This window comes from Carya illinoinensis, chromosome 1 (genome assembly GCF_018687715.1).
Source record: "Carya illinoinensis cultivar Pawnee chromosome 1, C.illinoinensisPawnee_v1, whole genome shotgun sequence".
In the NCBI taxonomy this organism is placed as follows: domain Eukaryota; kingdom Viridiplantae; phylum Streptophyta; class Magnoliopsida; order Fagales; family Juglandaceae; genus Carya; species Carya illinoinensis.
The window spans coordinates 25,917,890-25,989,978 of record NC_056752.1 but is presented as its reverse complement, the minus strand read 5'-3'; the positions used below and the strand labels follow the sequence as shown (position 1 = coordinate 25,989,978).

Sequence of the window (72,089 nt, the reverse complement as noted above, 5' to 3'; positions counted from 1 at the left end):
TAGTGCGGGGAGGTAGACGTTTGGAGTTTTGACTCTTTGAGTGAAAGATTTTTAAAAATAAAATTTCTATTATCAGAATATATCTTTTTTATATGATATAATTTAATTTAAAAAATTAATTTGAAATTTATTATTTAATTTATTTAAGTGATATAGATAAAATATTTTACACATTTATTTAAAAATAAAATAACTTTTTTTTTTTTTTTTTATAAAACTTGTTGAAATTTATTACAATGATTGAATTTAAAATTGTTTATTAGACATTCACATTCTTGTAATTTGAAATCTTAGTTTTTAATTTTCACAAAATTGAGACTTAAATATTAAAAACCTCAGAATCAGATACTTCTATTATTAAACTCCCGATAGAAAATTAATGGGAGAATAAACACGTGACAGATTTCGATTGGCTTAAGTTCAATTGAAAAGTTTTAATTATTATAATTATCTGTAACAATTCTTTATTTAGGAGTTCGGAATGTATCTATAATATATTTTAATTCTTGAAAATAAATCTCTAAACTTTATAATATATTCTTAGTTTTATAGTTGTCATCAATATATTTAGGTGTGCAAATGATTGACGAGGCAAATCAATAATTCTTTCTGGAAAATGAAGATAATAATTATGTAATTTAAGAGATCCATTAAAAAATGAGTTTTTCTATTCTTCATCTTATATACTATAATCACACTTATTTTTATTTTTTATTTTTTATTTTATTCTTGCTAAATTAATTTAGTTCCTCTACTCATTGTTTCTATACCACATATTTATTAAAATAAATAATTATATATATATATATATAGTATATGGTATAAAAATAATAAATAAAATTTTTCTTAGAAAATATTTTGTAATTTTGAAAAGTGACAAAACACAATCCAATCATGATTCGCAGTCCACACCCATAAAGCAAAATTCAATAGCACAAAGGGCCTTTTTGTTGATCAACACATCATCCAAAGACACACAGGATCTTGCCCATGAGTTTGTTTACAGCACAACAGTAGAACCACTCCCTCCCTCCTTGGCGAGCTACTCTCTCCTTGCCCAATTACTTAAATCTATAATTTTATCCTCAATAAGAACCATTTGGAATCTCATCCCAAATATTTCTATTGAAATCGTATTACCAAAAAAGTTTCTTTTCCCATTCCAAAGACTCTAGGATAAAGAGAAAGTCCTTACTAGATACCCATATAATGTCAAAGGCAATCTTCTCATCCTCAAGGATTGTCACATCTATAACACTTTCAAGGAACTTGACCTCTCGATTACATTTTCTTCATGAATTATCAAAAGTAGCCATTACTTTAAACGTGCATCCTTATTGGGGAAAAAATAGGAAAACTTCAAGATGCCATCAATTCCTCCATTCCTAACTCCTTGAAAGGATTCCCACATCTCAGAGTCAAAATAAAAATACATCAGCATTCACGATTCCTTATACCAAAGTCGTAAGAGTCGCTCTAGATTGGATTTCAATATGAGCAATTGTCAAACCTTTATTTCTCATGTAGAAAATTGGATCATAGAGCTCAAGAATGTAGTGAATTCCAACCAGTCCCAACCATTGCTCTTTATGGCCTTGGATGACAACAATATACTAATATTCGAGTACCAGCCCCCAACTCCCCCAATTCTAAAAAAACCCAAAAACTCATCCATCTTTATTCTTGCATTGCCTAAAATTAGAACCACTATTATTCTATAAAAGAAACCATTATTCACAACTCCAACTCTACTATTCACAATCTAACACCAACTCCAACTCTATGATAGACCAGAAATTTCTATCACACCGTCACACACGTCCCCAAAATCTGTCCAAATCCAACAACCCAATTACCCATGAAAATAAACTACAACTAAAACTCCATAACCCTATAATCCCAATACTATTCATGAAGAGAAATACTACAACTAGACACATTTCTTACAAAAGAAATTTACACATTGATGTATCGTTATTTGTTTTTAAAAGAAATTCAAGCTATGCATTATCAGTATCGAAGGGTCCTCTCTTTCTTTGAAAGGTGAGGTGTTCTTTTTACACATGCAAAGTGAGTCTCTTCAACTGTTGGTCTGAAGAGAGGAAGATGGCAAATGAGTTGACAAAATTTTGGGAAGGCTTCACTCTTATCGAGGAAGAGATGAAGCGAAATAGGAAATCATTATACCAACAGACTATGTTTGCTGGTTCTAGTGGTTGTTGAGAAAATAATAAACAAAAAATCTTTTTGGACAACTATGACAAAAACATGGAAGCCAAAGGGGTGGATCAAATCCAAAGAAGCTGGAGAAAAAACTGTTTTCTTTTGGAATTCCAAAACAATTCTAGTAAGAAAAGGGTGACATTGGGAAGACCTCAGTCCTTTGAGAAATATCTAGCGTGTCACCTAAAGTTTGAAGGCCACACCCCTCCTAAGGACATTGTATTCATTATAGAATTATTCTGGAATTTGTTTCATATCATGCCTTTGGCGAGGATGACAAAGGATGTAGGTGAACAACTTGGCTTGATGACGGGTAGGGTGAAGATGGTGGATACTAATGGCAAAGGCTATGGCTAGGGCAAGTTCCTAAGAGTAAGAGTGAAATTGGACATCACTAAGCCACTAGTCATGGGTAGGCTACTGAAGCTCGGTGAGAAGTAGTGGTGGATTCCTTTCAAACACGAGCGGCTTCCAAATGTTTGCTTTCAATGTGGAGTCATCTGACATTAGCGTAAGGGTTGTTGAAAGATCACTTTTGTTACTCATCTAGGTGAGGCCATTCAACCACAATATGGTCCTTGGTTAAGAGGAATGCTTGCTAATTCCAGTGGGAACGAGTTCAAACAATTTGGTGGATCAAAGGGTCTAAGTTCTCAAGTTAATTGGCGGTAGAGGAACACTAGAAAGGGGAACCATAGTGGAGACGGAAAAGGTAATGAGGCATCACAAGCTCTATCAATGGAGCTTTTGCAAGAAAACCCGGCAATCAAGGAGAATTTTGAATTTTCCATTGATCAATGGATCTCCATGGAGTAGGCCAAGATTTCTCACGTAAGGACAGAATTTCCATTACAAGAATCATTCCTAAGTGAGAATACTCAACAAGTTGACGATCTTTTAAGGAAGGAGATCCAAGATTTGATATTGAGGCTTTAATGCAATAGGCAATCTCGGTGGCCAAGGACATTGAGGGCATCAGAACCACAAAAAAGTCAGAGGAACCAATTCCTATTCTAATTTAAACATGATGATTGAAAAGTTTGTAAGCATATAAAAAAAACTCCTATTAGTCAACATAAAGATTCCTCTTTGCATAAAAAAAACTACTAGTTGGAAATGAGAGCAAGAGGTAGCATTGCTTTCAAGCAGTTGGAAGACTTGTACTTTTTAATAATATCTATCTCTAATAACTATGGGAAAAGGAAGAAAGGGATGTCTGAGGGCAATAACATGTCTATATGCCCTTTTAAAAAATAAAAATGGTGCTTTTACCTAAAGGGTGTCTAAACCAAGATGCATTGGTAGAGGCTACTTTGCAGATCTACCAGTAGCCATGATTTGCTTGAGTTAAAATTGCTAGGAGTTTGGAAACTTTCAGACAGTTGAGAGCTTCAAATTTGGTGAAATCTAAGCACCCAAACTTTATTTTTCTTATGGAGACAAGTGTAACAGGAATAAAGTGGAGTTAGTGAGGAATCAACTTGGTTTTGACTATAGTTTTGTTGTGAATTATAGAGGGTTAAGTAGAGGTATAGCATTTTTGTGGCAATGTCATATGTCAATTTGTTTGGACTCTTTTACTTACAACCACATGTCTCTTAAGGTTTCTTTTATAGAGACTGCAAAGCAATGTTTGTTAATTGACTTTTATGGTAGCCCTCTCACATCTAAAAGAAAAGAGAGTTGGACTTTACTAAGAGTACTAAAAGATTATGATTACAGACCAATCAACTTATGCAATGTTCTATAAAAGATAATTGCTAAAGTCTTGGCTAATAGGCTGAGATAACATCAGGCAGGATAAATTTATCTTGCCTGATGTTATTTCTCCCATAAAAAGTGCTTTTGTCCCTGTTAGATTGATTATGGATAATGTGGTGGTAGCTTATAAAACCATGCATACTATGAACAACAAGACCTAGGCCAACAAACTGACCCACCGAATCCAGATTTGGGCCTGACCTGACCCATAAGGCAAAATGCACTAACCCGCACCTACTTGACTCGTAAAATTTTGGTTGGGTTGAAACTCTCTCTCTCTCTCTCTCTCTCTCTCTCTCTCTCTCTCTCTCTCTCTCTCCTCCTTCTTCTCATTCGTTCCAGCCATACCCATTGGAGGGCAAAAGGATCTATTTTCTGTTGTTTTAAAAATTAGAACAAGAACTTTATAAAAAAAGAGGAAAGAGAAGACAATGCAGAAAGAGCACCAAGCAAGAAAAAATAAACTTGACATTTTCTTTCCATACACTTTTTTTTAATATAATTTTTTCATTTTGCAATTTTCCCTTGTATACCCTATAAAACCATTGAAAAAGTTGTCTTCAACTAAATACAATGAATATAAAGCAAAACCATCATAATATTTTGAAGATTTACCCTTGCTTTGCACCATAGGCTCATCAACTGGTTTCTTAGCCCTAATTACTCAAGTTAGTCAAAAGTATTCGCTTGAAGAACTTCTAACATGTACACAAGGGTGAGACAAAATTCAAATGACCATTATGGGAATCATCACCAATCAAATATGAGAAAGTCATGCTAACTATGTAAACTAGCTTTGTTCTTTTGGTAAGAAATTGACTGCTTCAAATATTCTTTAGAACAAGTAATCTATGAAAAAATTTTACACAATCAAATCAAACTAATCCAACAACAAAACCATGTTTTCTCATAAGCCTAGAAATGAGAAGCCGAGACCCAACAACAAAATATTCTGTCCCGATATACGACCATAACCAAAGGATTGAAATTGAAAATGTGAATTGAGAGAGAGAGAGAGAGAGAGAGAGAGTACCAGAGTCAAACCAATCTATATGATGAAGATAGGTGAAGACCAATAGAGATGAAGAACAACGAGGATACAATCATCAATGGATCAAATGAAGCAACAAGTGAAGATGAATGAAGATGAAAAACAACGATGTTGAGTGGACAGGAAGAGTGGCAGCTAGGATATGAGGAGAAGAGAAAAATGTTATGGTCGGGTGATCAATTTTGTCCAACTTTGAGAGTTATTATACCCGACTTTTTGCATAACCCGATCAACTCGATTTTGTCTGGTTGGGCCAAGTCGGGTCTTTCGGTCAGATCAGGCCTAAGGTATTTTTGCACAGGACTAATAGGGCCTATGGAAAATAAGGTTTTATGGCTATGAAGCTCGACATGAGCAAGGCATATGATAGAGTGGAATAAGAATTCTTAAGAGTAATGATGACCAAGATAGGCTTTCATAGTCAGTATCCTACTCAATCCTTATAAATGGCTCTCCCTAGAGTGCTTTTAAGCCAACAAGAGGTATAAGGTAGGGTGATCCTCTATCACCCTACCTCTTCATTTTATATTCTGAAGCATTGAGTTCTCTCATTAATAATGCTGAGTCAGTAGGGTCAATCACAGGCATACCATTGGCTCGAGGTAGGACTTGCATAAACTACCTCATTTTTACAGATGACAATTTCCTTTTTTGCCAAGCAATCTCTCTAGAGCTTTGAAAAGGCTTTTGGTCAAAGGCTTAATAAAGAAGATACCTCTATTCATTTCAACAGCAATACTAGTAGAGAATAAAGGGAGATCATTTTAAGCATAGCAAAAGTTAGATCAACCTCTTCCTATGAAAAATATCTTGGTCTGCTAGCCATCATTGGTAGATCTCAATCTCAGGCTTTTAAGAGCATACTGGACAAGGTTAGAAGTAGAATTATTAGTTGAAAAGTGAAGTTTTTGTCACAAGCAAGCAAGGAAATTCTGATTAAATCAATGATTTAAACCTTGCCTACTTCTAGTATAGGAGTCTTCAAGCTTACAAGATCTCTCCTTTAAGAGATAGATAAAGTGATGGAACAACTACTGGTGAGGTCAGCAGGAGCAAGAGATGAAGGCTCACTAGGTCTCATGGAGTCAAATGGGAAAAACTAAGTCCTCTAAAGGTTTAGGTTGTCAAGATGTAGAGAGATTTAATTTGGCAATGTTTGCCAAGCAAGAGTGGAGGTTAATTCAGAGACCAAATTCTTTAGCAGTAAAGGTACCAAAGATGAAGTACTTTCCTCATACTTCATTTTTTCACGCAAAGTTAGAATTTAGACCTTCTATTATTTTTAAGGAGTATTCTAGCAGCAAGGCACTTAGTAGAAGAAGGAACAGTATGGAGGATTGGAAATGGTGAACAAATTAGGATCTAGAAAGACAAATGAATTCCCCAGCCAACAACTTATTGAGTGCAATGTGAGCCTAGAATTCTTGACGAGAATGACATGACATAGTTGTAGCTCTCATTGATTTGTATACAAAAAAATGGAATATCACTCTTGTTGAATAATTTTTTTCTAGTATGGAAGCTACTATGATTAAGAAGATCCCTGTAAGTTTTTGCAATAGTTTAGATAAATCGATATGGAGTTTCACTACCAATGGTCAATTCTCTGTCAAAAGTGTCTACATCTACAAAATGAAATCATAGATTGTGTTAAATGGTAATCTTCTAGTTCAAATCAAAGGAAGGATGTCTGGTCCAGAATATGGCAAATCAAAGTCCCAAATTCTTCTAAAGTTTTTTTATGGAGAGCAAATCTTGAAGCTCTACCTATCAATCTAAATATCTTCATGAAAAAAGTGTTGGAATATACAAAAAGTCCAATTTGCTTAGAGGAATAGGAATAAGTAACACATGCTCTTTGGGATTGTGCTGTAGCAAGGGATGTATTGGGCCAATGTTCAAAACAGATTAAAAAAATGCAACTTTTCAGAAGATAGTTTTCTTGGAGATTTTTAAGCCATGTCTGATATGTTTGTGAATGAGCAGTTAGAAGAAACTGCAAAGAGGTTATGGTAGAGAGGAAATGAATATATGTTCAAGAGTAACTTCACCCACCCAAGTTATGTGATGTAGCAATCTAAACAGCTCTTCTTGTCTTTTAAAGAAGTAAACACAGGTAAGGACATGTTGTAATAGGTATGGGTAACTCAGTATGCAGATGGGAGCCTCCTCCTAAAGAATTTTGTAAAATCAACTAGGATGTAGCTATTGACAAAAGATAATACAAAGTTGGAAATGGTATTATTTTTAGTGATGATGAGGGCAGAATCATGGCCACAAAAAGAATGCAAAGAGACATGTCTCCTAATCCTTTATTGGCTAAATCTTTTGCGGCCCTACAAGCTACAATCTTTAGAGTTTGAATTGGTTTAAAAAACATTATCCTAGAAGGAGATGCTCTTCAAGTTTTTCAAAACATTTCTCAAATTGAGCCATCTTAGAATAGTACAGGATTGATCATACATTAAGTAAACTCTATCACAATTTGACAATTGGTCAGTCCAGATATGAAATTCATTTCTCTGTCATTTCACCAAGCATCTTTGTTTACCTTGTCGATGTCATCACTCTCTTTATTCAAACGTCACCTGCATTTTCAAATCAAAACACATCACAATGACCGATTATTTCCATGGTCCATCTTAGGTAATCAAGCACAAAAGCCAAGCTTGAATTGAGATTAAAAATATATTCCCCAATGGGAAATTATACAATTTTCATTTTGCTAATTAAGCACAATCATTAAAAAAAAAAAAACCAGTATAGAGAATTTAATCAAAATATATTTCTATTAGAGTACTGCTATTTTAAGGTCTCTACACCATATATTACTTACATGACATAATTTGATTTAGAAAATAAATTTTAAAATTTGAATTTTATAAATAAAATCTTACAATTTAAGTGACATGAATGGTGTAGTTTACATACCAATTTGACAAAAGAAAGACTATTTCTATTATGAAAATATTTACCATAACTCCAACTCAAAAATCTTTCTAAAGTAGCATACTCATAGAAGTTTTGTCAAATACACTATTTTCTAACCTTACATAGACCCACACAAGATCATTCTATTTTCACTTTCAAATCCAATCTTGTTTTCCTCATCAACAAACAGCTCGCACCTCTTCTACTATCTCTAATTTAATTTTTCAATCTCACATTGATTCATCTTCAACAAAACAACTCTTGATGCAATATTAGACACAGGTGGTTTGATGATTTGTGAGAGAAGAAAGAGCACGAGGTGACGATGATGCGGTCCAACAATGAAGGGCACATCATAGGATCTGTGAGAGATGCTACAACTACATGACAAATAAAATCTTACAATTTAAGTGACATGAATGGTATAGTTTACATACCAATTTGACAATAGAATGACTATTTCTATTATGAAAAGATTTATCATAACTCCAACTCAAAAATCTTTCAAAAGTAGCATACTCATAGAAGTTTTGTCAAATACACTATTTTCTAACCTTACATAGACCCACACAAGATCATTCTATTTTTCCTTTCTAATCCAATCTCGTTTTCCTCATCAACAAACAACTCGCACCTCTTCTACTATCCCTAATTTAATTTTTCAATCTCACCTTGATTCATCTTCAACAAAACAACTCTTGATGCAATATTATACACATGTGGTTTGATGATTTGTGAGAGAAGAAAGAGCACAAGGTGCCGGCGATGCGGTCCAACAATGAAGGCCACATCATAGGATCTATGAGAGATGCTACAACTACACGAAAAATAACCATAACGCTTGCAAAACAACATAAATAATCAATTCTCAAAATACTTCTCTCCCATACTCCATCTACTATCCACATCAATACTGTAAAATATTCATCCCATCATTCCTAGCAAAGCATTCAATTCACCCATTAACTCCGCTACTTCATTTATTGAAAAAGAGAGATATTTTAGTACAAAAAAATTATATAAAAGTAATTTCACAAATTGATATGATTTAATCCGATTCATCATACTGTAAAATTACTTTTATTATTATTATTTTTAGAAGAAACCATATATCCATTCAAATAAAACTGATCCAATACATAATATCAAGCATGAATACAATAAACCAACAGATAAATGACATATCAGAATACACCAGCTACATCTACTGCAAGACTGCCCACAATAAAATCCAAAGGTGCATGCCACCATTCAAGAGTATCATCCACAAAACGCGCATGTCAAGCTAAAAGATGACTACTTCATTTCTATGCCTACCAACATCGAGAATCTCAAAAGAGATGAAATTAGACAACAATATTTTAATTTCTTAAATCAAATGACTACAACTATTCAATTCATCCCCCTTGAGCAAATAGCCTCTACCACAACAATTGAATCCCCTTCAAGAATCAAATGAGATATGCCTGGATGAGAAACTAATTGTAAACCCCTTAAAGCAGCAAGGGCTTCACTTCAATATCTTCCACCTCATAAATACTCAACTCTTGTTTAGACATTGCCATGACCATACACCTTTTTTCATCTCGCAACACTATACCCACCCTAGAAGAATGCATGGAATTAAATACAGCACCATCAACATTCGGTTTTAAGGTCCAACATTGACATGGCAGAGGATATTAATGCAAGGTAGATAAATTCTTGTGAATCTATAAATGCTTATGGACTAGTTGATACTTCTCAACATTTCCAACCATAGCACTCACATCAAGTTTAGTCTGCTGGAATATCTTCAGATTATGGAATTTTCATACCCCCCAGGCAATAATCAAGAATCAAGACAAAGTAAAAGGGCTATGTATCGTCATAACTGCTTTTACAGCATTATCAAAACTTGAATGACCATATAGAAGCACCAGATCTCTTCCAAAATACAACTACCACACTTTATAAAAGTAAGGACATTAACATAAAATGTGGAAAATGTCTTCATTTTCTCCATAACAAAAATCACAAATACTCCTTTTATTATAAAATAGATCGAACATATTATAAAATAGATTAGACAGATCACATGAAGTCACATTAGTTTGTTAGTTTACTTTTATATAATCTCTTTATAGTCGTCTTAAGAAAACAACACTTAAAACCACCACATCCCTTCAATTTAGAATCCTAGCAAAATTATTGAGAGCTGACTTGTAACAGCCGGCTAGAAATTCAATGGTGGAATTGCTATAGACTTTAGAAATCTCGTGAAAATCTTATAAGTTTTCATGAATCAACCAATCGCACAGGTTTTAGTCTGTCAACATAGTCAATATTATCACTCACTATGGTGACCGAAATGTGATTTTAATTATTTGAGGTAGCTAAAAATATTAGAATTTGTTACAGTCCGCGCCACTAGACTCAGCTGATTATTTAGGATTTTATGGTGCAATAACCCCTTTTCATAATTTCGAACGAAACGCATATTCAAAACTGTGAAATTACTTTTAAAGGCACTTCGGGGTTGAGTTTTGGTAAACGATTTTCACTGTAGGTTAATATAAATATTTAGGATTATTTAGTACTAAGTTTATTATGCATTTTTTGGAGTGAATAGCAACGTTGATAAGCATACTAAGTGCAATATTTTCAAAATCACAGTGTGGAATGTCCAAATTAGGTTAGAGAAGTTTTATTTGGATACTTGACAAGATCTTAGCCACACATAGTGAATAGTATTAGAAGTTTGGCACAAAGAGGAACCATTAGATGAATTTGTTAAGGAAATCAAGGTGTGAGATCATGCCACCTAAAAAAACTTTTTTTATCTGATAAACCAAATTGAGCCAAATCAAAAAGGATTTCAACTCTAGTGAAACCCTAAATGGTTGGAATCTAATTAAAACCCTAAAAGCTAGGTTGAAATTGAAACCCTAAACTGTTTCCCCAAACCCTAAAGTTGGCATTCAAACCCTTTTTTATCCAATTTCTAGCATTGTGTTTAATCGTTTGATTAAATTACTTCCACATGCTATTAATTTATCAAATTCTTGTTATGACATCATTATCCAAACTTTTAAACCTTGAAAATTTGATGGACCAAGAAAAATTGAATTTGGGCTTGATAGTATCTCAAATCCTAACCAAACCCCTTTTAATCCCAAATTGAAGCCCACTTGGTTGAGGCCCGCCAAGGCCCACGAATTTGGCCACATTGGCAAAATTTCCTAAAAAAATTTTTTCTTCCACATGGCAGACCATCCACTGCCCTTGGCTACACCCAATAGTGCCTTGAGGTGATAGAGAAGCCCACCTCATCAACCTCTATACCTCACAGCTTCTGCAGGCAGTCCTTTCCCCTCATTATTCTCCACTTTATGTCACATAGCCACCTCCACTCAAGGGTCAATTAATCTCATATCTTCCCCCTCCAAAATTATAGAGTCGTGCAAGACACATTTTTTCTCCTTTAATCACTTCTTCACCTTGTTCTCAGAGATAAACCCAAAAGAGCTCTTTAGGGTAGATTTCTGGATCTTTTTGCATGAAGATTTTCAATTCCTTGTAAGTACACGATTACTCCTTCATAAACGTTATTCCTCTTTGAGTATAGTTTCCTTATATATATTATTCGTATCATTCCATGGTCATTTGGTCGGTTAAAAGTATTTTAACCATGGAAATGACATTCTGGGCGTGAAACTGGAGAGTATGTTATGTTTGGGAGTTTTTGACAAAACTAATGGACATATCTTGGTCCAAAAATTTTTTGGAGTGTTATTAGCATGTGTTTATGAGTGTTCATTGAGGTTTTGTTGCATGACTAAAGTTTTTGGTAATAGATTTTCTTAGATCTAGAAACTTGAAAACTGGAAGTGGAAAAATAGTTTTTATTTGGAGACAATTTGAATATTTCGAGCTTTGATCTTACTCTAAAGGCTTTGATATTTTTATATGATGATCATAAGTGTCTTATTTTCATGTTAAAATGTTATTTGGGAGATACTTAGTATTGGTTTCAAGGATATGATTTTTCTATACAAGAGGATTTCAGTTAGGCCTAAGATTTGTTTTTGGATTAGATCCATGTTTTATTGATTTTTTAGCCATGTGATTTTAAGTTTGATGGTTAGATCTTCTTTAGGACACATTTTTAAACCAAGTGATGTTTTATTTTGAAGATCTTATCTTTTTAAGCTATGGATGTAACGATTGATCAAAACTAGTCAAGGAAAACGTTTCTGTTTTTGGATTAAGTGTAAAACCAAAAACTCCAAGTGTTATTTTGTGATTTTGGTGACTTTAGTTTAATGATTTAAAGCATGGTTGATCTTAGAATGATGTTATGAATACATTAGAAGTAAGATTTGATTTTTTGAAATTCTTGGAGATGTTTTGATTTATGCTCAAAGCTTGTAATTCAAATGTTTGGATCTTTTTACAAAAATGTTAGGTGTTGATTATTAGCTTTTTTTAAATAGATGTTTTAAGTATGGTTTTAAACTTAGGATAGGAAGATTCTTGTTGCAAAATTTTGGTTTAAGTATGAGTTTTGAAGTTGGAAGGAATTACAACAAAAATCAAGAGAAATGGTCTATGGATATTTCGGCCATAGTGTATTTTTCATAGTTGTGATTTGTTTGAATTTTTTTGAGTTAATATTTGAGTTTAGGATAAAATTTACATGAGAAATGTAAATTTTGAAAATAGTCATTTTCTCACATGTAAAATAGTCATTTTTCTCACATGTAGAGGGTAAAATGATGATTTTACTCTAATTTTTCTCTTTTACACATTTCTAGTTGTTAGTAATTAAATTTCTAACTTTTAGAATACCCTCTTATAGTTCCTCGTGTTTCGCGCTTTATTCTCGTAGAACGCGACTATGAGGTAAGTTAGCTCTTAACTTACTATCAGTTTACTATGTATGTGTGATGGGTAAGGGAACTACATTTTATATATGTATGTTACCATAAATGTCATGCCATGCTACGTCATTACATGTTTATCTGTTATTAATGATTTATTCTGTCATGAATATTTATATGTTACACAATCTATTCTGTTGTGTATTGCTATATGTTATAAGTGTGCCAAGTTAAGTATGATATCTATTACATCTATTACATATATGCCAAGTCATGTAATATTCATTGTTACAAGTATGTCATGTTAAATATGTTGTCTATTACATGTTATACCATGTTACGAAATGTTTCTATCTCAAGTAAGTAATGTCTTTCAAGTTACCTTCAAGTAAGTTATGCCTAGGATACTCGTGATGTAATCATTATGATTATCCTCTCCGTTTGTAATTCACATGAGGTACTTTTGGCGAAATCATTTTGATTGTTAGAATGCAGTTCAAGTTCAGTTATGCAGATACTCCTAGCGTAATTATTCTGATTGTTAGGGTATCTTATTTAAAATACTCATGATGGAATCATTCTGATTGTCAGAGTATTATTAGGTACTTCTAGTGTAATAATTTTGATTGATAGGGTACGTGTTTTAAAATACTCGTGATGGAATCATTCTGATTGTCAGAGTATTATTAGGTATTTCTGGTGTAATCATTCTGATTGCTAGGGTAAGTGTTTTAAAATAATGGTGATGGAATCATTCTGATTGTCAGAGTTTCACTAGGTATTCCTGGTATAATCATTCTGATTAATAGGGTATGTGATTTAAAATACTTATGATGGAATCATTCTGATTGTCTGAGTATATTTGATGGAATATGTTGGGCAGCATCATTCTGATTGCTCAATATTCCTAACGAAACGACTGACGGAATCATTTTGATTGTCAGAATTCAAGTTCAAGTTCATGTTAAGTAAAGAAGCAAGATTTCAAGTTTATGTTAAATCAAGTTTCAGATCAAGTTCATGTTATGTTATGTTATGTTCATGTTCACGTTCACGTTAAGTTTCAAGTTCATGTTCATATCATGCTATGTTCACATTTTTGTTATGTTCAAGTTCATGTTCATGTCATGTTATGTTCACGTACATATTATGTTTAAGTTCAAGTTCATGTTATGTGATGTTCACGTTCACATTATATCTCAAGTTCACGTTTATGTCATGTTATACTCAGGTTTATTTTAAGTTCATGTTCATGTTTATGTTATGTATATTCATAAAAAAAAAAAAATGTTATGTATGTTCATGTTCATGCTAAGTTTCAAGTCCATGTTATGTTTTAAGTTCACGTTCATGTTATGTTGCTAGTCCATGTTATGTTTTAAGTTCAAGTTCATGTCATATCAAGTAAAATTCAGTTTATGTTTCAATTCAGGTTATGTCAATTATGACATGCTATATGTCAAGTTATGTTATGCTTACTTACGACTTTAATTATGTATTCATGCTTTTATTGTCATGCATGCATCATTAACCTGTGTGGGAGTTTCTTGTTAATTTATTGAGATTTGTAATCAAATCTCATTGTGGTAGTCTCAACTACCATTCCCCCCAATGGTAGATCTTGTTACAGGACCCAAAGGAGAATTGGAATCCGACCAACGGAACACAGTCTACTAAGCTACGGTGCGATGTCAATGATGGCATAGTATTTAACTTTAGGTTACTACTTGTACTTATGGAGTTGTATCTCCATGACTCTTTTGATCACAACCATTTTGGACTAGGGTTATGATCATGACTGTTTAGTATGTCTTTATGTATGAAGTATGTTTTAAATATTTGAGATATTTTTAGTTTGATGCATAGTATTGCTCAAAAAAAAAGTTATCCGCTACGAATATTTCATAATGCTATATGCATGTTAGGAACATTACATCTTATATGTCATAAATGGGGGCAGGTAACCTTATGTTGCATGTTCAGACACTTCAGACGTCTGTCTGATCCCAAATGAAAATCTAGGGGTGTCACATGACTAAATTCAATATCGTCTCTTTGTAAATAGCTCCTTGATTGCTAAAACAAGTCATAAGGATGAGGAAAGGAAAAAAAAAGTTGGGTGATTTCTTGAAGTTGGTCATGAAGTTGCAGAAAGGGCAATGTGACGCCTCAAACCCCCCGTTTGGAATTAGACGGTGACTGAAGCGTCGGGACATATAACACAAGACCATATATCCCTCGTACATGAAAGTTAAGATGCAATGCACCTATTAATCTAGCAGTATGTAGTAAATCACAACGAAAAATTCTACTTAGGTAAGATGGTAAAATAAATATCATGTTACTGAAGCATAAATATCACACAAGATCGGATTTCATAAAACCTTCAAAAGAGTAATTGTTTCAAAAGAGACTCCAAAACATGAGACTACCATTCAAAGTTAGCCAACTAATCTTTCTTTCATAATCTTAATGGTTCCTTATCAAAACGTCTTCCAGCTAGGCTATTCCTACTTGGTCTTGTCTTGGTTTATAATTATTCTTAACTCCTCAAAGAGTTGTAACACTTCAGTAATGAACTGGTCAGCGGCTTCCAACCTCTCCAAAATGGATGGCTCCAATGAGCTCATGGGGCCTTTTGAAGTCTCTTTAGGTGTATGGGGAGCTGGCCTCTTGCACTTCCCCATGGTTTCCTTTTTGGGATCTCGTTACAATTTCTACCAATCTGGGCGAGGGGAATGGAACTACCATTTCGGGTGAGATTTCAAGAAATCTAGATAAGTAAATAAGCAACGTTCAATAGATATTCTAAGCAAATGAGAGAAAACCATAATGAAACATGGACATGAACTTTTACTTATACACTTTGAATTTTAAAAACACAACGTGTAATAGAGCTTTTAAAACTTTTACACAAACATATTTTCATCTTTTCATTCTTGAACATTAAACATACATGTGAGCTTGGGTTCTTATTCATATAACATAGCATAACATGTATTTGAGCTCAATGCCTTATTTTTGACTTAAAACATATAATTGGATACCTTATGACTCCCTTATGCACCGTGCATTCTCTGCTAGTTACCACATTAACCATTGGCTCATTTTGACTAAGGTGACTATGTCTTATTCTTAATCATACTTAGTCTGGTAGTTTTCATTTTTTCCTTCACCGTATGGCATCCACTAGTTTTAGATGCAACCCCGCTCTAGTATCCTTTCCCTTTAGGAACCATTCGAGACCCGTCGACTATACTTCATCGATTCAGAGGCTACTACCGTATTTTAATCACTCTTGACTGGACAGAGGAGTTCCACTAAAGCATTTTCCCATCCTAGCATTTGGAGTCGTGACAAAACTTTAGACGGCTTTTTTTTTTATTATTTTTAAATAATTTCACAAACCCAGTGCATGTGACATGGACCATGAACCTTGTACTTTCATAAGAGATGTACTAATGCATGCTGAACTTAACACAAATCATGCATCATGTAATCATGTACAAACTATATACATCCCACATTACTGCTTAGAAATATTAGAACATGCAACCATGTTCTTATTCAATAATTCAAAGACATTTGAAAACAAACAACGAACAAAGCACTTATATTTTCACATATACTATGCATAGCCGAAACATGCAAACCCTAATATGCATGGATATTCATTTTATACACTTAGAGCTTCAACATATATTCAGTAATACATCACACATATGCATGGCCGAAACATGTCATCAATTAAAATGCATGATCATTCAAGCTATTCATGAACATGGAGTCTTCTAATGCATTCGGGTAAGCATCACTAATAACATACATATAGCCGAATCATGCATATATATACATGTGAGAAAACAAGCATTTCATGAACCCAAACCTCTAATAGGTTTGGTTATACATTAAATATCAATATACACATCAAAAATGTGAATCCGAACACTAGATATGGCAATACAACTCCTTTTCATGGTGACAATAATGTGACAACAAATCAATCAAATAACAAGGTAATCAAACACTTAAAGAACCGAATATAATACATGATGAACATCATCACCTCAAACACAAATGTACACAAAAAAGTTTATATAACATATACTTGCAATATTCGAGAATAAGTTAGTGGTATACTTACAAAAATCCAATGTCTAATAATAATAAGCAAGCTGAAAAATATAGTATACGACTTGTAAGAATCGGTTTCTTTTAAACCCTAATATGTGCATGTGTGAGTGAGTGAGTGTACTCAAAGTTTTTCTTCATGACAAGAAAACCCTAATCTTCAAGGTTCTTTCATATAGGTCCAAAACTCTAAAAGATGAAAACCCTAGTTTTCCAATGAATGCTTAGGCAGCCTTCCTTCCTCTCAAAAGTACTAATCCTTCAAACTTAAGCAAAAGAAGTTTGGATTCCCATTCTTTGGAGAAGAAAACCCTAAGTACCCAAGTGTGTGTGCTAGTGTGGAAATTCTTCATCAAATCCGAAAGCATTTCACTTATCTTGGTCGTGTGTGTGTTTCTTGATCATTTGTTCATGAAAAACTTATGAAATTTGAAACATTCCCTCTCTTGGCTGTGTGTGAGAAACAAGGAAAGATGTGTTTGGTTTTCCTTACCATCGTGGCTTTCCCTTGTAGATGATGACTCCAACTTGCAAGTACTTAGAATAACATTTGAGTGGATGGAGGGTGGCGTGAATGGTGGTTTGGTGAAGAGAAAATGGTAGAGAGTAGAGAGAAAGTAAGTGGCCCGAAAATTTCTAAGCTTTTATTCAAAAAGACAAAAAGACTCTTGGTTTTTCTGATCTCCCTTCTTATAGGCGTGTGATTCCCTCTAGAAAAATTTGAAACTTGGTGCATGGATGCCAAATGGCATCACTACCATGTGTGTCTCTTCCCCTTCCCGCATCGTTAGTTTGTGTTGGGAACCAAAAGCTAACTTTTGGACAAGTGGCGTGTGGGTTACCCAAACCGAAACCTTAATTCCTTTTAAGCCCATCTTCAAGTGTCTAGGTTTATTGAATATAGTGGCAAAAGGGTCAATCTCCAAATCCTAGATCATTCTTGAAGCTCTACCCATATGCATGCTTGCCAAGTGACAAGTGAAGTGTGTGTAGAGGTGGCTGCCGAAGTCTTGGAGAAAGTGTGATTGAGCATTGTGGGAGGCATGCACCCTTCCCTAGTGTCGTCCACCTCATGAGTTTTCCACCAAGATTCTTCTAGAAACCCTTAGGTGTGTGGCTCTCCATCTTCTTGTAGATTTCATCTCTTTCCAATGTAATCTCTTCATCTTCTATCTTGCATGCAGGACACATGGCAAACCTTCTTAGAAACCAAAACCCTCTCTCTCCATGTTTGCTGTGCCTCTTGTCCCTTAGTCTTCCCTAGACACCACTTCCCATAACCTCATCATTTCCTTTTCTAGAAGCCCTTCTCTGCTAGTAACAAGTGTTACAATATCTCTTCTTACAAGCAAGTTTTCTTGCATGCGTCTCATTGCAAAAAGGTGGGTGATTCTCTAGGGTAGTTGTGTAAGGCTCAAACCCTAAACTCTCTCACTATCTTCCCTCAATTCAATCCAGATTCATCAAGTCCTAGAGTAGGTTCCATTGGATCACATGTGGGAGTCCAAAGAGATAGGTTGGGCATGTGTCCTAGTTCCCATGGGCTTCAAAACCCTAATTTTTTTTTTCTTTTCTATAGAGACCAAATCTCACATGGGCTTGTGGGCCTTCCCCATGCCCTTAGATGCCTAGTGTATCAAACCTAAGTTCTAATTGGGTTATTCCACCTTACTTGGCCCAAAATACTACACCAAAATAAACAAAGAGGCTTAGCTCAATCCGGGTCGTCATAGGCAAAAAGTATGACTTTCTACGAAGAGAGAATCTTTTAACAGGACATTCCATTGATGCTTAAAAAATAGTCTCCAATGAAATATTGCCACGTTGACCTCCTAGAAAACTTTTGTTGAACCACAAACATAGGATATTGCCCAAATCCTTTCTCTTTCAACCCCACGAACACCCCTTCCTCTTCCAACCCCACGGACTTGTCTAGAGCCACCTTTCTTCCCTCACTGAACGCCGACGACCAGGAATGCCTAGACCCACCCTCCCAGAACGACTGTATCTCCCTACTAGAGACATTTCACCCAGACCCACGCACCTAGATCCAACCCTTTCTTCCAAGCCCTTGAACTCATGAACCCCAAAAGTCAACAACCAAAATTGGTGTGGTGAAACTCTCAACCAACAACGAGACTTTGAGTGGCGACCCTCTAGGCATCAGATCCACCACCTCCAAAGGTCAAATCCCTCTTTTGTTCTTTACCTATTTTTCTATTTCTATTGTCGTGCTCAACCACTATATAATTCTTCTGTGACAATTTTTTTTAATCGGCCATCCCCTCTAATTGTTATTTTCTTGTTAATTCTAGTGATATACATGTGATAATTACAATAGATGTGAATTAATTCGAGTGATAATTCTAGTGATGGCTTAATGTCTCCTGGTTGATTACAAAAAAGAGAATAATGGTTTCTATGACAGAAAAAGAATGGTTTCTATGATGAGCTTAGGACTAGATGGTTTCTATGACAAATGGACTTTGCCACCATATTCCTTACTTTAGCAACCACTTTTATTTTGCCAAGCCTATGAGATTGCACATATAGTATAGTCCCAAACTACTTTTAGCATCACCATGAGAGCAAGCTACTAATTCATGCAATTTTAATACTAGGGTGGCATGGAGTTTGTAGGTTTTGTTTGGAAATAAGAGCCATTGATGTGGAAAGTTGCTAATTAGTAAAAGTGGTTCAGATAAAACTTTATGAAGTTTAAATTTCAAAGGAATATATTATGGTGGTATGGTTGGCTTTATAGTGAATTTTATGGTTTGATATGATTTTATGGTTTAATCCTCTTTTGAACATGATCCTTGTTTTGTCTCCTTTCCAAAGCAATAGAAAGAGCTTCAAGCCAACTAAAGTATGCTAATATTAATCGCTTATGTGGTTTAATTATAAAATGGTTGATTCTTCGACAAATCTCAACAAATGGCAGGCATTCAAATTGGCTACACTTTCTAGTTTTGCTGAGCCCCTAGATGTTGTAATTGTAGGTATGTCAATTGCTTTTTCTACCACATAAATTCCAAATCAGCTGTGTTTTTCTTATAGAATAGAACAATTAAATTTGAGAGAGAGCCTTTGATGTTTATGAGGCTCCTTGGAAAAATGAATTATTAAACATTTTATTTTCAGCATATCTATTCCCAAGTAGCTTGAGTCCTAAAATTCTTGAGGGCCTACTTGCATCTGGTTAGCATTATGATCATTTCTTCATCTTTGGGACATATGCAATTTGGTAATTCAATCTCCCACTAATTAGATAAATTCCTCATCTATATTGGAAAGCTTGCTTGGTGTACATTATTACTGGTTGGGTAACTTAGTGTTCTTTTCTCTTATGGTTTGGTATCTTCAATAGCTTTGTAGGTTGTGTATCTAATTGCAAAGGATCTGTAGCTTTGCAACCAACCTACCAATAGGCATCATCAACTTGCTTTTATCTTGACTACACTCTGTTGATTACTTTGTGCCAATTCCACTACCAGAATCAAGCAATATGAAAGGCAAAGAAACTCATTCCAATTCAAGTTCTTGGATTTCAAGAGCAAAAGACAAAGCTAGACTGGACATACCATTGTGCTATTGTGGGATTCCATTGAAGCTAAGGAGTGGACAGACTATAAGCTACTGTCCATTTCTCAACAACTTTTTTTATACTCATCTTTGCTTTTTGTCTCAACAAATTCAAGAATTATTCGTTCTTTTTGTTTGCTCACCAAAACCCTTGTCTTGTATAAACATAATCTACTCCTATTAATTTTATCTCATATTTTCACAATCGAGTATGGTTGGTCCTTATTGCAAAACCTGTTCATCTTGCATACGCTTTGTAAAATGCTTGGACGTTTTCTACGTTCTCGAATTCCATACCAACAAATGGCTCTAAAGAACCTCTACTGGAAGAGGAAATCACGTTCACTCCATCTTCCATTCACGCAATCTTCCATATTCACTTCATATTGTTCATCCACATTTATATCACACTGTTCTTCCACATGCACATCACTATCCAAATTCGAAATACGGTCTTTCAAAGCAAAATTATCACAATATTACTAATAAGGAAAATATCACAATTTGTGCAAAAAGAAAGAGGTTATGTTCAGCATAAGTGTACATGATTTATTGGAGTGCAAGAACAAAAAAAATTTAGGCATAACCAATATAACTTAAATGGCTCCAATGAATTTCCATTTAAATTAATCCCCTATCAAGACATTAGCATCAACTACTGCTCACAATATAAGGCATAGATTTATGTCCACAATGAATTGTAAAATAAAGTTACAAAATAACCAAAATAATTTCGTTTACTCCAATGAATTTCGTTTACTTCCTCAACCATAGATAGTATTAGTCTATTAGAGTGCAAGAAAATATAATTTATTTGACAATGAATAATGTGGATGTGACTGGGGTAGCTTTGGGGTAAATCTTATGGTACAAAATCTAGATTTAGAGTGCAATATTTTTTACTCAATCATGCCTTCCATAAGGTTCAACCTTGTAGACCTGGGGTAAAGTTTTAGGTACAAACAATATACTAACAACTCCCACAAAGATGCATTTATGAAATTTAAAAAAAAAAACAGTAAATAAAAAACTGAAAAACTAACCATTTTTAGACGATGGAGATAGACAGAGGACAATGGTGGGAAGAAAAAATTGTAGAGGTTCTGGAGAAGAAGTCATGGGAGTGAGCTAAGAGAGAAAGAAAACTGCAGCGGCGCTCATACACAAAATTGCAAGTTTTTTTTTTCTCTCTCTCTAGATCTCCTGTACTGCGGCTCCAGAGCTTATTATGTGGAGTGCCTATGTGTCTATATGCTATTGGTGTCCGTTACTCTCAATAGAACAGCAAATCCGATCCAAAGCAGAACTGTTCTACGAATCCGAATGGGAAAAAAGTAGAAGATAACTGGCCCTTTTCAATTTCTTATTTAAAACTATATACAATTTTAGAGCGTGTAAATTCTACACTTTGAAGTTGCTATCCCACCAAGAGAAGTCACTAAATATCCAAATTTTGTTTTCAAATATTTTTTTAAACCCCTTAAATATTTTTTAAAAAAAACAATAAAAAAATCACAAACTTATTAAAAAATAATTCTTTAACCATTAAGTAAAAAATCAAACAAACAATCGATGAGTTTTGTAGGCGGGAGTAGTGTTTTCCTTAATAAAAATTTAAGCCCACAATTAAAAAGTAAGTTTTCTCATAGCCCTTAAATTTGTCCATCCTGCCAATGTGGCATAATGTATTTGGGATTACCCTACTTAAAGAAGACCAAACTGTCCCAAACCTAGAATTGGAAATGACTATCATATCTAAATACCTAGTGGTGCTACCTTATATTGTTATAACCTGCATAAATATGAAACCTCCTAACAGTCATGTCTACCCAAAAGAACCTATCCAATATCCTTGTCATAAGGAAAAATATGAGTACTCTTAAAAAGCTAGAACCCTATTGATATGAACCCAAAGGATTAGAATCTCTTGAACCTACAATCAATTTGAAAATTTATTTAAGAAAGCCAAAATCAAGACAATGGAAAATTTAGACCTATTAAAAAACTTGTTTCAAGAACATAAATTATAAGAAATTTAGACCCATTGAATAACTTGTCTCAAGAACCTAGATTATAGGGAAGAACGTCACAAAAGTTGTGATCTACCTTTGATAAATTCAAAATTTTATTCAAGAACAATAAGAGATAAAATCTACTCACAAAGAAAAATATTTATCAAATTTCATAAACTTTTTCCTAAGGTGTGGCTACAAGAGTTAAATACCCAATCTAAAAGAAACCCTAGGTTGAAACTTAAAAATCTTCCAAAAATACCCTTAGATGGGCGCTCCCTCTAGTGCTTATAAGAATAAACCCTAAACTGGAAGTACATGCCAAAAATATCCCTTGGCCGGCGCCCCCTTGGATGCATTTAACCATAATTTCAAAAATACCTCAAAATAACCCTAACTCATAAATATAAGACATGCATACTAAACATCCTCAAGTCCAATTATTCCAGATTAATTCATATAACTAATAAAATAAGTAATTTTAATAAATTAAACAATATCAAAACCTTCAATAAAAATAGGCCCAAATAAGAACCCTAAGTCATGTCTTCCAGAACTTATATCATATGGATCAAAACTAGATCTCCTTCCACATGTTGAGACACCGCTTTATTCAAAACTTTAAAGGTAGTTAGATTCCAATTAGATTTTGACATCTATCCAATGTCAAATATAACCCATTTTACACTTAGGATCCAGATTAGAAACTGGACCATATAACCAAATTAGGCCTCATTTGGATTGAGAGTCGATCTTATCTCATCTCATCTCATCTAATCAATACAACTTTTTCAAATTTCTACACAAAATATAATAAACAATTCAACTTTTTCAAATCCCAAAATAACAATAATATAAAAAATATTAATAATATATTATTTAACTTTTAATTTTTATCTCAATTCATCTCATCTCATCTCATCTCAACATTATCCAAACCTCAACTTAGTCGTGGTAAAATTGTAATGCTTGACAATCTATTCTGTAGAGCATTTAGGAAAAAAGGTAGGGGGCGTTGAAAGAAAACTTTACAGGACCTTATTAAGAAATGCAGGCGGCTAGCCATGGATGCAGAAAGAGCCATATAAAGTGATTCCCAAACTGTTTTAAAGGATCTTATCCATTTAACTGGATAAATCAGATACAAATCACAATTAATTATATCTTGTTCACTCGACACACTACTCAGATCGTGCACTGTCTTGCTCCTCAGACTCTAGTTCTCTCATGTTGTTAGCTGCCACTTCAACTTTTAATGACAGCCTCTGAGTATGGTCCTCAATATATTTTAAAACCAACTGTAGTTGCTGCTGGTAAGCTGCAGATTTCTTTTTCTCACGATGCAGCTCCGTGGTTAGTTCCCGGATTTTCAAATCTTTCTCATCCTGAAAAGAGAGAAATTAGATGTACTAGAACCTGTGGAATTGCAAGCTTATAAGAAAGATTACAGGGTTTGAATTATGAGAAAGGAAATATTTTTTGAAAAAGGAGTGGCAGATGGTTGCTGGGGGTTGAACTCATCAATTGATAGTACCAACAAGCATATATTGTACTTGGCCCGATCTGGGGATCATAACTCATCATTTGACTGGACCAAAAAGAAAATGGATGGTCCTAACCTTACAAGTTGATTAATTTCTCAAATTCTTAAAAAGTCAATGCTTTAGGCCAATATATAAACTCAGAAAATTAGCTTCTAACCACGGGGATCTTCAGAACAATATACTTTTGTCCCTATTTCCTTCTATAGGGAAGAACTTAGGGGATGTTTGGAAACATGTTTCATCTCATCCCATCTATCTCCTTCCCAAACATCATTTAAATACAAATACTTTCAAACTAAGCATTACAATTTTTTCAAACTAATAATTACAACTTTCCCAAATTTTCATATAAAAAATAAAAAACGATTCAAAATTTTCAAATCCCAAAACAAAAATAATATTAAAATATTATATTCTAATAATATTTTAACTTTATAATATTTTTTATTCAACCTTTTCTATCTCCTTTCTCAAAATCCAATAAATACTTAACTCAAACCATCTTACTACCATTCACAAAATTCTCATCCCATCTTATTCACCAAGCATCTCCTTAAACAAAAAGTTGGAAGGCTTGCTTTGCACTCCAAATAGTAGAAGCAAGTCTGCCTTTTTGCACATTTAAATGCCTTACAGACATGAAATGCTTGGGTAAGAGAGATACAATAAAACCAGCATGAGTTGTACTACTTAGAAGTCGATAGGTAAACATACTGCTTATAGTGAGACCCTGGACAATCATAAAAAAATTCAAAACACAAATATTTTTTTATGCTATCTTATGTGGTCTACTTACATATCAGTGGTGTACAAGGTATGTCAATAAGCTGACTTCCAAATATAATTTTTCAATTGGCATTTTAAGAAATGATACTAAAATACATCCACTATCTACTTATATAAAAAAATACATCCACTATCCTTGGTGATGATGACTCCATATTGTTCTAATGAAATGAAATGTTTTTTTTAGAGAGAGAGAGAGAGAGAGAGCGAGATCAAACACAAGATTAACCACAAGAATGGGTATGTCCATTCATGCTTTAGGGAACCACAAGGGGGATAGCAAATTTCAGGCAAAACCCGCCATCATCATGAAGCAAAAGATTGAAGAGGAGACACGTTATCCATAACCCATAGGACATGTATGTACCCAACATCAACTAAATACATTTAAAGAAACAATACTACGATAGCCTGAAGCTAAAGCATAAATAAGAATTTGTATTGGATAGGTGACTAATTACATGTTTGGTATGGTTCGAGGCAATCGTACAGGCATCTACACATACAAGTGAACTCATAAATATCATCTCATTCGGGGCAATCACTAGTCTTTGAGCCTTTATTATTTTACAGCTGCAGTGTAAATGCATGGGAGAATTGTGCATTTGTGAAAGCATATAAAAGCAGATATAGTTTATGTTATGGGTGAAAGGATTGAGTTGTCATGCAGAAAGAAAATAATAGGATCTTCTACATCATCAAATCTAGGAGCACCTGCACTAAGGACAATTTGAAACTTCCAGAAACAGCCCAGAAATTTGAAACTTCTATTGGCAAATCAGATCTAGTAATTGGTAACTTTAATCAGAAATGGTTAACATAGATAGCTTAGAAAGCTAGAGATTTTCACTGTTTCAAATCAGTAGCCAACAATACGTGGCAGGATGTGAAAACCAACTCATGTAATTTCAATTCTCGGGCACCTTCAGAAAGTTTTTTTTTTCTCTCAAAATTTTTTGGTTGGCATGAAATTACCCAATTAAAAAAAATGAATAAATTGTAATGAAGATAAATATAACAAACACATGATAGAAATTATAGCAATTCATATCCAGTTTTGCTTTCCAATTCCATCCTAAATGGTTTTAGGTCTCACAGATGTGAACTAACAATGAAATTCACATTTTTTTTTTTCAAGTGCTTGTTGGAAACAATCAAATCTATAGTTCTCATAATATGCATAATCCTCGACAAATAAACCCACAAACATACCTCACAGAACGCTAGCCTATGAGATCGTCGAGGTGGAACTTTGCTAGGATTCAGCTCATGGTTATGCTCTTTTACAAAACCATATATAGCCCACTTTCCCCCATCCTTGGCAGCTATCCTCATCATTGCATTGCATCCCTCTCTAGTGGCTTGTCGTGATGGAAGAACTCCATTTTTTCTATTTGCTTGCCTTCCTATACGGAAACCTTCCTTCGAGCAAACAAATTCCCGACCAATTATTGAGTTATCTTTGAGTGAACGACGTGTGCGGTTATTCCGTATGGTAAATCCTAGATGCCTGCCATACATCTCGTAAAATTCTCTAGCATCCTCTGCTGATTCAAACTGCATGCCAACAAATGGTTCCAGAGGTACCAAACTTGAAGGAAAAGTTTGAAGGGATGGTTGAATCATGTCATCATTTCCATCCAGATTATCTGATAGATCATCATCAGCTGTATCATGGCCATCAAAAGTTTCAGTTAGCCAACACCTATAATTTCGGTTTATTTTATATCCTTGACCAGAGGTGCTTGCCATTATCAACCTACCAAAAAAAGAGACAAAATTGATGGAATTAAGCAACATCCTACAGACATATTTTAAATTCACATAGTGAAAAAGCAGCGTTAATACTTCCACCGGATGCACCAACTTTTGTTTATAGAACAAATTTGGAAGCCCTCAACTGGTTACTCATATAAAGAAATAGCATGGGCGAGAAAATTACATTCAATTGCAATTTACATTGGCAATCAAGTGGGGAGGAAAAACTCCTTTTTTTTTTTCTTTTTTTATAAATAAGTGGAGAGAAAAAAACTATCATTCTTTGAGGAATACTGTTTGACATTTTGAATGCTCATGATGGGGATCAAGTCTGTATTAATGTATTCATATTCTGGTTGAATTATATTAAAATCTGAGCTTCTCCCAAGTAGTTGTTTTCTCTTGTATACATAAAGTGTACTTGGCTTTGCCTATTGACATTAATAAATTTTTACTTATAAAAAAAATTAAAATATGAGCTAAATGGGAGACCTCAGGTAAGTGTCCCTAACTATATTTATGCATGACAACTGATGGGCTGGAGTCTCCTTTGTCTCCATGCCCACTGCATTTTCCCTCACAAGACTTGCCTTTTCCATCACTTATCATCACGGTAATTGTTTTACATTTATGCAGACACTTATTAAGTGTGGAACAACAAGGCTGTTCTGATTTTTTTTATTTTTTTAAGTGATAAAATTTCACTAAAAACACAAAAAGGCGCATCCAGGTACTATTATGTTCTTACAATATTATGCCTTGTTTACATTTGTGCATAGAACAAAATCTATGCACATTGTGGCAAGTATTGAAAACTTTGTGCACCAAAGCAAAACGCTTATATCCATGCCAATAGATACTGCTAAGAAAATTGAGTAGAACAGATCCCAAGCACAACTACTGTGAATGCATAAATACAAGAATCGTTACAATACCACACAATAACCAGGTTACTCAACAGGTTAGAGTCAAATTTTCTAAGTACAACATTCACAATCTTAGTTGGATGGGTAACTTTAGGACTTAGGAGCACTAAAATTTTCAAAACTCAGTTAGAAACTGACCCGGTCATCAGTTATGGTGTCAAATGTAACTCATGGGCAAGTATGATTCACATGACTTAAGGCGCAGTAGCCACTTCAGTTTGTAACAATTTTCACTTCTGGTAAAATTCCTGGGACTGAAGTGATTTCCGGATTTGCATAATGGTATTCACGAATCAATTTAACCTAATTCTCCTTAATTACTTATCAGTTTTCTCCTTGTAAACAATGAATATATATCTTTATGCTTCAAAACATTGTCAACTCAAACAAAGGTCCACAGGAACCGAAAAAGTGTGTTCTTCTTCAACCTTCCCATCTTAACTCTACCTCACTTCAATAACTAAATTAGGGTCACAAAAACGTCCTGACGACATTTATAACTTCGCCATAAATAAAATATAAGTACGTACCAAAACCATACCAGAGTGCTTGATTTCAAGGCCAAATGCCCCGCATTGGGATGAAAAAGTTCGAGAAATTTAGCTTCCGCTGCCCAAAATTTATCTTCACGTGTAGCAAATACCGTCAGTAATCAGACCGGGAATAGAGAGATGGAGAAGTAGGAGGAAATGAAAAGTGAAAACTCTAGTACGACTAGATTTCGCGAGTTCGCTGGGGTTCTGGATTAGACACTTAAGCACCTCTGTGCAATTTTGACAATGGTTCTTTCAGTCTCGGACCAACGGACTGGCATGGATGCAACGGAAAGAAGGGGAAGAGTCGGGCTGATTTTAATTCCCCTGCGGTGACTCCCTGTACAGTGATACGGTAACTGGGCAATAAAAATGATTAAAAAGTTTTATTTTAAATTTTTTTTAAAAATTAAAGTAAAATTTATTTTAAAATTTTATAATTAAGATTTATGTTAAAAATTTTTTAAATTAAATTAAATAAAATATTTTAAATATAACTATTCATTTAAATGAAATAATGGAAAAAAATTTCATCCATGTCTTATTAACATTGACTCATTTTGATTAAAAGTATACTCTCTCTGACCTTCCCACCAATATTTTGTCCTTGTTCCTACTCCCAGAAAAGTTCAAGTTCCATCTAGTCAATTGATCCATGGTTTGTACTCCATTCTTTGGAAGTGGATTGGGAATTCAAAACTTGATGAATTTCAACAAAGCCCTATTGGGTAAATGGTACCAACACGAAAGGGAGGCCTTGTGGAAGTTTGTTATAGGTGCACAAGTTGGGGAGGCATGGGGTGGTTGGTGCTCGAATGAGGTACCCAGCCCACTTGGGGTTGGTTTGTGGAAATACATTAGGAAGAGTCAGGAGATCTTCCGAAGACATACACATATTGTAGTGGATGATGGTTCTCATGTTAGATTTTGGTATGACAAATTGTGTGGTGAACGAAGTCTCCAAGATACTTTTCTCACCATATTTGAGCTCGCACGAGTAAAGGATGCAATGATAGTGGATCTCTTGGCTTTTTCTAGTGGTCTCCCTCAATGGATGTTAATTTCACTAGGGCAACCCAAGACTAGGAGTTGGAGGTTATCTTAGAGTTCTATACGGCATTGTATTTTGGACGTATAATCAAAGGTACCATGGATAGGATGAGTTGAATCCCTTCCAAGAAAGGTAAATTTACAGTCAGATCTTTTCACAAAGTTTTAACAAGCCCAAGCATACCCACATTCCCATGCAAGAGTATTGGGCAAACTAAAACTCATTCAAAAGTAACTTTTTGTTTGGACAGTAGCACTGGGCAAAATTCTTACCACAGATAACCTAAGGAAACTCAGGTAATGATGTTGGATTGGTGTTGCATGTGTAAGAAAGATGGTGAATCAGTCAACCATTTGTTCCTAATTGTGAGATGACCAATACCATGTGGGATGATTTTTTTTTATTGGACTTGGATTATCATGGGTGATGCCCTTTAGCTTTGTGGATTTTCTAGCAAGGTGGAATGGTCTCCGAGGTAACTCACAAGTTGCATCAATTTGGAAAATGGTCTATACATGTATGTGTTGGTGTATTTGGAGGGAGCGAAATGATAGAATTTTTGAAAACCACAAGAGAACAATGGAGGAGTTGATTTTTTTTTTTTTTCTTTTTTTGGTCTGTTTTCATGGGTGGGGGCCATTGTTCATATTGGATTAAATTTCCATGACTTTTTATTATCAGTTGTAAATTCTAGTTAGGTAATGCTCATGTAAACTTGTTGTGTACTTGGATTTTGCCTATTCTTATGATTAAGATTTCTTGATTACTAATAAAAGAAAATATTTACTAATGTGATATAATTTAATGGTTTCATGAATAAACCACTTGAATTAAAACTTACGAAAATATCAAGAATTGGTTATTTAATTGAAAAAGGCATATATACATATACATATATATATAATTATATATATATATATATTAAAAATATTTTCTCAAAAAAAATGTATATTAAAAATATTCTATTCAAATATTATTAGAGCTTTTCAAAATCATTATTGTTAGATTCTAGAATAGCCAATCTTTCAAAATAATTAATCAATATGAATATATAATCTTAAATAATTAATCAATAATATAATTAAAAATATTATAATGTTAAAATATTGTTAGAATATAAATTTTTAATATATATATATTTTTTTATATTTGAAAAAATTGAATTATTTTTTGTATTTTGTTTTGAAGTTTAGGAAACTTGTAATGATTAGCTGAAAAAGTTGGTAATTTCAAATTGAAAAATGTTTGTGTTTGTGATATATATTGAAATAATAGGATTTCTATTGATGTAAAAATGTAAAGACAGAAAATTCTGTCAACATTACATAAACTGTTCAATCAAAACAGTAGACATAATCTGCATTGGGCCATCCTTAATCCAAATTTGCTCACTTTCAAACACTAGAGCAAGTTTTGCTAGTTGATGAGCAGCACAATTTGCTTCACGATGAACAAAAACAATCTGCCAACTTGGTCTTTTTGATAGCATAACTCTAACCTCATGAGTTACTGTCCCATAGTCAGTACTTAGATCTCTTCACTAGTAGGAGCTTTAACAAGAATCTATGAATCACCTTCAAACACTACCCTTACAAACCCCAAGTCTACACAAACTTCCATTGCCCTTCTCAGAGCCATCCCTTCTGCAATCACAGCCTTGACACAAGGTTTTATCTGTGCACAAACACATGCCATGACCTCCCCTTGTTCATCCCTAAAAATAATGCCAAGGCCTACTTTATTCTATTTTGTACAAACCAAGGCATCCCCGTTAGCTTTTAGCCATAGGTGACTTGGTTTCTTCCATCTTACCTCACCTCTGTCAACTGCACTATGAATAGCACCTATGTTTTCTCAGATTAGTGATCTAAAAAATGAATCCCTATTTGATGTAGCTGCCATTACCACCTATTGAGGACTCTTAAGAGCTTTCCCATGGACTACATGGTTTCTTCTGATCCATATCCTTCTCAAAATGAAATAAGCCAGTTGAAAATCATCCACAGATAGCTTAGTGGACATATCTGAACATAATACAGAAAAATCTGGAAATGAAGCAGGCCATTTATGTATTGGACATTGAGAAACAGCCCATACATCACTTGCGGACAAGTCCACAAAACATGTAACACTACTCAACCTCCCTTTTATAGATTCGACCACTCTTCCTGTAACCAAATTTTGTGAAGTAGGTAAGATGTCATGTACAACCTTTCACACAAATAGTTTAATCTTTATTGGCACATTTAAATTACACATATGTTTCTAGTTTATCAACCCTATTTCTGCACCAGAACATTCTCCTTCCATTTGTCTTGTAAGGTTTGTCGCAAATAATAAGCACTTCTCACACTAAAAAATCTATTTGCAGTGTATCCCTATATCAATTTATCTTGAGCATTTCTTTTGCTTAGTGGAATCTTACTAATAAGTTCCACCTCATCCTTCTGAAAAATCTAAGATAGCACATCTGTCTTCCAACAACCCATCTCTTTATCAATCAATTCTGAAACAGTAGCATCACTACTCAGTATTTGTAGAGGAGATTGTATCTTAATAGAAACTTTTCTTAGAACCCACTTATCATGCCATATACTAGTGTTAATCCCATCACCAACTCTCCAAGTGCATCCAGCTTTGATTAAAGTTATTGAGGACCATAAACTCTGCCATATTGTAACAGCCCGCTAGAAATTCAATTGTGGAATTTCTATTGACTTTAGGAACCTCTTGAAGAGTCTATAAGTTTTCACGAATCCATTAATCATATAGGTTTTAGGCTAACAACATAGTTAGTGTTATTACTCATTATGATATCATAAGTGTGTTTTGATTATTGGAGATAGTTAGAAGTGTCAAAATGTATTATGGTTTGTGCCATTAGACTCAAAGAGTTATTTAAGGTCTTATGGCGCAATAACACTTTTTCATATTTTTGGACGAAACGTCTGTTCAAAACTGTAGATATTATTAGATAAAAATATCTTAAACTAATTTTGTGGATATTATTGGATAAAAATATTTTAAGCTAATTTCATGGATATTATTGGGTAAAAATATCTTGAGTTGATTTTTGTAGATATTATTAGGTAAGATAGTCCTACACTCTACTCTTACTCTGGGTAAGAGAGTCCTACACTTAACTCTCACTTCGGGTAAGAGAGTCCTACACTTAACTCTCACTCTAGCCTCATCTCTTCCATATCTCATCCATAAGTATCTCTCCAGCCACCCCTCCCCACGAAATTATCTTCATTTACACGTTTCTTTAAAAGAATATCAAACACTTTCTCTCGGACAGCTTTTAGGAGTTCTTTTGCATGCCCATTTCAAAGCTGTTGTAAGTGTTTTATCATAAAGTCTCCTTCATATAAGTTGTTCCTTTTTGAGTCTAGTTTACATGGATATCTTATTTGCCCCATTTTAATATCATTTGGTCAGTCAAATATTATGTAAACTATAGAAAGGTCATTCTGGGAGATAAACTGGAGAATATGTTATAGTTTGGAGTTTTTGACAAAGCTAATGGATAGATATTGGTCCGAAATTTTTATGGAGTATTGTTAACATGTATATATGACTATTGGTTGAGGATTTTTGCATGATTAAAGGTTTTGATGAAAGATTTTCTTAGATTTAGAAACTTAGAAACTGGAAGAGGAAAAACAGTTTCTGTTTTGAGAAAGTTTAACTCTTTGGTGGTCTAAACCTATTCTAATGACTTTGATAATTTTATTGAAGGATCCTAAGCATCTTATATACATGTTATATTATTATTTTGAAGATATTTGATGTTAGTTTCAAAGATATGAAATTTTATGTAAAGAGATATTCAAATAAGCCAAAGTGTGGATGTTCTTGGCTAAATTTATGTTTTGGTTAATTTTTAACCATGTGATCTTGAATTAGAAGCTTATATATGTTTTAGGACATCTTTTTAAACCATGTGATGGTTTGGTTTGAAGATCACATATTTATAAGTCATAGATCAAAAGGTTAATCAAAACAAGTTAGAAACAAAAATCAATGGAAATAGCATATGGGAATTTCGGTCCTATGGAGTTTTAATAGTTGTGATTAATTTTAAATTTCTCTAAAGTGATATTTGAGTTGAGAATAAAATTTACATGAGGCATGTAAATTTTGGTGACTTTTGGAGTTAGTATGCAAAATCCTTAAGTTATGGGTAAAACGGTCATTTTCCTACATGTAGAGAGTAAAATGGAAATTTTATTCTTCAAGTTAGTATTTTTCATATTTCAAGTTATTAATGATTTAGTGTTAACTTTTAGAATCACTAATTACAGTTCCTCGTGATCGCGCTTGAGGTTTTATAAGAAACGCGGAGATCGAGGTAAGTTAGCTTTTAACTTACTAGCAGTCTACTGTGTATGTGTGCTAAGTAAAAGAACTACAGTGTATGTATGTATGTTATCATATATGTCATGCCATGCCAAGTTATCACGTAATTGTCTATTATACAGAATTTATTCTGTCATCAATTTTTATCTGTTACATAATATATTCTGTCATGTATTACTATACATTACAAGTATGTCATGTTAAATATGTTGTCTGTTATATGTTATGTCATATTACGAAATGTTTCTATCTCAAGTTGGTCATGTATTTCAAGTTATGTTCAAGTCAAGTTTGTGTAAAATACATGGGGCTACAACAACTGTGGAGTATGTATTTACACGTAAAATACATGGGGCCACAACAACTGTGGAGTATGTATTTTTCATGTTAAATCAAGTTTGTGTAAAATACATGGGGCCACAACAACTGTGGAGTATGTATTTACACGTAGAATACATGGGGCCACAACAACTGTGGAGTATGTATTTTTCATGTTAAGTCAAGTTTATGTAGAATACATGGGGCCACAACAACTGTGGAGTATGTATTTAACTGCATTGTGATGTGTAAAATACATTGGGCCACAACAACTGTGGAGTATGTATTTACACATAGAATACATGGGGCCACAACAACTGTGGAGTATGTATTTTTCATGTTAAGTCAAGTTTATGTAAAATACATGGGGTCACAATAACTGTGGAGTATGTATTTAACTGCATTGTAATGTGTAGAATACATGGGGCCACAACAACTGTGGAGTATGTATTTTTCATGTTAATTCAAGTTTCAGAGCAAGTTCATGCTAAGTCAACTTTCAGATCAAGTTCATGTCAAGTCAAGTTCAGTTCATGTTTCAATTTAAGTTATGTCAATTATGCTATGTTGTACACCAAGTTATGCTTTAATTACTTATGAATTTGATTATGCATTCATGCTTTTACTGTCATCCATGCATCATTAGCCTGTGTAAAAGTTTTTGTTAACTTGCTGAGATTTGTAATCAAATCTCACTGTGGTAGTCCCAACTACCATTCCCCCCGAATGGTAGGTCTTGTTACAGGACCTGAAGGAGGATCAAGAGCTGACCAATTAGACACAGTCGACTGAACGACGGTGCGTCGTTAAATGTTAATATAGTAGTTAAATTACTACTTGTACGATGGAGTTGCATCTCCAGTACTTTTGGATCATAACCATTTTGGACTAATGTTGTGATCTTAGTTATTTAATGGATCTTTATATATGAAGTATGTTTTAAGTATTTGGGATATTTTTAATTTGGTGCATAGTATTGCTAAAGAAAAAATTATCCGCTGCGAATATTGCATAATGTTAGATGCATGTTAGGAATATTGCATCTTATATGTCATGAACGAGGGCAGGTAACCTTGTGTTGCATGTCTCGACGCTTCAAATGTCCGTTTGATCCCAAACGGAATTTGGGGGCGTCACAGGGTGGTATCAGAGCAATACGTCTCTGGGCAGTAAATCCACATGTCCTTAGGAAATGCACCAAACATTTGGCTTGAAATTTTAGTCGTAAGTAGGCTTGAATTTCTTAAGGTATGAAAAGTAGTATGTGGTTTTAATACATATACTCGTGTGTTTCAAAAAGGGACACATGACTAATGGTAGAATACCTCGGAATCGTAAGGGAGATAACAATCAAGAGGATCAAAATTTCCCGATGGATGAAGGATTAACTGAGGTGGTAAGTTTGCTGACCAACGTGTTTAGACATCCACAACTACGGCAAGTGCACATACCCATTAGAGTATATGCTGTCACTCAGAGAGATGTAGATGCTGGCGCTCCAGGAACTGCAGGAGCTGGTATCGTCACTAGTATTTTACTAGGACCTATGTGTGGTTAAACATAGTTAAGGTTGATCCGATTGCAATTGATGGTAGTATTGTATTTTGGTTATTTTGGAGTATGTCAAGTCATTGGGATTGGTAAATTGTACATTGTTTGATTCAAACGAGTCATTGTTTCTATTAATTGTGGTAGTACTTGAGAATTCAGTTTGGAAGCTGAATTGTTACCCTAGTGGTAAGAGTAACAATTTTCATTAGAAGTATTATTGTTCATACCAATGTAGATATAGAATACCTTTTAGTAATATGAGAGAGGATATTTAGGATTGATGAATGGTATTCCACATATTTGGAGAATTGTTTTGATTCTGAGAATATGATAGGAATTGTGTTTGGAAGAGTAATTTGATTAGGAGAAGCTTTAGCCTTAGTAGGATTCATTTATGATAATAGTATTACCACGCCGCCAGTAAATGATTTCTGGCAAACCACTATCTTTATGGATACATAGATCGATCTTCTTTTGGAGACTATTATATGGAGAGTAAAATCTTGGTCTTGAAGATTTATGTGAACATTAGGAACAAATCATTTAGAGTTAGAATAAGTGATAGCTCATGATGGATATAAGAATTATGACAATCATAAGAGAGAAAGTCTCAAGTTTAAATTATTAACTGGTCAGTTATCGAAGTACTACCTAGGAAGAGGACTGATTGTTGCGATTATAAAGAAATAAGTTAGTCCTAAACCAGTAGAACTCCTTGAGGTTTTTATTAACTTGAAGATTACTGAGAGTTTGGATATGCATGATTAAATGCATATTTATATGCGTTATTGGATCATGTCATATATATGAAAATCCCTGAAAGAAATAAAATGGAGCACATAAAACATCTACCAGAAGATAGAAACACAAATATGAATATTTGTGAAGTATTATTTTATTATTATAAAGCAAAATTACAGAAATTTGAGGCTCTTTGCCTCAATCCTTAAACGCTCTTGCTCTTCAAAAATCTGCATGCCTTTCCTATCTAAAGGAGTAGCCACTCGAAAAGAAGATTTAAGTAAGGATTTTAAATCTCTGTTATCTCGCTTTAGTGCTTCTATCTTCATGTTGGACTCCATAAGAAGCCGTTGAAGGATAGCAATATTCTCGTGGAGTTTGTCAACCCCACCAGTCCTGAATTGTAGTCGCTGAGAATATGCGACAATGGCTGATGAGTATCGGGTACCGAGACTCACAAGCTCGTAGATAAGTTCATTATCTGACTTATTAGTCAGATCATTATTAGATTGCATAATAGCACCTACGGAAGAAGCAGAAACAACTGGTGAACGAGGTGCAGAATACCTCATGTAGTGATAATAAGAAGATTGATGAGCCATTGCAAAGTGAGAAAGCAGAAAGAGATCGCAGAGTAAGAATGCAGACTAATTTCAGAAAAGTGAAGAAGATGAGATGTGAAAGAAGATGATCTGAATAATTCTTTTATAGAGAAAATTATGACGAATCATCTCTCGTGAAGCATTTCTCTACAAGAGACAAGAGCAATATAGTATCATAGCTGCGGTGCCTGACATCTACAGAAGAACAAAGTAGTGTCATAGCTATGCGGCGCTTGACAACTACAGAAGAGCAATGTAGTATCATAGCTGCGGTGCCTGACAACTACAGAAGAGCAAAGTAATGTTATAGCTATGCGGCGCCTGACAGCTACAGAAGACCTATAAAAATCATGCGGATCAGAGTTGTCTGGTCTAAAACAGAGAGCCACCGATTTTGTTAAAAAAAATAGTGAGAGAGAGAGAGAGGTTAACGGCTTAATTTTGATGAATTCTTTACTAACTATGGTATTTACAAGAACACTTAAAGTATATCGCCTATATTTTTTTCTAAAGAAGAGTTTCGGAAGATTAATTACTTGAAGTTTTATGTTTGGAGAGTGTGTCGATACAACTTGGCCAACCTTGTAGAAAGAAGTATAATATAATTGTTGATTAAGTAAGAGAGTTAAGGAATGACATAATCTCAAAGGCAAATATATACGGGATAGACAGTAGGTTGGTAAACAACACCTCCTCATTAAATTGCTATTTCTTATTTAATTCGATTTCGAGGACGAATTTTTTTTTTTAGGAGGGGAGATTGTAACAGCCCACTAGAAATTCAATTGTGGAATTTCTATTGACTTTAGGAACCTCTTGAAGAGTCTATAAGTTTTCACGAATCCATTAATCATATAGGTTTTAGGCTAACAACATAGTTAGTGTTATTACTCATTATGATATCATAAGTGTGTTTTGATTATTGGAGATAGTTAGAAGTGTTAAAATGTATTATGGTTTGTGCCATTGGACTCAGAGAGTTATTTAAGGTCTTATGGTGCAATAACATTTTTTCATATTTTCGGACGAAACGTCTGTTCAAAACTGTAGATATTATTGGATAAAAATATCTTAAACTAATTTTGTGGATATTATTGGATAAAAATATTTTAAGCTAATTTCGTGGATATTATTGGGTAAAAATATTTTGAGTTAATTTTTGTAGATATTATTAGGTAAGAGAGTCCTACACTCCACTCTCACTCCGGGTAAGAGAGTCCTACACTTAACTCTCACTTCGGGTAAGAGAGTCCTACACTTAACTCTCACTCTAGCCTCATCTCTTCCATATCTCATCCATAAGTATCTCTCCAGCCACCCCTCCCCACGAAATTATCTTCATTTACATGTTTCTTTAAAAGAATATCAAACACTTTCTCTCGGACAGCTTTTAGGAGTTCTTTTGCATGCCCATTTCAAAGCTGTTTTAAGTGTTTTATCATAAAGTCTCCTTCATATAAGTTGTTCCTTTTTGAGTCTAGTTTACATGGATATCTTATTTGCCCCATTTGAATATCATTTGGTCAGTCAAATATTGTGTAAACTATAGAAAGGTCATTCTGGGAGATAAACTGGAGAATATGTTATAGTTTGGAGTTTTTGACCAAGCTAATGGATAGATATTGGTCCGAAATTTTTATGGAGTATTGTTAACATGTATATATGACTATTGGTTGAGGATTTTTGCATGGTTAAAGGTTTTGATGAAAGATTTTCTTAGATTTAGGAACTTAGAAACTGGAAGAGGAAAAACAGTTTCTGTTTTGAGAAAGTTTAACTCTTTGGTGGTCTAAACCTATTCTAATGACTTTGATAATTTTATTGGAGGATCCTAAGCATCTTATATACATGTTATATTATTATTTTGAAGATATTTGATGTTAGTTTCAAAGATATGAAATTTTATGTAAAGAGATATTCAAATAAGCCAAAGTGTGGATGTTCTTGGCTAAATTTATGTTTTGGTTAATTTTTAACCATGTGATCTTGAATTAGAAGCTTATATATGTTTTAGGACATCTTTTTAAACCATGTGATGGTTTGGTTTGAAGATCACATATTTATAAGTTATAGATCAAAAGGTTAATCAAAACAAGTTAGAAACAAAAATCAATGGAAATAGCATATGGGAATTTCGGTCCTATGGAGTTTTAATAGTTGTGATTAATTTTAAATTTCTCTAAAGTGATATTTGAGTTGAGGATAAAATTTACATGAGGCTGGTGACTTTTGGAGTTAGTATGCAAAATCCTTAAGTTATGGGTAAAACGGTCATTTTCCTACATGTAGAGAGTAAAATGGAAATTTTATTCTTCAAGTTAGTATTTTCCATATTTCAAGTTATTAATGATTTAGTGCTAACTTTTAGAATCACTAATTACAGTTCCTCGTGATCGCGCTTGAGGTTTTATAAGAAACGCGGAGATCGAGGTAAGTTAGCTTTTAACTTACTAGCAGTCTACTGTGTATGTGTGCTAAGTAAAAGGACTACAGTGTATGTATGTATGTTATCATATATGTCATGCCATGCCAAGTTATCACGTAATTGTCTATTATACAGAATTTATTCTGTCATCAATTTTTATCTGTTACATAATATATTCTGTCATGTATTACTATACATTACAAGTATGTCATGTTAAATATGTTGTCTGTTATATGTTATGTCATATTACGAAATGTTTCTATCTCAAGTTGGTCATGTATTTCAAGTTATGTTCAAGTCAAGTTTGTGTAAAATACATGGGGCTACAACAACTGTGGAGTATGTATTTACACATAAAATACATGGGGCCACAACAACTGTGGAGTATATATTTTTCATGTTAAATCAAGTTTGTGTAAAATACATGGGGCCACAACAACTGTGGAGTATGTATTTACACGTAGAATACATGGGGCCACAACAACTGTGGAGTATGTATTTTTCATGTTAAGTCAAGTTTATGTAGAATACATGGGGCCACAACAATTGTGGAGTATGTATTTAACTGCATTGTGATGTGTAAAATACATGGGGCCACAACAACTGTGGAGTATGTATTTTTCATGTTAAGTCATGTTTATGTAGAATACATGAGGTCACAACAACTGTGGAGTATGTATTTAACTGCATTGTAATGTGTAGAATACATGGGACCACAACAACTGTGGAGTATGTATTTTTCATGTTAATTCAAGTTTCAGAGCAAGTTCATGCTAAGTCAACTTTCAGATCAAGTTCATGTCAAGTCAAGTTCAGTTCATGTTTCAATTTAAGTTATGTCAATTATGCTATGTTGTACGCCAAGTTATGCTTTAATTACTTATGAATTTGATTATGCATTCATGCTTTTACTGTCATCCATGCATCATTAGCCTGTGTAAAAGTTTTTGTTAACTTGTTGAGATTTGTAATCGAATCTCACTGTGGTAGTCCCAACTACCATTCCCCCCGAATGGTAGGTCTTGTTACAGGACCTGAAGGAGGATCAGGAGCTGACCAATTAGACACAGTCGACTGAACGACGGTGCGTCGTTAAATGTTAATATAGTAGTTAAATTACTACTTGTACGATGGAGTTGCATCTCCAGTACTTTTGGATCATAACCATTTTGGACTAGTATTGTGATCTTAGTGATTCAATGGATCTTTATATATGAAGTATGTTTTAAGTATTTGGGATATTTTTAATTTGGTGCATAGTATTGCTAAAGAAAAAATTATCCGCTGCGAATATTGCATAATGTTAGATGCATGTTAGGAATATTGCATCTTATATGTCATGAACGAGGGCAGGTAACCTTGTGTTGCATGTCTCGACGCTTCAAATATCCGTTCGATCCCAAACGGAATTTGGGGGCATCACACATATCATAGAAGAATTAAAACCCTTTTTTTCATTTAGGACATCACCATTCCTAACATACTTTTACCTCATAATTGTTGCAATAAGAGAGTTAGGGTTATTTAGCACCCTCCACACTTGCTTTGCCAACACAGCACGGTTGAATAACCTAATCCACCATCCCTCTTAGCTTCCTTCACACTCCTCCAATTCTTCCAATAGATCTTATTCTAGTTATTTTTGTTTCCCCACCATAACTTTCCCATCATTGAATTATTCTCCTTTAGCAACCTCTTTGGCAACTTGAACACACTCATAGTATATGTTGGGACAGCTTGAATCACAGCTTTTTGCATTACTTCTTTTCCTGCCTGTGATAAAAAATTATTTTTCCAGTTTGATATCTTGGCCTAGATCTTCTCTTTGATAGCTCTAAAAGATTGATACTTTGACCTACCAACCATGGTTGGAACGCCCAAGTACTTGTCATAATTGTTGCTTGTTGAGACACCAACTGCACTAACTAATTCATTCTTCCTGTTAGCACAAGTATTTGAACTAAAAAAAAAAAAAACAGTAGTTTTCTCTCTATTCAAGCATTGTCCAGAAGCCTTCTCATAAGTATATAGCAAGCCTTGTATCCTTTGAGATTCATCAGTAGTTGCTCTATAGAAAAGTAAACTGTCATCAACAAAAAGAATGCGACTAACCCTCACTCCTCCTCTAGCAGCTGCAACTCCTTTAATCTCTCCTTTTGTTGAATTAACAAAGCACTAAGTCCTGCTTCACATAAGATGCATAGGTAAGGAGATAATGGATTTCCTTGCTTAGTCCCTCTTTCTGGTTGAAAAGCCCTACCAAATTTACCATTCACAATTACTGAATAGCTTACTATGGTAATGCAGTCCATTACCAGATTGATCCATCTACTTCCAAAACCCATTCTTCATGATTGCCTCCAAAAACTTTTATTCCACCTGATCATAAGCCTTTGACATATCCAATTTGATTGCCATAGTGCTTGTTCTTCCTTTCTATTTTGTCTTCATTGTAACAACTCATAAGCAGTAATCACATTATTTGTGATTAACCTATTTGGAATAAAAGCACTTTGATGACTCTAGACTATGAGGTGCAGCTAATGCTTCAATCTATTAGCTAACACTTTGGATGCCAATTTATACAATACATTACATAAACTTATTGACCTAAATTGGTTAACAATTGTTGGCTCTTTTACTTTTAGAATTAAACCAATAAAAGTGGAATTCACTACCAAATCCATCCTACCCATATTAAGAAACTGCAAAAGAGTATTACATACCTCATCCCCTACAATATGACAATATGTTTGAAATAATTGAGCATTATAGCCATCAGGTCCAGGAGTTTTAAAAGTGCAATTTGGTGAAGGGCTTCTTCTATTTCCTCTCTTATAAACACATGCTACAATCTGTCATTCATGTCAACTATCACCCTTTCTTCAATGCATCTCAAACACATGTCCAAATCTTTAGTGGTTGGTTTTGTGGACCAAAAATCTCTTTAAAGTATTGAGTAAAAGCATCTTCACTATCTGTCTGTGACTCCCATGTTCTGCCTTGCACATCATTAATAACTCTGATATATATATATATATATATTTGTCTTTGTGTTGCATATAAATGAAAAAATTTGGTGTTTTTGTCACTAATCTGGTACCTGTTGAATTTTGCTCTTTGCCTCCACTTGAGATCTTGTTGTTCTAGCAATATATCAAGGTCCTTTTGCAAATTTTTTATAGCAGCTATGTTCTAAGGGCACTCTTCATCCCACAATTTTTAAAGCTCCTCGGTTTTTACCAATATTTCTTTCTCACAGTCCATATGTTTCCCCTTACTCCATTTAATAAGCTTTTTAGAGCAGTCTAAAAACTTACCCTTAACACTTTCCCTACGATCCAGCCATCCACCACCCTACTCCACCCTTGTCTTATCACATCCTCCCCCTCCCCATCCTTAACCAATTTTGTCTCAAATCAAAACTTATTTCTCTTTTGTATATACCTAGGGTCTTGTTTATGATAGTTCAATAAAATTGGGTTGCTTTGGCAGCCCAGAACCACCGCTCGCCGGCAGCATGGCCTACACCACCCACCCAGTTTTCTTCCCCTTCCACCGGTGAACATCCCCACCAAGTTTCACCTCCATCCTCCAAGCCACACGGATTTTCACAGATTCCGGCGCCGTCGCTCCACCTTCGGCCACCATCTTTTCACAGCTTCTTCCTCTACCTCTTGCCGACCTAACTCACCCAATTCCAGCCTCGATCCGTTGCCGGAGCAGCTCCCACGAGCTCAACTCCGTTCAGCCCCTTTTTGGCCTTCCACCGCCGTTTCCACCTCCACCCATGGCCAAAGCTTACTTCCTTTAGCTTCATAAACATCCCTAGACCCTTCCCTATCAATTTCGTGTCTTGGTTTGTCTCCGTTCGAAAGTGGGTAATTTATTACCCACGGCCACAGTGTAAATTACACTGTTATGTTGCTTTTCCTCCGCCGTTTGCAACGCCGCGAGCTTTCGAAAAATACCGTATAGTACTGTAAGTATTTTCCAAACTCTACTTTTAGATTTAAATATATTTTGCTCTTACAATAAATATTTGCTGTTGGTTGGTTGATTCCGGACTGAGTCTGAGGAGTTCGGGGGTCGGATGGATCGAGGATGGAGTTGCTTGGGTTGTTGATTTATGGTTGGTTGGTTGTTTTGTGCATTGAGATTGCATTTACATGGTGCATGCACGTGCATTTTATTTAAATTGAGAAAATCATGTTTTGTTGGCATAAATGGAATTTCGGGTGCGTGTGTCTCACGAGCCCAAGCCGGGATGGGTTATTATCTCAGTGGAGCTCCTCTAGTCACTCGGGAGTGGATAATACTGAGTGATATCCCCTGAGTTGTCGTAGGGCGACGACTGGATCACACGATACAGTAACGCTGTCGTGTCGATTCCGTGGTCCCTAGAGTGGCGGGGACTAGAGGATGGCCTGGCCAGGGACGCGTGGGGCGCGAGTCTGGGCATCGCTCGTTTAGGTGTCACACGCGTAGTCGTTACCTGCGGTGTGACACAGAGCCAGAGTGTACGGATGATCCCTAGGGGAGATCATGGTGCATGCATAATTGGATTGTTTTTATGGTTTTCGGATACGGGCCATTTTCTGGGAAAATGGCAAGGATGTGTTGAGGCTTTGTGATCCATTTTCTGGAAAAATGGTGATTTATTGATTTGGGCCATTATCTGGGATAATGGCGAGGACTGGTTTTTAAAGGTTATGTTTTTGGGCCAAACGGGTTTTTGGCGTGCGTGGAAAAATGAGGTTTTATGGCACATGTGCATTGGCTTTTCTTTCATGCATATTGTTTGAGTATTATATGTTTTTATCTAGTGGTGTTTGGATTTTACTTACCTGCGGCACCATTTCTGGTACTGTAGATTTTGATGCAGAGTTCGAGGAGGAGGAGGAGGAGGCTGAGCTCGGGGATGCGGCTCCGCCGAAGTTCTGAGTTGGAGTTATGCTTTATAGTTGGTTTGAAACAATATTTGTGTTTTGTAATATTTTAATATGTAGGTTTTGAACAGCTTTGTATTAAACAAGAAAAATTCTGGTACTTAGTTATGACATTCGTTATCCACTGCGTGTTTCTTAGTGCACATTTGTTGCTTCTACACACTTGGCACTCGTCGTTAGGGTGGTGACCTATGATGTCATCATCCGGACGTCTTGATTTCCCGTGTCCGTGCGTGGGGATTTGGGGGCGTCACAGACATTTATCAATTAATCAAAATATATTAAGAAATTACTGAAGAAGTTTGGGATGGAAGGTGCTAAGGAAATTGAAACACCAATGAGCCCATCAACTAAACTTGATAAAGATGAAACCGGTAAGCCAGTTGACTCAAAGGTATATCGAGGTATAATTGGTAGCTTATTATATTTGACAGCCAGTAGACCAGATATTATGTTTAGTGTGTGCTTGTGTACACGCTTTCAATCATCTCTAAAAGAATCACATTTAATTGCAGTTAAGCGCATTTTTAGATATCTTAGTGATACAATTAACCTAGGGTTATGGTACCCTAAGCACACATCTTTCGATCTAATCAGCTACACAAATGTTGATTATGCTGGTTGTAAAATAGATTGAAAAAACACTAGTGGAGTATGCCATTTCTTAGGTCATGCACTAGTTTCCTGGTTTAGTAAAAAATAAAATTTTGTTGCACTATCTACTGTTGAGGCAAAATATGTTGCTGCGGGTAGTTGTTGTACTCAAATTATTTACATGAAGCAACAACTTAAAGATTTTAAACTCATGTATAATCACATTCCAATCAAATGTGATAATATAAGTGCTATAAATCTTTCAAAGAACCCGATACAACATTCTAGAACTAAGCATATTGAAATAAGATATCATTTTCTTTGAGATCATATGCAGAAAGGCGATATAGTACTAGAGTTCACAAACACACATGATTAGTTAGCAGATATTTTTATAAAATCTTTACCAAAAGATAGATTATGTATGATTAGAAGAGAAATAGGTATGATACATGTTATGAATATCTCTTAAAAGATAGACCAGAGTCAATAAAAATAGAGAGAGATTTTTTAAATACTTTTACATAAACTTGAGATTCCTAACCTCATGTTTGAGATGCTCATTCTCTTCATACAATATCATGTCATTCTTATCCATGGGAACTGGCAAGCGGAATGAAGAATCTAATAGAGATTTCAACTATTTATTCTTCTGCCGAATGATTCCTTCCCTTGTGTGAGACTCTTGAACACTTCGTCAAAGTACAACAATTTGTTCTTTGACCTTTTCAACTTCATGATTTCTGACTTGTAGCCGCTGGAAAAAAGCAACAATAGAGGAAGAGTAGCGAGTTCCGAGACTCACCAAGTCATAGATAGCATCGGAGTCTGACTTATTAGCCAAATTATTATTTTCTTGCTGCAACATGGTACCAATGGAACACTACAAGAAATTCCTCCATTTCCGGCGGGTCCAAGAGCAGAAAAAAAACACGGTTTAGCCGCTATTAGTTATTACCCGCTATTTCTAGTCACCACCGAATAGCCGCTATTAAAGAGCCAAGTAAAACATTTTCCGGCTAATTTGATAATTGCCAGAAATACAAATTATTTCCGACAATAATAATAGCCGCAAATGAATAAAATTTTGTCGCAATAATTTTTGTCAATATCCATTATCCATAGCCAAAAATACTTTCCGACTATATTTTTTAGCCGGAAATATATATTAGCGGCTACATTTTTAAAGCCGCAAATATATACTGGCTAGTTTTTAGTCGCCAATTTATTTTCCGGCTATATATTTGTAGCCGAAAATTCTTATTTGCAGCTATATTTTTTAGCCGAAAATAGTTATTGCTAGGTTTGCTTGGCCAATTTTTTTTCGGCTATATATTTTTCGTCGGAAATAAGTATTTGCGGCTACATTTGTAGCCGGAAATAGTGAAGCTTTGCTGTTGCCAAATTTATTCCGGCGGAATATTGTCGCCAGAAATGTTTGGAAGCAATTCCTGTTTTGTACATTCATACGTTGTTTTTCCCTGAATACTTGCTTGTTAATAAACAAAGCAAGTTATTAAACCCAAAAATACTATATATAGAGAAATTCAATTTTTGCCAACACACATCATTTATATAACCTCAAAGTACATATTTGAAGCTTAACCACTGCACTGCCATTGTTTTAAGTTTTACATAAAACCATCCAACATATCACAATGTAACAAAAATTTACAAGTGAAAGTTTTTCTATATCGGTTTAGCTAGCTTTTCCATCAATCTTTGACAGCTTATGAAATGTTTTTGCTCTATTTCTTGATATCTTGGTTCAATCCTGTGAGAAACAAGAACAAAAAATAGGTCATGAGTTTTTAGAAATGTCATCAAACACAAGCTAGCTAGCATGGACAACCAGATAGAATGCAAAATGCAATAAATCAAAGTATTCAACAATGTTGTTATTTTTCTCGTACATGTTTTCTATACCAACTATGCATGCAGATTTTCTAATTAGATTTTTTAATGATGTAGCAATAAATTTCTCCATGCATAGTTGGTATAGAACTCCATGTCAAGATAATAAAGAAGCAAATGGGCAGGGATGGCAGCACATCTAAGTATATATTTGTTTCACTTGTTCTGCATATGGTATAATTGTTTTTGGTTGTAATCCCACTAATGAGCCCATTTGCTCTCGCCCTCTAGACATTTAACAGCAGGAACCCAAAAAGTATGCAGTATAATGTATTTCTAGGACACAGGAATAAAAACCCAAAGCAAGAATCGATAGAGGACCTTGCAAAAAAACAAAAAATCAAACAAGTGTCTAAAACTAAACCAGTAGAACAGTTTGAGGCTTTCACTAAATATCCCAAGCATGAAACAGTGCGCATCCACCTATACCTATCATCCCAAAACAATACCAATTGCATTTCATGCATGCCTTTATCACGGGAGTTTTTTTTTTTAACAATGTAGCAATAAATTTCTCACTACATGAAATTCTCCATATAACAATAGGAGTTTTGATCTTTCTATTTCTACAAGTAATGTCATTGATATTAAGAAATGATTAAAATCTGGCAAACGCCATAGTCACGAAAACATCTGAGTCTTCTAGAAATTGTTTTATGATTTATGAGATGGTCATTTCCAACAATACCAATACCTCAATTTCGGTAATTCATTAAAGAAAAACTTGAACACCTAATTAAGCTACTCAAGATTACAAGTATCATTTTTCCACATTTAATATCAACATTAATTATAATCAAAAGACAATCTGTTCAAGTTTTCACTTGAATTAACCCATATATACAATGAAGACAGCTGGGAATCATTTATCTGATTTCTAACCTGAAAATGAGCATAAATTATTTAATCATCGCATGACTAAAATGGAAAAGTTTAATGGAAGCCAACTTGGGTTTGAACCGATTCAGATGTCAGGAAAAATTTGGATGGTGACTGGTTATTAATCAGCTATATTCTTCTATTAGGGTTTAATTAATTCTTAAAAACTCATTCAAATTGCAGTGGTTAGCTTGTTTTTGTTCAGAACTAACACCCACACATATAAATAAAACTATATCTAATCCAATCCAGCTTTTCATCTTTCTTTATCACCAGAAACTCTGTATGCAAAGCAATCTGGACTCACCTATAGCATCCATCAGTTCAAGAAACTTTACCAACAAAACAAGAGAAAAATAAATCTTTTCAATTAAGCATCTATCTCTCTTTCAACCAATTAGTGAATGCACGAACAAGTCAATCTTCATAAACAAGTAGACAGCTACGTACTTACTTTACTCTAATAAATAGGATATATGTTCCTCTATAAGTAAAGAGGAGTGAGAGAGGGAGAGAAACCTTGGGCTGGCGTAATCAAAGAGCTTTCCGATAGCCCTGAAGACAATGAGTGCTATTTCAGCCTCGCACAGAGTTGAGAGCTCCAGAGCCTTTTTAAATATGCACTTCCTCCTCTTAGAGAAAGTCACCTGTCGTGCTGTGGTGTTGTCGATCCTCTTCATTTGAATTTTCTTTCTCATCATCGAATCTGTAAACCATCGTCCGACGCTTCATTGATAAAACCAAATAGTCAGTCTCTAATAGTATTCGACAGAAACTTTAAGCTTTTAACAAGGAAATTTTAACAGAAAGATACAAAGTGATACAAAAAAATGGAAGAGATACGAAATAGGCCTCATATATACTTCATAGGTTTCCAGATGGTTTAGGAGAAATCAAAACTGCAGTAGCACCAAAGAGGGATGATTTTCTTTTTTAAACTATTCAATCGAAGTCAATCATAACATGCAAATAAAATGCAATGCTAATCATTAAGAATTCAAATTAGAACATAAAAGAGCCTATGGGTGTAGGACATTACTTACCTTGTTGTAGCAGTTTGACATCCAATGACCAATAACTTCCATGTGAGCAGTTGGTGGCAAGAGAAACGTACAATGACATAAGCTACAAAATATCCACAAAACCTAACCTTACACTACCTACCCCACACCAGTAGACCCTAAACAAAATATTAACTAAGTAGGAGGCATTTTGTGAAAAGTATATTACTTTCACCTTCATCTCCTTATCAAAATTCACAAAAAATGGTTCATGGCCAAATATTAACTATGCAGGTCCCTGAGTCTCTCTATGAGACTCTCCCTGCGTCTGCCGCTCTTACTCATATCTCAACATGAATTTGTCGTATTCAACTTGTCTCTCCATTAGCATCATGACATTCGCTCGTAAGTCATCAAGCTGGCCCTTATAATCTGAAGCAGCTTTCTCAAACCTTTCTGCACATTCAGTTAATTCTGCTATTTGGGCATCAGCTGCTTCTCTAGATGACTCCGAAATAACCATCTCGCTAAGCCCCCTTACATACCCTGATCTTTGGCCCAAAACTTCCTTAAAGATTGTTGCTGCAGCCTCATTAGTCCTCTTCTCCGGCTCCAACTCTGACATCTTTGCAGCCATCTCTAGCTATTAACCATTGGAAAAATCACAAATGTTAGTAAGGAATATGTACTTAGACAACACCATATAATAATTTGGCAATTGAACCCATATTAATTTAGGCTTTTACTTTAACACTCACATATTTCTCTTCAGCAATGGGAGTCACAAATTTGTTCTTTTTCTTTGACCACCTCACTTCTTTAAAAAAATCGACTAAATTCTCCTCATTCCCAGACTGCCAATACAATCAAATTAAATTCAACTTACACTTAAACTATATCATCTTAAGGTCTCATTGATGTGCATCTTGCATATCGAGCTTAATTGACTTACCCTCATCTCCATTAGGCGGACAAAGGACCTTCGTCCAGCCGTGTGATTGTTTTCTTGCTTCTTTCTATTACCTTTATTTCGTTCAGACATTCGCTGCACTCAAACGAGACATGATATACATGAAAGCAATCACACGTGTCAAGCTTAACATGTGTCAAACAGTGCGTAAAAAATATTCTTCACAAAGCAACGTTAATTCAATATTTGACTTCCAACTTACCTTATACTCCTTGCTTGCATATCGAGCGCATAACTTCACCCAGGTGGTTGGTGTCACTAACGGTGGCACATTCGCGAGTGCTTATTCATTACTCTCGTATTTCTTGTAGGTTTTATGTAAATCATAGCGAATATGATTAAACCGCTTCCGAAGTGTCTTCGTAACCGTATCACAGTGATTCTTCTTGGTCCAATCGAGGATGAAGTCAGCCTAGGGACTATCAGCAAACATATTAATTATAATTAGTGCTACGAGTTTTATATTTGCAATGTTGGGATTTCAAATACTCTATTTGAAAATGTATGAAATTCCAAATCAAGCTAACCTGAACGCGTGTTACCAATTCTTCCTTCTCATTAGCTGGAACGGCATGCCAGCTAGCATGACTCAAGTCCATATGGTGCTTGACCAACCATGTAACCCTTGTAGTAAAAATTGTAGCATTTTCACAACAAGGTGCAGTCTCACCATCCTTAATTCTCAAGGGTATCTTTCCATGCTTTCGTAACTTCTCAAACTCTGTGCTTTTTGCTGCTCCTCGACCACGCTTCTGGCTTAGTGGTACTAATGTTTTCAATTGACATGTTAGCATCATATATTTCCTGTAACAATCAAATTAAGCAACCACTAACATACTATGTAAAATAACACCTCAGAAAAATAGAAATATACCATCCAGGTTTGCACTCTGTGAATCAACTATTGGTATGTCATTGGGTTCTGTGCTCGGGATGCAATCAGGTGGCTCAGTTGAGTCATCTGAGCTTGAGAATGCATCATCTTGGGCAGCAAGGGCAGGAATGGGTACTATATCCTGAACTTCATCATTTCTTTGAGATCTACCTCGGCCTCGGCCACCCCTCACTCCACGTGATCGACCTCTACCTCTTCCAGTGATCGGCATATCCAAGGCGAAGGAAACCAATAGAGTATCCCTGCAATCACACTAAGTATATACAATTATACCAATAAACTTTGCCAAATTCTGGGCATAAAGGAGTGTGGGGATTCCTCAATTGTTGCTTGAACTTAATATACCAATAAACTTTGTCAAATTCTTTGAAAAATAACAAACTAATATATTGTCAAGCACAACACACAAAATTATACTAAAGTGATAAAAGTCTTCTATTCAACAGAAATACATAAAGGGTGCAAACACATCCATTCAATGGAATATTTGCTATTCTTGAAGTATCACTTGAAGTATCAAGGGCATTCAAACATCAATACAACAAGATATTGCCACGCTGCAATCAACCTGGTAATAACTCCTGCATTAGATAAGAAACGATGGAAAAGACGAGAGCATAATTAGTGGCGAAATGATATCAGATTGAAGTAAACACAATGGGTTATGTGGAATCACGAGGTTATTACCAGCACACAATTCGCTGGTTCATCTCATCCTCCGTTGAGATACTATCTTTTTCTATGCTACCCTCTAGTTCGGCGCTGTGATCTGAATTGTCTTCGCTGGTATCGTCATTGATAAAACCTTGCTCAAAGTGGTCCCAATTAGACCTTTGCATTACCAATGTGTCAACATCAACCTGCTCCGGTTCAACATTCGGCCTGTGCATGTCTGTTTGCAGTGGGATGTCATCAGCATAGACACTCACGTAAGCATCACCAGAATTATCCTCTTGGTATGCATCAACGTCACTAAAATCAGATTCATTATCTTCAATAAGGGATGATCGTGGAAGGTCATAGACATTTCTATGTATGACCTTTTGGACTACATACCATTCCCCACGGATGCTGCGATTTTTTAGGTAAAATACCTGTGATGCTTGGGACGCCAAAACAAATGGATCGTCCTTATAAGCTGTCTGCGACATATTCACACTAGTAAGATGTGGTTCCATACGTATTCCTCGTTTGGAATCAGAGATGTCAAACCATTCACATTTGAATAAGCAAACATGACGCCAACCCATGTAGCGAAATTCCAAAATGTCTGTTAGTCTACCAAAGAACTCAAGTTTTTCAGATCCTGGTTGTTCACTAATGACCATGACACCGGAGTTTTGGGTGCGACGATGTTCTTCCCCTTTTTTTGTGTGAAATCTTATACCGTTGGTTATGCAACCAGAATAGGACGCACCCCAAGGGTCAGGACCACATGCTAAGGCATATAGATCATCCAAAACTTCTTCGGGATTATCAGCACGCCTAGCTTGAATCTATCACAAGTTCAAATAAGGAATTAAATAAAGTAAAAACAATACATGTTTTCGCATTAAACAAACATATGTGGCCAAAGGAAATAAGGCGTGACTTCCAAATGAGTTTGCATACTTGTGACTTGAACCAGTCTGGAAATTTTGCAGCATGCATACTATCGGCATTATTGGGATACTCTTCACTCACTTGCATGTAGTGCTCACTAGACAAAAGCCCATGTAACGGTTAATAAGTATATGTAGGGGATGCAACATAAATTAGTATATTGAGAATGGAAAGTGTCTAAGTTGGTAACTAGTTTGGTTACTTACTTTAGGTATTCTCCAATCTCTGTGCAGTTATTAAGAACATACCATCTGGCTTTTATAAAAGCATCATCGTCTAATTGGTGACGTGATGCAAAACCCATGGGTCGCACCTTCTGTGAAAAAACAGATAGTCCCTCTCGTACACCCTCTTCTCCTTCGTCGACGTTACGTTCAGGAGGATTGAATCTAGTTTCAACATCATGGAGGTACATGGAACAAAAATTCAAGCATTCAACATGGATATAGGCCTCAGCTATTGAACCTTCCGGGTAGGCCTTATTCTTAACATATCTCTTGAATTTTCCGAGATATCTCTCAAAAGGATACATCCACCTATTGAACTGGCCCTGCAAGTAGGGCCTCACGTGGCAAGTGATAGGCTAAGTGCACCATTATGTCGAAAAAGGTAGGCAGAAAAATCATCTCAAGCTTGCAAAGAATAACGACGATATCAGATTGAAGCCGCGCTAAGACTTCCTTCTTACATGTTCTAGCACACAATTCTTTGAAGAAAGTGCTTAGCTCAGTTAGTGCCAACCGTACATCTTGGCGTAAGTATCCAGAAATTGCAACAGGAAGTAATCTTTGCATGAAAATATGGCAATCATGACTTTTCATCCCCGAGATTTTGCAGTCACTTACACTAACACATCTGGCAATGTTTGAAGCGAAGCCATCCGGGAATTTCACACCGTGCAACCAATTACAAAAATCAGTCCGCTCAGCTCCATACAACGTATAACATGCTTGTGGCATACTAATGCGTTGTCCATCCTGAATAAGGTGTAACTCCTCCCTTATATTGAGAGTGGAAAGGTCACGACGTGCATTAGGATGATCTTTAGTTTTGCCACAGATATTCATCAAAGTTCTTAAGATGTTGTCACATATGTTCTTCTCAATGTGCATTACATTTAGATTATGTCTAATCTTTATAGTCGACCAATATGGCAATTGAAAGAATATACTTTTCTTGGTCCAATTGAACTCCTCTGTGGTACGCTTTCTTTTCTTTATAGCTTTGCCAAAATTTGTATCAGGAATATTTTGGAGTTGAATGAGTACATCTTCTCCTGAATACATTGTAGGTAGATCACGATGCTCTGCACTGCCATTAAAAATAGTCTTTTTCTTTCTCCAGATGTGGCCCGATGGCAAGAATCAGCGCTGACCCATGTAACAATGCTTTCGGCTATATGGCAACCACATCGAATCTGTTTCTTCCTTGCACGATGGACATGCCATCTTCCCCTTAGTACTCCACCCGGAGAGGTTTCCATAAGCAGGAAAGTCGTTGATTGTCCATAGCAATGCTGCATGCAATCTGAAAGTCTCTTTGGCCTTTGCATCGTATGTATCGACACCATTATCCCATAGATCAATCAATTCATCTATCAAAGGCTGAAGATAAACATCAATTTCATTTCCTGGTGATCTTAGTCCAGGAATCAAGAGTGAAGTGATAAAAAAAATAGATCCTTCATGCACAACCACGGAGGTAAGTTGTAAGGGACAAGAATCACTGGCCATACGCTATAAGGTTTAGCCAAATTATTAAATGGGTTGAAACCATCACTAGCTAAACCAAGCCTGACATTTCTTGGATCTTCTGCGAACTAAGCATGCTCTTGATCAAATGTCGTCCACACCTCAGAGTCAGCAGGATGACTTAGAATATCTTGCTGAATGACACGCTGATCTCTGTGCCACCGCATATCAACTGATGTTTTTTGTGACATAAACAATCTTTTCAACCTTGGCTTCAACGGAAAATGTTTTAAAACCTTTTGAGGAATTCGCCTCTTCTTAGTGTTGCTGAATTTCCACCTTGAAAGTTTACACTTCGGGCACTCGTCTTTATCCACATTTTCCCTCCAATAAAGTATGCAGTCATTCGGACAAACATGTATTTTGGTGTAAGTAAAGCCCAGTCCTTTTTCCAAGTTACGTGATTCTTGATATGAGTTTGGCAAAAGGGCATTGGGAAAAGCCAACTTCAACAAGTGTAAAAGCATGTCGAAAGACTTTACACTCCAACCACCCAGTATTTTAATGTGTAGCAACTTGACAGTGAATGATAGTTTAGAATACTTTGTACAACCTTCATAAAGAGGACGCTGGGAATCAGCCAACAGATGGTCAAAAGTCCGAGATGAAAAGGTATCGACCGATGTGGAACCCACAACATGGAATGAATCGCTTATGAGAACATCAGGAAATCCCGCAGCCCGAATATCTCGTAACATAACATCAACATCATCAATGAAGTCATCCTCTTCATCAGGATCATGTACATTATCATCATCATCACTTATGATTAAATCTTCTTCTTCACCATGAAAAATCCACGTCGTGTAATTCTTGTGAATACCTTTAATGAACAAGTGTCTTTCTACTTGACTTATAGGTAGGAAGTAATTATTTGAACATCGGACACATGGGCAGCGAATTTCTTCACTTGTAGCATAAGTTTGGGCCAAGGTAAGGAACTCTTTTACTCCTTTAGCATATTCCGTAGATCCAAATCTATCAGAGATTTACATCCAACTCTTGTCCATCTAGAAATAAGTAGAGGTGCAAAAGTTGTTTAGTAAGGGATAAATGCAGCTCAATGCCACCTAGATCATATGTTAAATCACGTAAGCATCACAAAAGTTTGTTTTGGAGTTTGAAAGGGTAGGCAGCTTTACTCCTTTGTATATATATACAAATATACATGTGTATATATATAGAAGAGGGGCTGGAATCTCAATCAAAATAAAATATACTTATTTCTAGATGCTATATATCCTATATGCCCCACAGTATATCAATAGTCATAGCTGTAGAAGGGTCATCTTATATAGTCACAAATAATGGCCTCATGTTCAAGTATTATAAGCTATATAATACTAGGATGGAAACCCAACACCGATTAAGTATATCACACCAACTTTACATATGAGCACATGTTAAATTGCCACAAAGAGATATTATTTTACAAGTAAATGATCCAATTGCCGCATTTCACAAGGAGAAGTAATTCTAGCACTAAAACCAAAAACATTATAGATGAGTTTCAAGCAAAGGACAACAAGGTCAAATATTTACAAATCCAACCTAAAAAACACACCAACAATGCTATCCATGCACAAAACTCTTCAAACATAGCCAATACTATTTTATGAGTAGTACTTGTACCTTTGACACATTTATTCAAGTGGTCGGCAATATGGAAACCATGTATGTAATATATAATATTACATGATAAATGTTTTGGTTAGTAATTAACTAAATAAGACAAATATTATGCTTTGCTGAATTAATTAGAAATATGCAACTTGATCCCTCTTTAATTATCGTACGTGGTTATTGGCATAGCAGATTTATATATATATATATATACACAAATTAACAGCATGCAAATTGACAGTTTGACAATAAGAAAGAGCTTGCATACATGCATCCAAAATAAGTCCATATTCCAAAGAGGCATTTATAGAAAGGACATGATGTTCATAGGCCGAAGTTACTTAATTCAATATATATATAGTTGTGTATGTCACCTGAACACGTGTTTTTGGTAGGAATAATCGCTTGTGGTATGCTTTGTTAATGAGGCCAGGCAATCTCTTGTACGAAGGATGGGACAAAATCTCCGGACTTACCGAGCGGCCAGCGGTGAGATTTATCGTATGCGCAAGCAACTCCGCCTTTCCTTTGTGCCTATCGCCTTCTCTATGCCACTCCAGCAGCCACTTTTCCCACTATAAACATGTATATATATGTTTAATAGCACATTTAAATAAAATAAAATAGAATAAAAAGATTTCTAGAAGATTATCCATTAATTTCAAATTAAAGTAATGGGGAATACTTACATTTACTATTAAAAAACTACCATTTACATTTTACTAAATAAGCATATTAATTGGATTAATATGATGAGGAATATATATATATATATATATATATTCCTATTTCAACAACTGGTACCCATCGCCAAATAATATGTGGGTGGCCTGCTATATATTATGTTTGACAAAAATCATGATGAATAACAACATGAAAGATCATTCAATATAAGAACAAGACTAAAGAGTCATGATTGAAAGGTACTCTTGCGTACATACTTAAATGGTCATTTTTAAACATCACAACAAGCATTAGAATACATATTACGGGTATTAGAAGTAATCTTAAAACTTGAACACTATAAGTCTTAAACGTGCACAACTAACAAATGCAGCAGCATACTTAAATTTCCAAATCATCAATAGAACCATCTTTATAAGTTATAACATAGAACCATCAAAATTAACAGAATCAGCAATAGAATATGTTCCTCTCAGACACATTAATAATCTGGGGTTAGGGGATGTCCAGTTTGAAGGGGATGCGAAGGGAGTTATTGATGCAGTAAGGAAGGGGGAAAGGGATGATTCTAGTGCTAGTCATCTAGTGGAGGCTTTGCAGCAGAAACTTTCCATCATAGTTTAGATGGAAAGTGAGCTTTATTCAAAGAGAGGGCAATGAGGGTGGATATTTGTTTAAGAAAATACCAACAGATTCTTTAAGTTGCTGGGGCGTTGAGCCATTTGAAGAGGAGCTCCTGAAGTTTAAACCTTCTGTGAATACTGAATTTGATAATCTGATAATTTGCATTTATTTTGTTTACTACTTCAGGCGTTCAGATTTTGGTGTTATCATAGGCATGGAGAAAGATGATACTTACAAGGTAGATAATTTGTTGATGTGGTTTATATCTTTATACACATTTTTTAAATTGGTCGCTTACCCTGTATTTATTGTTATAGATTTTGAAAGAGGGGTTAGCAGGACCTGATGTGCTGACAACTACCTGAGTTAAAGAGTGGGCCTCTTGTCACTGATACTTGGAAATTGAACAATAAAATTTTATTTTACCTAAAAAAGAAAAATTTTTGTTCATGGAAATCAGTATGCACCAACAATTTTGTATGATGATAACAATCACCTTCTCGCCAGAATGTCTTATAAATAAAACCGTAGGCATAGCCCAAGAATAACTACAATATCTTTCAATCAATATGAACTTTCTGTACTTTTTCTTTTGTATTTGAGCGGGGGGGCACTCAGCAGCTAAGGTGGATTCAATGCTTGTAATAACTTCTCAATACATTTCGAACACAATCAGTAATAAGCAACTACAAAGGAATCTGAAAATACATATAACATATCTACTCTTATCATGGCGCCAAAGTTTTCACTAACTTAAATCTCCAAGCTTTTAGAATGTATACGTAGAAAGCAAAATTGATAATTGTACATGTGAACAAGTTTTTGCTCTTCTAAATTATTAACTTAATCCAATTTAAACCCGGCATGTCCCTCTAAAGTTCACTCAGATTGAACAGGCACAAGTTTATATGCATCTTTGACACAAAAAGTTGTATATGCTAGTTTTTTATAAGGAGGAGATTAGAAAGTTGTATGCTAGCTTTTCACCCCATAAACACAACAGATCTGACAAATCATAAGAGTACAGATTGAAATATGAACAATTCAATAATAATACAACATATAACCATAAGCACCCACCAATGTTTGTAGCCGGAATCAATATGGAATAAAAACCACAGTGCTAAATCCCACACGTGTGAGAAAATCAAGTTATTCACTGATATGTCTAATGAAAAGGTTGTGAGTATTAAAAAGCAGCCGTAGCTTCCTTTCTTACATATATGCTAAATCCAGTACTAGGCCAGGCATGCATAATGCAGACACACACCTCAGCAAACCCAACATGCAAATGAAACTTTGGGGGACTATATATATATATACTCTACTATTAATTCGAGGGTGTAGAGTCTGCAACATGCTCCAAAAAGATAAAAGAGGAAAAAAATATGTACTGAATTACTAAAGAAGCAACTGCATCTTTCTAAAGAAGCAATTACTAAAATAGGTACATACATTCTATTTTGGCTATTGATTATTGTTCAAATGAGGTTTCATAATCTCAAAAAAAAAAAAAAAAAGGGAACACATATACTCATATATTGGCTCTACAAATATAATTTATAGTATTCCAACAAAATAGAACACAAAAGATATTTAGAAATTATCAACACTTGTGTTATGGGTAACAATAATATATGCTTGATCTCCTTATTTGATCTGTTCCTTCTAAAGCAACATTACATTTAAAAACAAAAAAAAAAAACACAAAACAAAACAAAACAAGACAACCTCATATATAGATCTCATTGCTTTAATTCAATACGATTGTCACTTAATTACATTCTTAGAAAAATTTACTAATATATAAAACTTAGGAGCTAGCTCATACGTACATGACCTTTGTGGTATAATTCTTATGAACACTACCCTGTCGGCCCCATGAGCCAAAAAGAATTCACATGCCTAAAGATCAAAGGCACTTCTGTAAAGATCAAAGGCACTTTTGAGATTTTCCAATTAGTGCTTTTAATTTGCTTCAAATTTCTACTTAATATATATATATATAAGAAAATAAAATTAATGCTTTCTATTCTGACTTTATGTAGATAATACATTATTTTTTATAACTGATATATACATTATTTTCTTGAATCAGCTAGAAAGCCATGAAAGTCACAAACATTGGAGGCCGCTGATACATACACAAACAGAGCCTCGTCAATGTACACAAGCCCAACGAAATATATAATGCGGCACTAAAGCAACCTAAAGTATATATAATTTTGATTCATTAAAATTACAGAAATGGCAGAAATGAAGGAGAGAAGAAACTCATAATCATTTCTGTAATTTGTTTCAAGGACAGATAAAAATGGTACAACTCGGAGGGGCAAGGGTTACAGAGAGTGAGAGAGAGATTAATGGAGCCTGAGAGTAGTAAAGACAAACTCACCGGCGAGAAGACGGCGAGTCGACGGCTGCGATGGCTTTTGAAAGGAACCCCTCCTGTAGAACCCGAGAGCGAGAGAGAGAGAGAGCGCGAGAAAGAGAGGGAAAAATCGAGCGTGGGAAAATAAGATGACGCGGGAGGGAAATAAGTGGAAAATTTATTAAGGCGATCAGAAAGTCGCCATAACAAGTAAAGAATTGTCGCTGTAACAATGTAAGTATAACGGCAAAAATATTATTAAGTCGATTTTGGAATGGAAAACGAACTATTTGCGGCCAAAATATTTCCGGCGCACAAATGTCGCCTCAAATAGTAATTTTTTCCGGCTACATTTTCTAGTTGACACAAACATTTTCCCGAAGTTACAAAACTGGCTATTTGCGACTAAAGTATTACCGCCGGAAATAAATTTAGCCTCAAATAGCCTTTTTTTTTGTAGTGGAAGCTGCAGAAAGAACAGGAGGTTGAGGTGTAGAATACCTCATGGATGGATGTAGAGAAATATTAGAAAAATGAGCCATTGAGAAAAGAATTAAAAGCTTAAAGCGAGAATATTGAAGAAATGCAGATGAGTTATAGAGATGAGAAGAAAATTTGATGTGGATTGGATGAACTTTAAGTCTGATTTTATAGATATAGTATAAAGAACAAGACAAGCTATCATCCAAGTCAATGTGCAATGCGATTTTTTTTACCGATCGGTGAAAATGACATTTTTTTTAGAAACTCAGATCCCTCAATCTCGTTTGTCAACAACATCAGGCGATTTTTTCTAAATCTTCAGCCACATGTCAGGTCACGGACGGGTCCATTTTTTCAACTATCTACAGTTTCTACTAACGCACCTTTTTTCTTCAATCCATTTACTTGTTGCGAATCCTTTTAAATGATGTCAAAAGGGGGAGAAGTGTTAGACTAGAACATTAATATTGTTTGAATTGCTAAACTTGTTATATATGCTTGGAATTATATTCATACTTTTGCTTGAAAAACTAACGCACATTCTCAGGGGAAGCTTAAGTATTAATACAGACTTCAGATTCTATCAAGTATTTGTCATCATCAAAAAGGGAGAGATTGTTAAACCAAAGGTTTCAAGATTTGTATAATTATATATCTATACATGGATTTTGATGATAACAAATGAATTCAAAAAATAAAGGAGTCCCAAGCTCAAGTTGTCTACACAATGGAGTCAAGCACATCAAGGAAACAAGCATGAGCAAGAAGGGAACAAGTTCACATTAAAATCATAGAATAATGTTGTAAATCTCTTAAAAATTCGAAATTAGGATTAAGGCTCAAAATTAATATTTTATCATAAAGCATTAAAATACATTTTCCACATGTGCATGAATATTTTGAAAATTTTGAAAGACAACTGATTGTCATATTTCACATGTGCATTACATGATTAAAATTTAAATTTTGAAAATATTAAAGATGATTGATTGTCATTTTTCACATGTGCATGTTTTATTTGAATATTTTCAAAAGTGATTGATGCTTTTTTTTACTTATGCAAAAGATAGATGATTTTGTTTGAAAATTTTGAAAAGTAAAGTGTACTCCTTTTGTCATATACAAAAAGTAAAAAGATTAGGTTTGAATTTTTTGAAAAGTAAAGTGTGCTCCTTTTGTCATATGCCGAAAATAAAATATTAGATTTGAAATTTTTGAAAAAGAAGAACCTTTTATTTGAATTTTTTGAAGAAGTGAATGATGTTATTTTTGACATGTGAATATTTTTAAATTTGAATATGAAGTTTCATATGCCTATAAATAAATTATTTGAGAGCTTCACATTTACAACACCAAGAGCATACAACATTCATTCAAAGATTTCATTCTCTCTTCTCTAAGTAATGAGCTTTAATCATTGTTCATTTTGAGAGAAATATAGCTTGCGCTGTATTGTTCTTATTTCACTCATTGAGGAATGTTTTCTAATAACCTACCCATTATCAGCTCTTGTATCAGTAAAAGGGTGTGTATAACCCTTGTATGTGTAGAAAGTGTTATACACAGGAAATAGTTGAATCACCACGTGTAAGGTGATTGCAAGTGTAGAGGGTATTCTACACAGATTCTTTGTAGCGGTGTTGTTCAAATGTGTAATAGGTTTCTATCTCCACCTGAATGAGGTTAAATAGTGAATTTGAGAATCCTCAAGGGGTAGCTTGAGGCGAGGACGTAAACCGTGGGGCCGAACCTCGTTAACATACTGAGTTTGCTTCTCTCTTACCCTTACTCTTTATATTTATTATTGTTTCGTATTTTGTTTATATTTTATATTGTATATTTGATTTATAATTATTATTTTTTTAAATATAACTCAATTCATCCCTCATCTTGTGTTAGTCATCTGGGTAACATTACGCATCTACACATCTCTAATGAATTGGTGGTCGACGATTCAACAAGCTACAAATAAGTTTTGTGGTTACTTGGCTCAAGTCGAAGGAATGCATCCAAGTGGGTTTAACGAGCAAGACAATGTATGTTTTGCACCTTTTAACCTTATTTTTTAACATGCTATTTTTATTTTAACATCTTATTTATTTAGAACCATGGTCCTTTATGTATGTAGATTGGCAAGGCAAAGGTTATGTTCTTGGAGTTAGAGAAGAAGTCTTTTAACTTTGATCATTGTTGGCGGGTGTTAAGATTCCATCCAAAGTGGGTGGAACATATGGACATGGTGAAGCCAAAGAAGAAACCAAGTTCACATGATTTGACACCAAATTCAATAAATCTAGGCGAAGATGAGAATTTTCATATTGCATCTTCAAATTTGGAATGACCAATAGGTCGTAAAGCAGAAAAAGAGAAACGAAAGAAAAAAGAAATGACAAACTCCGACTCTCTTGTGGTACTAAATGAGATGGCGGAAATTAGAAAGAGTAAACTTGTGCTTATGCAAGAAGCACGTGATCATGACAATAAAATGTTGTGTCTTAAGCAAGAGGAAGTGAGTGTTAGGCAAGACGAATTACGTATTCAAAAAGAGAATTTACTACTTCAACAAGTGAAAGCACGTCTTGAAGAAAAGAAAGAAGATGAAAGAATTATGACATTAAATACAAGTGTCATGCCTCCAATGCTACAACAATATTATCTTCAACGACAAATGGAAATACTTGCAAGTCGTGCTAGGAAAAACTAGCTGTATTTTTTGTTTATGTTTGTTAGATTAATTACTTTAGATTGACCGTTATGGAGTAAGGTTATATTTATGTTTGTTAGATAATTTTTTTTCATTGATCATTATGAAGTAATTTTATATTTATGTTTATTAGATTAATCACTTCATAGTGATCATTATGAAGTAATTTAATACAACCATAAACTTAATACAACAAGAAACTTAATACAACTATAAACTTAATACAACCATAAACTTAATACAACAAGAAATTTAATATAACCATAAATTTAATAGTACCATGTCTTATGCGGCACCATATTGTTGCCATAAGTGCTCGATGAGATCTGTTTGGAGTTGAGAATGGATTCTTCTATCCCTAAGAGCATGATGACGTTGAATGAACTCGTTAAATTCAGGTGTAGGGCCAGTTGACACTGGATCATGTGTAGTTTCTGGCAACTGTTCATATTCAAACTCTTCTTCTCCATTGTCAGCCCGTTCATCTTCAATGATCATATTATGTAAAATTATGCATGCCATTATAATTTCATTGAGTGTTTCAATGTGGAAAAACCATACAGGTCCACGAATTATAGCAAATCGTGCTTGAAGCACACCAAAAGCACGCTCCACATCCTTCGTTACGGACTTTTGGGCTGCAGCAAAATATTTTTTCTTGTTTCCTTGTGGAGCTGAGATAGTTTTAACAAATGTTGCCCATTGCGGATAAATGCCATCATTAAGATAGTACTCAATTGCATAGTTATGACCATTAATAGTGTAATTAACAGTCGGAGTACGCCCTTGAGCAAGGTCAAAAAATATAAATAATCTATCAAGTACATTTATATCATTATGAGACCCCGGTAACCCAAAAAAGGCATGCCAAATCCATAGATCGTAAGAAGCTATTGCTTCTAAAATAATTGTTGGTTCATATGTTGGTTCATGGATATGACCAGAATACATACCATGCCAAGCAGTTGGGCAGTTCTTCCACTTCCAATGCATACAATAGATGCTCCCTAACATACCTGGAAATCCACGTTTCTCACCAACTGCGAGTAATCTAACAATGTCATCATTGTTGGGTTTTCTTAAGTACTCTTCAGAAAAAATTGAAACAACAGCTTTGACAAACATCTTTAGGCTTCTTAATGCAGTAGTCTCTCCAATCTTCAAATATTCATCCATAAAATCAGCCGTTACACCATATGCAAGCATACTTAAAGCAGCTGTTATTTTTTTAAGGGAAGAAAAACCAAGTCTTCCAGAATTATCTCGTCTTTTAACAAAATAAGGTTTATGGGCTTCTACTGCAGCTTGGATACGGAGAAATAGAGGACGACTCATCCGGAACCTCCTTCAAAAATATTTGTGATGATAGATTGGAGGATCAGCAAAATAGTCGCGAAATAGATTTTAGTGGGCTTGCAATCGATCGCGCCTTATGAATCTACGTGCATTTTTAGAAGAATCACGTGAGCTTGATCCTTCTTCTTCCTAAATAAGTTGTCTCGCTATCTCAAATTCTTCGTCAGAATCTAAATCAATAAATGTCATTTTGTGAAAAAGCGAACGATCCATTGAGAGAAAATGAGAATCAAAGGTTTCAAAGAGATACTTGAGTTGAAGTGAATGAAATTGTTGAAGAAATGTTATATTTTATAGTGAAAGTATATAACCGTTGGAGAATTATAGCCGTTAAAAAATATAACCGTTGGTAAAATATAACCGTTAAAAAATATAACCGTTAGAAAAATATAGCCGTTAAAAAAAAATAATACATCAATAATATAACTGTTAAAAAATATAACCGTTGGAAAAATATAGCCCTTATAAATTTTAATACATCAATAATACAACCATAAACTTTAATACAACAATAATACAACCATAAATTTTAATACAATAATAATATAACTATAAATTTTAATAGAACAATAAACTTTAATGCAATCATAATATTTAATATAATCATATTCAAATTACAATTAGAATTAAAATTCAATAAAAAGTTCAAAATCAATATTTTAATAGAATAGTGAAAGATTTGTTGAGCCTATTATTTGGTATTATAAAAAGTGGCTAGCTAAAATTTATAAAAGTGAATTTTCTAGCTAAATTTTAACTAAAATTTGTTGAGCCCACTACTAGTGCTCTAAGTGCCATAATCTAATGTGTAAAACAAGTCTTAACTATTTTTTTAAAAAATATATATATAAAGCCCAAATTATAAGCTTATTCTAAAGGGCAATTAAGCGTTAATCGTAATTAGGCAGTGTGTTACAATTAATTAAAAAAATTGTAATGATTTGTTTGAAAATATTTATATTTAAATTATATTTGGAATGGAGATGGAATGAGATGAAAATTTTGAAATGAAATCTACTTCCAAACAAGCCCTATATCTCAAGAAACTATCAACATCCTAAAGAAACTATGCATCTTCAGTCCATTTATTCTGGGAAAAGTATAGTTGCAAGCACAATTGTGCACTAATCTGTGCACCAATATGATGTGATTGGTTAAAAAATAAATTTTATTAAAAACAGTGTTAACTTAAATTTTAAGTATGAATAAATCAGTGTTGGTATATAGATTAGTGCGCAACTGTACTTGTATGTAGCAAAACTCTTTATTCTGTGTCTAATAAAAATAGCTAGATAAATTCTTATTAAAATATGTGCATGGAAGTAAATATGTATGCATTACATAAACTAACTAAAAATGATTCGTGAAATTGATAACGTAAATATTAAAAAACTATAAAAAGACAGAAAAAGGCAGAGGTCATGGTAATAAAATATTACCGTCTTTTTTCCCAAAACAGCCCATTCCAAAGTTAGACTAATAGCATTTTGTCTCTCTTGCTTTTCTCTGCAAGGCTGTTTGGCTCTTAGCAACAAAATTTCATTCCCTAATAAATCATATAATTAAAAAAATGTCAGAGAGGATGAATATCCACGTAAACCACCTTCTACTTTTTAATTGGTTTTCAAGCTAGTAAAAATTTCGGTATATGTTTTTAATTGGTTTTCAAGCTAGTAAAAAAATTCAAAGCACTTTACACAGCTAAACATACAACGAAAGCAAGCACAGGGCATCATATTAAACACCAAAAAACACATAAAATTGGATTACAACACACCATAATTCATGATCTCGTAAATATAATCTAATAAAAACATTAGTACCCAACAAATATTCAGAAAAATTTTGCGCAGAACACATTTTCAGAACATGCAATCCAAAACGTATTCCATGAGTCAGTAGAGAGAGAGAGAGGAAAAACCTTCGCTGATCTCGCTACTGCAGCCGTGGGGCGGAGAAGTTCTGGTTGGAGGGACTCGACGGCAGTTAGATCTACACATAAGGAGAGTCGGGGCATACGTCAGAAGATTGATGAACGTTTCTTTGGCGGTAATTCTGAGCAGAATCGGATGGGATGGTCGGTTGAGAGAGCCTCGATCTGTAAGGGAGGCTTGGAGTGTGAATGTGATGGGTGGGGCTTTTGCTTGGACTTCTGTAGCCAGAACTGATCTGTGGTTTGACAGGGACCAGAAGCTGACACCGAAAAGAAATAAGGCTGAGCTGAAACGAAAGAAAGCTTGAGTCGCAGTAGGGGGACTAATAAATGAACGGAAAGCTGAATTGATGCGAAAGAAAGGCTGGGGCTGGTGCAGTTGGAGTGTACTGACGGCCAGAGCGGTAGTAGTATCAAGAGCACAGTCATTAAGAGCACAGTCATTAAAGTTAGGACAGAAAATCATCTCGATTTATTTTATCTAATTATTATAATTTTTTAAAATTTTAATATAAAATATAAAAAATAATTTTTTTTTAAATTTTAAAATAATAATAATATTAAAAATTAATATTATAATAATATTTTATTCAACTTTCAATTTTTATTTTATCTTAACTTAACTCAACTCAATTTAAGAATTCAAACACAAATTTAAAGTACACTTTTAGTTAATATCAGTTTAATTTAATTTTAACTATTTAATCTATATATTGTAAGAGTATCCACATTGATTTATACATATTCATATGCAAAATCACATTTTTTGAAAATCCAATTTACCATGCAAGCAAAACTCTCACATTAACTTATGCAAATTTAAAACAAAATAATAATAAAATATTATATATTTTTTTTTTTTACTTTTTTTAATAGAGTTTGTAATTTTCATGTATTGGGTTTGTAATTTCCATGTATTGGGTTAATATATATAATTAGCATATAAAGAAATTTCATTAACACCAATACATGTACTCAGAACCTATAAGAGAAAAGTGCACGGGTTTGATTTTCAAATATATAAAATATTTGAATAAAATATCTTTTGGTGAGTGAATGAGTAAAATATATAGTAAAATATATAAAGGTAAAATATGTAGAAAGAGAGTAGAAGGAGAGAGAAAGAATGAGTAAAATATGTTTTGGAAAGTGAATAGTAGATATTCAAACATGTAAAAGTACTGTCCATACCTATGCAAATATTTGAAAATGCATAATCCAATATAGATAGATTTAGGCTCATATTATGCAAATATGACTTTGCATATGCATATGCATAGACCAATGTGGATGCTCTAATACTTATTTTTTTATTATATAATAATAAAATAATAATATGAGATAACTTTAACTTTAACTATTTTATTAACATTAAATTTTTACATTGAATTATTCATTATATAGTAATAAAATAATATTACTTTAAAAGATATTTAATTTTTTTTAATTATTAATTTATTTAATTTTATCATATTTTATCATTCTACCTATAATATGTGAATTAGTAATCATATTCTAATTAAAGTAATGTTGTTTTATATGAAGTAGATAAAATCTGGTAACATAATAAAAGAAGATTAAATGATAGAATAATTCAAGTAGGAAACAGAAAGAGGAAAGAAGCGGTAGATGAGAAATAGGAAAGAGAAATAATAGATAAAATATGTATTTGGTCTATATATAATAATCGTCAATTTTAGAAATTATTTTAAAAGTCATTGTAGTTAAAGTTAAATTATTTAGAATTTAGCTAGTCCATTGTGATGATGTTTATTCTCTAATAGCTAAATATTCAATGAAATAGGTAAAAATTTGAATGACTAACTTTTATTACAGTAAATATAAATATATATATATATATATATATATACCTATTTTTTATCTATACTATTCATCAACCAAATCTTATTTTAATCATATTTTTGTAAACTCTCTCTCTGCTCTCGACATCTCTGTTTACTCACATTTGCTCAGCCTTTACAGTAATTTATTTGAAAAACTTTATTTGATGGATGAAAAATATAGAAATATGATTTATAATTAAGACATTTATATTAAATTTTATATGAGTTTAATTAGATGTTTGTGTATATTAGCATTAAATGAATATTAAAAGTATGATTTTTTAACCATCATTTAATTAGATTTTGATTAGTAATTAATATATATTTGGTAGAATGGTAAAAGAAGATAAAAAATTTTTAAAATAATATTATTTTATTATTATATAATTAATAAATAGATAATCTAATGTAAAGATTTGATACGAATGGAATAGTATGGTATGAGAATGATGAGTATAATTTTTCGTAAATGAGCCTTTCACTCCACCATTATTCATGTATTTTATTTTTATTTAATAATTAAAAAGATAATTATTAATATTTTTTTCTTAATGATTAAAGATGTTTAAAAGAAAATAAAAATAAAAATAAAAAGTTTTCAACCATCATTACCCTTAGCAATAGACGTTGGGCAACCCGCTAGTGGCATCTAGATTGGGTGGCCCACTAGCAACACCCATAATAATAAGAGTCCACTGCACTTGAGTTTTTATTTATTTATTTATTTATTTATTTTCTTTTTTTCCTTTGCCAGTATATCCTCACTAAGACTATTTAGTTTAAGATGTTTAAATATGTTTGTAAAAATGTTTGGGTTTCATTTAAAATATGTTTGAATGTATAAGTAAAATGAGATAGTTTTAAATTTTATGAAGATTTGAAAAAAATGGTGGCCCCACTAATTATTGGAAAATATTTTTAATGATTGAGTAATATATATGAATATATTTCTCATTAACTAAAATCGATTATTAAATAAAAAATCCATAAACATATTAAAATGGAAAATTATATTTTTTTATTTTTTCAAAATTTATATAATTAAATAATTTCTAAAAAAATATTAATTTTCAATATAAAATACATCATTTTAATTATCATTAAATTAGGAAATTCAAAATTATATTATCCACACTAATTAAATTCGAGAATTGACTTGGGAGTTGGGACAAAGTTCATTGTATAGTCAGTGAAGAATTCTCTCAGTGAATAGTATTAAGAAATGTTAAGAGCAAGGTGAGATGAGATGGAAAATGTTCGGAAATGCGTATGGATGCCTGAGATGATTTGATCGTACTAGAGTGATTCTGATTCATCTCATTTGTGGAATCAAAAAAGGCCTAAGGGTTGTGAAAACACAACTGTTCTCAAATTTTCTCAAATTATTTTACTTCTATTTATAAACTATTCATTATTATTAATAAATTATTTAATACTATTTCACTACTATTTAAAACTATTTCATTACTATTCACATATATTTTAAGATATTTTTAATATCCAAACGAGCCTTAAGGCCTCATTTGGACACTTGCATCATGTTTAGAAAGTGAGATAAATTTCAAAATTTCTCCTAATTTTATTCTCAAATATCATTAAAATATAAAATATTTTTCAATATATCTAAGAAATGGTTTGTCAAAAGTTGAACATTTGAAATTAAAAAGTTTTTTATGTTTGAATAATGTTTGGAAAAAAAATATGAGAATATTTAATAATATCTTATAATGCCTCAAGATATTTAGTTATCCAATCTAGTTCTAAAACTTCATCTATTAAAAGTGTGTTGGGAGTGTTCGATTATTAATTCGAAATGTCTACAATCTTTTTAAGAGTAGTAAGAAACTTGAAGTTTAGGCTATGGTTGGATGTCAATATCATATTAACTCATCTCAAATCAATCATTGATAGGAGAAACTAGCAGATTTTTGAACAAAAAACTATACAACCTAATATGGCTATTGATAAAGCTTTGTCTATGGCAGCTGAATATAAAGAGGTTAGGGATGTGAGGCACTCGAGGAAAACACAAAGCTTTTGTTGGCAACCTCCATCTCCAGGTGCTTTGAAGCTTAATGTGGATGGGGCAATTTTTGAAGATGATAGAGCAGGTGTAGGAATGCTGTTGAGGAATGACAGATGAGTGGTTTTGTTTTCTACAAGTAAAAAAGAAAATGGTGTGACTGATCCTATAGAGGTGGAGTTATTAGCAATACTAAGAGGGCTACAATTTTGCATTCCAATGGGCATTTCAGAGTTGGTTATTGAAAGTGGTTCTTTAATGTTGGTGGAGGAATTAAACAATACTTCAGAGTCACGATCAGCTTGGGACAATTTAGTTCATGAAGTGAAAGAGTTAATGAAGAGAATACCAAGATGTTCAGTTCAACATAAGGGGCGCATGGCAAATGAAGCAGCTCACAACTTAGCAAGATATGCTTAGCATCTAGAGGATTTGATAGTTTGGTGGGATTCTTTTCCTGAATGTATCTCTCAAATTATTTGGTCTGAATCTGTGATGTAATTTGTTGATGTTTTATGAATATAAAGTGCTATGTTTGCTATAAAAAAAAATCATTGATAGGATTTATTACTTTTTTAACTTTCCCATATAAAGTTAAACTCATCTCAACTTATTTCATACATACAAATACATATTTTAACCTATTTATATTCCAACACATCTCAATGAAACATATAAAATATTATTATTTACATATTAATTTAAATCATATCAGATTACTTCAGCATCAAGTGTAGCCAAAATCCTTCTAGTTATTTGCAATATACGTGGGTATCTGGTTCCCCTTTTCAATATATTTTAAAAAAGGAAAAATTATTCATCACATTTAGCAATTAGATCAACCCCCAGTGAGTCAGGCAACACTTTGTCTACATGAACACACCAATGCTGTTGATTCAATTGCAAGCAGCGCATGAAGACCTAAATACCAAAAATTAAAGAGTGCTAAAATACATGTTCTGCCCCTAAGAAATTAATCAACACTACCTTAAAAATTATCACCAATATCCAGAACACCATATTTAGCAATCCACAAGAACGGCACTAGGTAAACAACTGGAGCAAAAGTATAACAATGAAGTCTTAATAACTCCTAAAAAAGTATAAAGTGAAATCTCTACCTTAATCTTAATATGTCAAACATAAGAACAAAAAAATATGGAAAAAGGCATGCTGCAGTACAGTAGTTATTAAAAGATCCACGTTTTACGAACAAAACAACATCCTGATGCTTATGAATTATATGATACTACTCATATAAGACACATTAGTAGTGATTTTTCTCGTGATTCTTAACAAATGGAAACAATTTCCATCTCATCTCCTGTTTGCTGTGTTAACTACTAAAATTGTCGTTTATCTATTTTTCCTTATGACTATTGGTATGAATTCCGCCGCAAAAAGGTTGTTCGGACATTGTTCCAAATGCCGAAATTATGACTAGAGACTAGTAACACATTTGATATTTTTTTTATTGCTAATTTGGTAAAAACGCTGCAAATATTCACATCTTCACTTCATGATACAGTGCATATTGCAATGTCTTTTTCCAGCGGAATACTTGCGTCGTAATTGTACAGCTTGCCGTCGGAAATTATCTTTAACCATATCTTTAAACATTACTTCGACCATATTGGCAGCAACTCTGTCTACTACCATAAATCTCAACTTCAGCATCTCAGCCCAACAATTCCAGTAGCTGCTTTGTAGCCCACCATCAAGGAGTGTTGATATCCAGCCACGTACGTCATCCACTACTGCCTCTGGTACACATCAAATAAGAGGCACTGCCATTTTTGCAAGTGATATAAAGCTCCATGCATTTGAGTATATATAAAACAACCAAGAAACACAATAACAAACATTGCTAAATTTCACTAACAAGTGGACCTATACTTGTATGAATAACTGGAGTTCTACTGTTGTGGCAGAACCAGAAATTTGTTTTGGGAGGGCCAAAGTGAAGCTAAAAGTATAAAAAGATGTTTTTTATTCTATTTCTCCACAATTTTTTTTTTATTTTTTTTTTGTGGTATAAAACTATTAGATAGTAAGATCTAAAATAAAATTCAAATATGTTTAATACAACCTATGTATTAAAAAAATATATCATGTGTTAAGGATAATATATAATTGAAATAATAAAAAAATATAAGTAAATAATCTATAAAATCCAAATAATTTTATAAAAGAGGGCCAAATTAATTTTTTAGAAAGGGGGCCAACACAAAATAGAATTAATATTATCTTATTAAATCATAAAATATTAATATATATTAAATTTTTTTTCAAACTTTAGGGGGGCCAAGGGCCTTAATAGGTCCGCCACAGGTTCTACAGTTAATGCAAAGGGAGTGGCTATGATTGTCTGGTCTCACACACTGCCATTTTGGGAAATACAAACTCGATTCCCCACCCAGAGAAGGAGGCAGCGCCATTAGTAATCCTTATCACTCAAACTCATCATTACAAGCCGTGAATTAGTCCATGTCATCAATGTTTTTTACACCCAACATATTTAGGTGATTACACGACAGTTCAATGAAAGTGGCGCAGTTGGAACAGTTTCTATAAAATAAACACAAACAAATTTGGGCTATTTCCCAACTGCTTTTTCCTAGTATCATTTGGGGGGACGCCCACCCCCACCCCCCCCCCCCCCCCCCCCCCCCCCCCAAACATAACAATGACACTCATTCTGATGCGCCAGGTTTCTTGGATGTCTAAGCAGTTTGT

General features: G+C 34.1%; 3 protein-coding genes and 1 long non-coding RNA gene across 22 annotated transcripts in view; all 4 read right to left on the bottom strand.

Annotated features, from left to right (window-relative positions):
* LOC122314064 (protein FAR1-RELATED SEQUENCE 5-like) overlaps positions 1–44 on the bottom strand; it is a 3,240-nt gene extending 3,196 nt beyond the window's left edge. For all 4 annotated transcript variants that reach the window (XM_043129467.1, XM_043129478.1, XM_043129453.1 and 1 more), the window contains exon 1: positions 1–44. This exon is cut by the window's left edge and continues 228 nt beyond it. The gene's annotated coding sequence lies outside the window, so the exon portion shown is untranslated.
* Positions 45–23,571: 23,527 nt separating this feature from the next.
* On the bottom strand, positions 23,572–28,440 carry LOC122314039 (protein FAR1-RELATED SEQUENCE 5-like). 4 transcript variants are annotated; one of them, XM_043129421.1, is made up of 3 exons: positions 28,101–28,440; positions 26,099–26,645; positions 23,572–23,941 (listed from the first exon to the last, which is right to left on the bottom strand). In XM_043129421.1, the coding sequence occupies exons 2-3, from the start codon at positions 26,636–26,638 to the stop codon at positions 23,738–23,740; spliced, it is 744 nt and encodes a 247-aa protein (XP_042985355.1). In that variant the 5' UTR covers positions 26,639–26,645; positions 28,101–28,440; the 3' UTR covers positions 23,572–23,737. The 4 variants fall into 4 exon arrangements, with proteins under 4 accessions (XP_042985355.1, XP_042985367.1, XP_042985360.1 ...); XM_043129433.1 differs by having other exon boundaries at positions 26,099–26,553; XM_043129426.1 differs by having other exon boundaries at positions 28,112–28,440.
* A 17,813-nt stretch (positions 28,441–46,253) lies between these two features.
* Positions 46,254–65,870, bottom strand: LOC122313991. Of its 9 annotated transcripts, XM_043129362.1 has the most exons (14): positions 65,475–65,870; positions 64,993–65,099; positions 55,706–55,906; positions 52,164–54,718; positions 51,967–52,054; positions 51,043–51,851; positions 50,335–50,936; positions 49,988–50,226; positions 49,663–49,879; positions 49,443–49,535; positions 49,249–49,344; positions 48,533–49,133; positions 48,009–48,215; positions 46,254–46,470 (listed from the first exon to the last, which is right to left on the bottom strand). In XM_043129362.1, the coding sequence occupies exons 4-7, from the start codon at positions 52,487–52,489 to the stop codon at positions 50,882–50,884; spliced, it is 1,278 nt and encodes a 425-aa protein (XP_042985296.1). In that variant the 5' UTR covers positions 52,490–54,718; positions 55,706–55,906; positions 64,993–65,099; positions 65,475–65,870; the 3' UTR covers positions 46,254–46,470; positions 48,009–48,215; positions 48,533–49,133; positions 49,249–49,344; positions 49,443–49,535; positions 49,663–49,879; positions 49,988–50,226; positions 50,335–50,881. The 9 variants fall into 9 exon arrangements, 8 of the variants coding, with proteins under 8 accessions (XP_042985296.1, XP_042985288.1, XP_042985311.1 ...); XM_043129354.1 differs by having other exon boundaries at positions 48,009–49,133; XM_043129377.1 differs by lacking the exon at positions 49,249–49,344 and having other exon boundaries at positions 48,009–49,133.
* A 4,581-nt stretch (positions 65,871–70,451) lies between these two features.
* Positions 70,452–72,089, bottom strand: part of LOC122313976 — a 9,116-nt gene continuing 7,478 nt past the window's right edge. For 3 of the 5 annotated variants that reach the window (XR_006243566.1, XR_006243569.1, XR_006243567.1), the window contains one exon: positions 70,452–71,140. This is a non-coding gene — a long non-coding RNA (uncharacterized LOC122313976). The remainder of the gene's footprint in view (positions 71,141–72,089) is intronic. The other 2 variants (XR_006243571.1, XR_006243572.1) reach the window with 1 other exon arrangement.

Coding starts and splice junctions, on each gene's coding strand:
- LOC122314039 (XM_043129421.1), bottom strand. CDS start 26,638: ATGGCAAGCACCTCTGGTCAAGGATATAAAATAAACCGAAATTATAGG. Junction 23,942..26,098: donor ATAGGCTAGCGTTCTGTGAG/GTATGTTTGTGG, acceptor CTCTCTTTTCAG/GATGAGAAAGATTTGAAAAT.
- LOC122313991 (XM_043129354.1), bottom strand. CDS start 52,489: ATGTATCCTTTTGAGAGATATCTCGGAAAATTCAAGAGATATGTTAAG. Junction 52,055..52,163: donor GAGATTGGAGAATACCTAAA/GTAAGTAACCAA, acceptor GCTTTTGTCTAG/TGAGCACTACATGCAAGTGA. Junction 50,937..51,042: donor AACCAGCGAATTGTGTGCTG/GTAATAACCTCG, acceptor TATCTAATGCAG/GAGTTATTACCAGGTTGATT.